Source organism: Lynx rufus, unplaced genomic scaffold (assembly GCF_022079265.1).
Source record: "Lynx rufus isolate CCGP_SWC_20201006 ecotype Redwood Valley unplaced genomic scaffold, mLynRuf1.p SCAF_5, whole genome shotgun sequence".
NCBI classification, from domain to species: Eukaryota; Metazoa; Chordata; class Mammalia; order Carnivora; family Felidae; genus Lynx; species Lynx rufus.
The window spans coordinates 76,758,713-76,810,253 of NW_025814867.1; the positions used below are offsets into that span (position 1 = coordinate 76,758,713).

Below are 51,541 nucleotides of genomic sequence, written 5' to 3' on the forward strand. Positions count from 1 at the left end.
CCTATTTCCAAATCAGGTCACATTCACAGGTTTTGCTCGTTAGGATGTCACATCTTTTTTATTTTTTTAACTTTATTTCTTTATTTTGAGAAAGAGAGAGAGTGAGCACAAGAGTGTGCGAGTGGGGGGGGGGGTGGGTAGAGAGAGAATCCCAAGCTGGCCCTGCACTGCCAGCACAGAGCCCAACACGGGTATCACACCCACAAACCATGAGATTGTGACCTAGGCCAAAACCAAGAGTCTGATGATCACCCAGGCGTCTCATGGACTTTACAGCTTTTTGAGGAACACAGTTCAACCCATAACAGCCCCATGCAGTCACTGCAGTAGACGCTCTTTTATGGCGCAGAGCAACAAAAGTCAGCCTGAGTACCACAGGCAGCCAGGCAATCTTGGTATTTGAAGCCACAGAAATGGCAATGACTTCCACTCTTCTGAATCATAATTCATAGTTTACGTTAGGTCACATTTGATTCTTTTTTTCCTAAAAAATAAGCAAAACTGTCCAGAACGGAGAAATGTTAATGCTTAAAAAAACCACACACAAGCCAGCTTTTCCATATGAATCACCATGAGAAGAAAGATTTGGGCGTTAACAGCTACACCTAAGGTTACTGGATATTTTAGAAATTAAAATAAACAGAAAAGATGCAGCCTCCACCTGACATTATTTTTCTGGGGGAGGTTGGACAAAGCCCTTTAAGTTGATAGGATGCACACCAAAGTAATAAAGGACATTTTGAAAAATGAGCTTTTGGGGCGCCTGGGTGGTGCAGTCAGTTAAGCGTCCGACTTCAGCCAGGTCACAATCTCACGTTCCGTGAGTTCGAGCCCCGCGTCAGGCTCTGGGCTGATGGCTCAGAGCCTGGAGCCTGTTTCCGATTCTGTGTCTCCCTCTCTCTCTGCCCCTCCCCCGTTCATGCTCTGTCTCTCTCTGTCCCAAAAATAAATAAACGTTGAAAAAAAAATTAAAAAAAAAAAAAAAAAAGAAAAATGAGCTTTTGATGTTTCATAAGAAAAGGCTTAACACTTAAAACTGTGCAAGTTTTCTCCTTTGAAATAGGCAGGTAGAAAAGTTTTTTTTTTCTCATTTAGATGTTCTATAGAACATTGTCTTCAATTCTAACACCATATTGTGATTCAAGTGGTTTCTCCAGCTAAGTACATTTAGGATAATAAACACAATAATACAAAATAAAATAACTAATATTTCATTCTCTCCATGTGCCATGCTTTGCCCTAAATGCTTTGCATGTATTAATATACTTAGTCCTCACCACAACCCTATGGATAAGGCATCATTGTTAATCACCATTTTACAGAAGAGGCACAGAGAGCTATCTTGCCTAAGGCCACTTTGCTACTAAGAAGTGGAATGGAAGCGTGGACCCAGAAAGTCTGGTTCTGGAGCCTGTGTTGGCATGCTTTTAAGATTCATCCATGTTGTGGCATGTATCAGTACTCCATCTCTTTTTATGGCTGAATAATAGTTCACTGTATGTATATACCACATTTTATTTATCTAGTCATCAATTTATGGATATTTGGGTTATTTCCATTTTTTGGCTATTGTGAATTGTGGAGGATAAGCTTAGGAATCCCCTGGGCTTACACCAATGGGTTAACAAGGCATAAGGAAATACAAAGCCACAAAATGTTCACACCCAAGTTTAGGTAAACCATATTGGCAGCTCAAGAATAGGGGGGTGCAAAGGTGCCAGGAATATGAAGGTGCAAATGCACCCCAAAATAGAGAAGGGGTGCAGAGCCCCCAGAATTGAGAGGGAGAGGCAAAGGCCTAAATAGGAACAGGTGCAAAGGTGCCCAAGACATAGGTATATGAAATAAACAAGATAAGATATTCAGGGTAGAAGCACCCCCAATTTAGTACTATAGCAGAAAAGCTGCTTTCACAGGAGGATAGGGCCAGGTTAGGTAAATTGGGGACTTGGACTATGCACCTCTGTGCTGCAGGCAAAGCAGCCCAGGGCAGAGACAGTCAACAAAAAAAAAGGTGCCTTGTCAACCCGAGGTTATTTCCCCTATCTGTCTCATCCCCTAGGCTAGCTAAGTTAAACAGACACGGCACCTCCTGTGTGCCGTTAAAAACCATCTACCCATCTGCCTGGCACCAGGATTTTGTTTTATATTGACCCAAACCCCAAACACTGTATATCTTCAAAAACCCCCTTTTTCCTCACATCCCCAAGTTAACATTCCCAGTTTGTCTCTTTGTACACGCCTATCACGTTTGTAAGCCTTCTGATCTGAATAAATACAGGGCAAGAGCCCTTATTCGGGGCTCTTGTCTTTTCCCAGACATTAGCCATCTCTCGCTTTTGTTCCTGTGTCCCACTCTCTTGCTAGACAAGAGAGAACTTTAGAGCCAGAGTCTACGACAGTGAATAATGCTGCTATGAACACTTCATGTACAAGTTTTTGCATAAACTATGATTTTAATTCTCTTTGGCATATACCTAGTAGAATTGCTGGGTCATATGGTAATTCTATGTTTAACTTTTAAAAACAAAATTTTCTTTATTGAACTATAATTAACATACAGTGCTATATTGGTTTCAGGTGTACAATATAAAGGTTAAACATCTCTATACATTACTCAGTGCTCATTACAAATGTACACTTAATCTCTTTTATCTATTTTCCCTAACCCCCATACACACCTCCCCTCTGGCAATCACCAGTTTGTCCTTTGTATATTTGCTTTGTATATTTGCATATGGGTGAAATCATATGGTATTTGTCTTTCTGTTTGACTTGTTTCACTTAGCATTAAACTCTCCAGCTCCTTCCATGTGTTTGCAAATGGCAACATTCTTTTCTTTTTCTAATTTTTAAAATTTATCTTTGAGAGACAGAGAGAGAGAGAGGGAGAGAGACAGTGCCTAAGCTGGGGAGAGGGGCAGAAGGAGAGAGAATCTTAAGCAGGCTCGATGCTCAGCACGGAGCCCAACATGGGGCTTGATCCCCTCACCCTGGATCATGACTTGAACAGAAATCAAGTCAGACGCTCAACCAACTGAATCACCCAGGCACTCCAACATTCATTCTTTTGTATGACTTAATAATATTTCAGTGTGTGTGTGTGTGTGTGTGTGTGTGTGTGTACCTCTTCTTTATCCATCCATCTGCCAATGGACACTTGGGTTGTATATGTCTTTTTTAAGGAACTGTCAAACTGTTTTCCAAAGCAGCTGCACCACTTGACACTTCCACCAGCAATATGTGAGTTTCCAATTTCTCCAAATCCATGCCAGTTCTTGTTGTCTATTTTTTATTATTTTTTTGTTCATGAGTTATATTGTGCTTTCTTTGTCACCAAACATGGCCTTCTTCCTTTCTGAGTGAATTCTAAATAGAATCTGCCTGGCTTATGGAAATCACTTAGGAAAAATAGTCATATTATTAGCCATTATTAGTATTATGTTCTTTTGAGATGGATTAAATTGTGTCTTTCCTCTAGGATTTTATTCCCATCTGCTTTGAATAACAGTGTGCAAATTAATATAACATGAATTTTTAGGGTCAAATAAAACAGGTTGTCATAACTCATACCTCCATTAATAGAATTATCAAATGTCTAGCAACTGTTATGTATTTCCAGGTTTCCTGTCAAAGTGCCTCGATATTAAGCCACATGATTATAGCCTTGAGAAATCTCAAGGAAAATGAAAGGGAGCAGAAAACTAATGGAGGGCAAATGTTTCAATTTTTGAATAGGCAAGAAGATAAAAGATGTTGCAGATTGGTGAGCTCTAAATTAATACCTTATGAAATTTCAGAAGAATTCATTAAGGAAATAGTTTGTGAAAAGGAAGTGGTGATTATCAAAAATATACAATGTTCACTCAGAACAAGATACGCCAAATTAATTTTCTTTCAGTTTTGCAAGGATTAATATATCAGAGGGTCAGAGAAATGTTGTGTTGAAATTCCTAGAGAAATTGAGCAAGGTGAGAAAATGGAATCCTTGTGGACATGCTGTGGGTTGTGTGTAACTATGTTTTATGAATAAATATCTAACCAATCATACTTTTATTGACCAGTTATACAAACAAGGCACTGCTAATGCAATGTGAGCAAAAACAGATATGGTACCTGCCTTCATACTGCTTTCTTCATAGTATTATGGGACAGTAGATCTTAACTCAGGAAGGGGGAGGAGGAAGCTAGCATTTTGAAAATACTGTAGAAAATGTAGGCTGACAAAAAGAAGAAAATCATCTGTAATTTTATCAATGAGAAATAACACTGTGGACATGTGGGAAAATATCCTTTCCCGGTTTTGTTTTGTTGTTCTAAACATATGGCCTTTTAAAAATATTAAAAAATTTTTAAATTCCAGTGTAGTTAACATACAGTGTTATATTCATTTCAGGTACACAATATAGTGACTTACCAGTTCCATATATTACTCAGTGCTCATCAAGATAAGTGAACTTTTGGGGGCATCTGGGTGGCTCAGTCAGTTTAAGCATCCAACTTCAGCCCAGGTCATGCTCTCCTGGTTTGTGAGTTAGAGCCCCACACTGGGGCTGTCAGTGCGGAGCCTGCTTGGGATTCTCTCTCTCTCTCTCTCTCTCTCTCTCTCTCTCTCTCTCCCCCTCCCCTACTTGCATGTGAGTGCTCTCTCTCTCTCTCTCAAAATGAATAAATAAACTTTAAAAAAAAGATATTTGAATTTTAATCTCCTTCACCTAGAAAATACACACATCTGGCACTCACTCTGGGAGGTTCTGATTCTGGGCAGACCCAATAGTTTAAAAAAGCTTCCCAGAGGGGTTCCTGGTTGACTCAGTTAAGCATCCGATTCTTGATCTCTGCTCAGGACATGATCTCATGGTTTGTGAATTGGAGCCCCCACACCGAGTTCCATGCTGTCTGCTTGGGATTCTCTCTCTTTCTCTCTCTCTCAAAATAAATAAATAAATTTTAAAATAAAAAAAAAAGAACGGTGCAGTGGACTACCATAAATTTCCCTCATGAGATTTTCTTTTTTTTTTTCTTTTTAAATTTTTTTTTTCAACGTTTATTTATTTTTGGGACAGAGAGAGACAGAGCATGAACGGGGGAGGAGCAGAGAGAGAAGGAGACACAGAATCGGAAACAGGCTCCAGGCTCCGAGCCATCAGCCCAGAGCCTGACGCGGGGCTCGAACTCCTGGACCGCGAGATCGTGACCTGGCTGAAGTCGGACGCCCAACCGACTGCGCCACCCAGGCGCCCCCCTCATGAGATTTTCTTAACCAAGGATGTGCATTAAAATTCTCTGGGGAACTTTTTTTCTTAAAATTTATTTATTTATTTAGAGAGGGAGTGCATGCACAAGCAGGGGAAGGACAGAGAAAAAGGGAGAGAGAGAATTTTAAGCAGACTCTGCACTGTCAGCATGGAGCCCAGCTCAGGGTTCGATCATGAGATCATGAGCTGAGCTGAAACCAAGAGTCAGACACTTAACCAACTGAGCCACCCAGGTGCCCCTGCACTGTTCTTGACTTGATTCTACCTTGAACCACTTTCCAAACTGAGCAACTAATAATGTCAGAATAATTTCATATATACATCTATAATTGCTCACATTAAAATAGAATTAAGTAGAATTAAATGAAAGAAACTGTTGAGGAATTTTCCTACTGCTTTATATTTTATTCACAAATTATCAGAGTTGGATTCTAGATGAGTTCGTGTCAGTGAGATGTAAAATACAGAGCTGGCTTTGTAATGGTCATCACTGCTGTTCAGAAACAGTCTAGTTTTCACCCCTTGTTACCCATGGTAGGAGTGCACTTCCCTGCCCACTTGAAGTGAGGTCATGTGACATTACTGTAGCCAATAAAACGTGAAGCATTAAGTCAATGGTGCTTCACCAGATTCTTTTTTCCTTCGGCTTGGCTACTGGCAACATTCAACAGTGGTTGTTCAACTGGTCTAGGTTTGCCAGTGACTACAATGAGCCGAGTCCCTCTGCAAACCCAGACTAATCCTTTAGCATGATTAAGAAATTAATTTGCGTTGTTTAAAGATATTGTTTATTTCCTGCAGCAGTACCCTGCCTATCCTGATACAGAATTCTAGGGTGAGTTTGTAACAGTATGACATTTAATGGTGAGTAGTGTAAAGCTCTACGGTTGAAAAGATAAGTATTGTAGAGTGTCAAGTCTAGAAATGAATGTATATTTTTGCTCTTTTCTAGCCTGAGAATCACCTTGGAATTACTGAATGTATATCCATCCCCTCTGAGAGTGTGTGCAATATGTAGATGTGAGATGAGCTGCTATAGTCATTTTTCCATGTCGAGAGAAGCTGGTCCTAAGCTGAAGCAGATGCTACTGAAGGCAGAGTAGAGAGGGGAAGAAGGATGGGTCCTGAATGATAGCACTGAGTTGCTGGAACAACTAACCCTGATGACTGTCATGACAGTCCACTGACAGAAGTCAACACATCCCCTATGTTTAAGCAATGTTCTGCTATGTTTTGTGGAAGCCTCAAAGATGTGCTGCCCAGATTCCCTTTCAAGGAAGGACTTGCTGCACAGTTCCAGGGAGTATGGCCAGCAGGCAGGCCCCAGCTTTCAGATTCTCTGGGGTCTATCTCAGCTGCAGAGAGCTGCCTTGCTTGAAATTATACCCTTCCTGAGGGAGACAGCATCCAATAAAAAGGGCCATTTCAACCTGCCACAGGATACTCTGATGGGCATCACTCACTCTACAGCTCTCTCCCAAGTAGGCTGAAGATTCCTTTGACCTGAATAGCAGTTCAACATCTTCCTCAGACCAACCCTGCTCCTGCCCTTTCCTAATAAAAATCCCCATCTTCATATCAGTGTCTACTCAAAAACAGTCTGTGACAAGTTTTCTGTAACATCAGCCTAAAGCATCCAAAGTGAGATCCCATGGGATAGTTTGAACTTGGTCTTGACTAGAGGAAGGGAAATGCACTCATGATTTTATTTTTAACTTTGTGTTGTGGAAATTTTCAAGCATATACAAAATATAGAAAGAATATAATGAAACCCAATATACCCAACTTCAAAAATATCAATATATGACTAATCTTTATCATCTGAACCCTCCCAATATTGTTTTAAAATACATCTCAGACACTACAGGATTTCATCTATAAATACCACAGCACACTGATGTTTGCTTTGAGATGCAATGCAGGGTCCAACCCAACTCCTATCAGTTGTCTCTTTTCTTCCTCTTTCTACCACCACATCTTTCAAAAGAGTATTTTAATAGAAGAAAAGGCAGTAATAGTAGGGATAAAAGGGCCCAGAAATAATCCTAAAATCTATTCATTCTTTCACTCATTCAACAAACATTTAAAGGCCTGTTATCTCCCAAAGTCTTGGGATATTCAGTTGTTACCCATATACATGGTTGTTCAGATAGGCAGTGTAACGATGTCTTCATCAGATGAAGGAAGGAAGGAAGGAAGGAAGGAAGGAAGGAAGGAAGGAAGAAAGAGAAAGAGAGGAAGAGATAGAGAGAGAAAGGAAGAGAGAGAGATGGACAGAGGGAAGGTGGGAGAGAGAGAAAGAAGGAATGAAAGGAAGAGGGAGGGAGGGAAGGAGGAAGAGAAAGCATCTCACCTAGTAGTCACAGTGGGAAATACACATTGTTTTCTACTACACAAAACAAGAAAATGTTTACTCCAGGAAGGACCTTAAAGAGGAATTTGAGGCCCAGAGAAACGAAGTGATTTGTCTAAGTTCACGTGGCTAGTTAATAGCAGATGTAGGCTTAGCACCCAAATGTTGACTCTAAGACCTATGTGAATTGTGATTGTTTCAAACTCTTAAAAATGTGCTTTGAAAGATTTTAAATATAATTAAAACATATTTTTTGCATTTATTTTTATCAAGTTATAGTATTTTGGTAGCAAAAGGGCAAAAGTATATTGATTGAAAGAAGGAACTAGATGAACCTATGATAATATTAACACTGAATTATTTTTTCCATTAAAAGTTCTGCCTCCCTGGGGTGCCCAGATGACTCAGTCAGTAGAGCATGTGGCTTTTGATTTCGAAGTTGTAAGTTCGAGCTCCATGCTGGATGTAGCGATTACTTAATGGAGGGCACTTGTTGGGATGAGCACTGGGTGGTATATGGAAGTCAATTTGACAATAAATTATATTAAAAAAAAATAAAATCTTAAGAAAAAAAGTTCTGCCTCCCACACCAGATAGGAAGTTCCTCGAAGGCAGATTATTTTATTCACATTTGTATCCCAATGCCTGGCATGGTGTCTCTCCTGAATGAATGAATAAATGAATGAATGGAATCAAGGGGCTTAGATTCTAGAACTAGTCAGTTCTAGATTCTAGTCAGAACTAGTCATTCTAGATTCTGATCAGTTCTCTATTGACTGCCACTGGCTAACTGTGATTTTCAGTAGATTATTTAATACCTATGGTCCATAGATACACTAAAAATGTCATGGACTTTTTTAAATGATTCAGTTGGAAAAAACTTTAAATTTCATCCACACCACTTACATTATTCTATGGGTCTATGGAATTACCTGATTATTTGGAACATAGACTTATTACTGACATTTCAATAATAATACCATGCTAGCTTTGTCATATTCCTAGAACAAAGATTAAATATTTAAGAGAAATTCCTAGCAATAAAGAAGTCTAAATAAAATTTTGTTAAATCATTGGCAATGCATTCACAATCTTTCTGTTAACCTTTGGTTACTGCTTGGATCAGTTACTTATTCTTATCCAGCCAATTAAAACAAGATAGAACTCACAGGAGTGGATACTTAATCCCTCAGTTCTGGGTAAACATAAGAAATATGCCAGGCGAGAGGGGACTGTGTTTGAAATGAACTCAGCAGAGCGAGACCAGAACATTCAGATAGATGATCATCAGAACCATGTGATATCTGCTAGGTTACATTGCTCCTTCAGAATCATGTGACATCTGCTAGGTTACATTGCTCCTGCCTCTCCTGGACTGGGATTTTCCTAGTCCTTTTTACTTAAGAGTGAAGGTCTTGAAAGTGAATCTGCTTTTACCTAATTAACACCTTGAGGCAGATTTGGGAAATGGAGGAAGGTAGTGAGGATTTTGAGACTCCACTTCTAGTCCTAGCCCTGCCATTAATTTTGTGACTCTTAGTCAGTTGCTTCTTTGGATCCAGTTTTCCTTACTTGTAACATCAAGAGGTCAACTAAATTAAAGTTCTTTTCACTTCTAACATTCTGTGAGGTTTTTGTTGTAAGGATAAATTCTCACCTCAACTGGTCTCCAGTTTTTTCCTAGGTCAACTTTCTTTCTTCCACAATTTATTATCTCCATATTTTTGAGGGAAGAACCTGGGTTTTATTCACCTTTCTCCCAGTATCTAGCATAATAACCAAGCAGGTAGGTGATTTCAAATAGGGTTGAAGTATGTTCCTATACAAAATTCCACCTTTGGAGGAGCTCACAGTTCAGAGGAAGGTACCAAGTATCATTAATCACTTGATTACATGCTGAGGATACAACAGATAACAGGAAAACCGGTTCCAGCTTTCCTAACTACTTACATGTTCCAACAGGAAACAAGAGAGTGCTTCTAATGGTTAAGCCTCATTGAGCCAGAGTTTTACATGTATAATCTCAAGAAATACACCCCCCTCCATGTTCCAGGTACGAGGATCATCTCTGTTTCACAACGAAACGGGCACAGAAAGGTTAAGTGACTTGCCAAGGTAATACTCTTACAAGTGAGAGGCAGCATTCGGAACTTGGCAGCACAGCTGCCCACACTCCCAAGCACTCCACGGCGCGGAGAAATCGGAAAAATCACAACAATCTGTGTTCAAGACACAGAGGGAGCATAGCCTGCAGAAGCTGGCAAAGAAGTCTGAAAAACAAAAAATGAACTTCTCCGAGCTGGATTATACAACCGTTTAGAAAAGCTGGCCGCAAGAGAACCCGATAAATAGGATCAGGAACGCTTTGGGATCCGGGGGAAACCGAGGAAGAAATCGGAAGTGACATCTAGCGGGGTTGGGCGCTGAGCGGGACTACCTGGCCTAGCGCAATTTCGGCCGGAAGTGATGCACAGGAAGTTACGCCCTGGAGGCGGTCTCTGGTGGTGGAGGGCGTCGCGATGGGAGGGGCGGAGCGTCTGTGGTCATCCTGGAACCTTGGATCCGGGGCAGGTAACCTGCGGGCCAAACTTGGACGGGGTCAGGGGTGGAAGTTGAGGTTGGCGGCATAGCTTGCTGCAGGCCCCAGTTTGGGCAGGGAGAGGTGGCTTGCGTTAGGCTGGAGGAAAAGCTCCTTGCCGTGGGACTGCCCGGGGAGACAGGGGTGCGAGGAACTTTGGGAACCGGGTTGTGAGGACCCAGGTCGTCGAGGAAATACAGGTTGAAACTTCAGGAATTGGTCATCGCCGGGGGTTCATGAGCTCCTGAGCCTTGGCGCTCTGGGGTTAGAGGTGGAGCCTGGGCATTGAGATGAGCAGATCTAGAGTTCATTTCTTACCCACTCCGACCCCCGCCTCCGTTCTGTTAATAGGGGACAGGTACTTCACCTCTTAATCCAGGACAATGCCTTGCCACTATTGGGCATTCTTTAGATGTTGTTGGATGAATGAATAATTTAATATGAACGCATGAACCACATTCTCACTGAGAAGGGAGAACTTCTCCCGAACTTCAGGATCTCTACCTGAGTGTGGAAGTGACTCCAATTTAGTTTGCTAGCCTGTGAATTACGAGGATGCTGAAGGAGTATTCAGAACACGATTGTTGTTTTGTGGGGTTATTGCAATTTAGAAATATTTGTCTTAATATTTTCGATGGTGGGCGTGGAGGATAAGGCGACTAATTTAGCTTCTTTCAGATTCTTTTACTTTTCTGGGAAGAACTTCCAGGTAATGATGGGGTAGGTGGGGGAGGTGGCCATCAAACGGTAAGCTGCAGGTGTAGCACGGAACTTTTAATTAGTGATATAAGTGCTTTCTTTTCAGCAATGTAACTTTCCATTTTTTCCATGTTTTCTTTCTTATGTTGGGGTACTTCTTACATTTGAGAGGTAAATAAGAATTATTTCATAACAAAGATGAAAATATTAATTTATAAAAGTCCAGTCAGAGATTTCACCTGGTGTGTTCACATAACATCAACTCCTTACACACAGTTGTAGGAGGCATCCAAAAGAATGACTCCCAGGAGATTAAATTGTCTTCTCTATAAAATATTTGTTTAGGTGTCTTAAATGTGATGAAGAATGGGCACAGACCTAAAGAACAGGTGCTGTAACCAGATTGGTTTCGATTGTCAAATGAGAAAAAGTGTGGAGGACGGACACATCAGGCAGTGTAATGGGATCTGGGCATGAATCATTATCTGGATGCAGTGATTCTGTTTATGGGCTTTGTGCTGTCTAATGTAACTCCTAAGAGGTTCTAGAATCTTTTTAGACTGGATATAATGGAATAGGAAAACCTGAATGTATGCCTTTGTTTGTTTTTACAGAGAAGAAACTAGTAAGCATTTTTAGATTTAAAAATCCAAGGGGCACCTGGCTGCCTCGGTCAGTGGAGCATGTGACTTGATCTCAGGGTTGTGGGTGTGAGCCCTGTGTTAGATGTAGAGATTACTTAAAAATAAAATCGTAAAAAAGAAATTCAAGATATTTTTAAAAATAGGTTGAAAAAACCTAGAAAGTAGACATGTAAATGCATTTTTATAGTCATTTAAATTTAAAAAGTTTGCCTGCCTTTAAAACTTGTTTTCCCAATTTCTGGAAAGTGTTGGTATCCAAATCATTACCATCTTTACATGTTCTCACTATGGTGCCACCTTTAGAATACATATAAATTTGGTACAAAGCAGTGTTTTGAGATCCTCTAGATTTTGTTAATAGTAATGTCTTACTTGAAAATATAGTTTTGCCACCTCACTCTGCTGTCCAAGGTCATATTCACTGATTTTGCATATCTAAATGTCTATATTCATAATAATAACTATCATAACTATTATTCTTAGTAAGTTAGTGTCCAAGTGGTAACTTAAGTATGTGCATTGACATTCTTGAGGTTTCAGTTTTGCAGAACACTGATATCAATGGACTCTAACATGGACTTCATTTAAAGAAATCCACCGACCATTATTGGACAAAAACATGAATCAATTTGTATTGTGGCATTCAAATCCTAGCACTTTGGGAAAGGTAAGTTGTTGACTATGTTTTATGTTAGGTGAGAAATAGAACAGCCTTGGATTGGTCTAGGTAATTGTAGGATTGTGTTTGGAAAATGTAGAATGAGTCTCTTCAAATTATGTTTTAATCTAGACCTTCCAGAGAGAAGTTTGTTCTGTATATATGAGGCAATGATTACCATTCCCTATAAAATTGATCAGAAATTAAAGAGATTGGCAAGTTATATTATTCCTGGAAGATTACTGCTCTACCCTCTTTTTTTTGGGAGATCCCTCAGCACATTAGGGCCTGATAGAATATATCAACTTGGGGATACCCTGTAGCAATAGGGCCTCAGATAGTCATTTAAATCATCTCACATCCAAGTTTGGCTCTGTAATAATGTATGTACCAAATCTTTTGGCCAATTTTACTTTATATGTTAGGTTAAAGCGAGAAAAGTAAAAAAAAAAAAAAAAAAAAAAATTCTTTTTTTTCACCCTTTATCGTGCTTTATTTATGCTCTTTTTTTTCCTTTAAAAAAAATCTCTTACATGATTCATTCTACAGGCCTTTTATCTTTCTGTCCCAGGGGTAAGCTTTCTGGTTTTTTTTCCTATTTCACCTTTCCTAGCTTAGGAGTTTCACTTTCAAATCCTTAACTTCTAACTTTGTGATCATGTTCAGCACCTTTTAATCACTAAGCATTAAACTTATAGTTTTTCCTGGTCTCCTTTGTAGACACACTGACTGCTTTTTTAGAATTTGCTCAATTCCAAAACCAGCCAGTACTTCTAGGAGTTCATCTCTCATACATATTTGTGCTTGCATACAAAAATTTGTATATAAAGGTATCATTACCATATTATTTAAAATTAAAAAAGCAAAGTAAGAATAACCTAAACCTCCCTCAGTAGAGGTCTGGTTAAATAAATGCCTTCATGCAACGTAGTACTTTGTAGCTCTTAGAATGAACGAAGCAAATTCATAGGCAGAGATATGGCAAAACCTCTAAGATATATTGTTAACTGAGAAAAAAACGATATAGAACTCTTTGTATAGTATGTTTTCACTTTGTGTTTTTAAAAGCATACATTTATATATGTACATGCAAAATTTCTTTAAATCTATGTGAGAAACTATTGACAGGTACTCCTGGTAAATGGGACTATAGGTTTACAGTAAGAAGATGACATATTTTTTTCTGTGTACTCTTTTTGGTGGATTGAATTTTCAATTATGAACATGTTTTTATAATACTAAAGAACAAACAAATGACAAGGCTTCAGCCTAATTTAAGAATTATGGGAGCCAACAAATATTCCTATGACTTTTGTCCTTATAATTATTTGCATCATTCAGAGGGAGTAGGGTTGCCTACGTGAGGTAACATTTTGTCAGAGCTGCATGGAAGGTTTGATGATATTATTATAGGCTTTTAATCTTGAATTTATACTCACATAGAATTTATAGCATGTTGCTGACCTCACTAGGTAATATGGATGTTACCTTTTTTTGCAAGCTAGGTTTGCATTATATGGGCATGGTTCTTCTGAGCCTCTCAGTATTACTGAATGTGATGGACTTTGTTTTATTTGAATTGCAATTGAAGGACTCTACTCTTTAAACAAATCTTAGTTATTCTTTTACTTTGTCTTGATGTTTAGAGCTGGTTTAAAACATTTCAAAGAATGGCTTATTCTCTCTGTTAGCACAATCAGTAAACCACAAAGAATAGTTTGAAGTGACTGATTATTTGTCATGGGACTCAGCAAAAATTTCTCGTGACATTTACTTCTCTAGCCATCTTTGTCTTTCCACAGTTTCATTGTGGGAAATTTGGAATAGTAATAGGTGAATACAAGAAATTTAAAGATATAATAATCTTCATTTCATTAGTAAAGGGATTTTATTTGAAACTTGCTTAAGAATAGGCTTTGTTAAGATACATACCTCTAGGATACCACCGATTGTGTATTTCATGAAATCAAAATGAAGGCCACTTATCAGGGGGACTGAGTCATGATTAATGCAATAGAACAGATTATGGTATGTTAGGTGTTTTATACATACTTTGGCAGAGTATTTTGCATATAATCCTTTAAGTTAAATGATGCTTTGCTTCTTGAGGTCAATGAGATTAATCACTACAAGCCACAAAGTGGAAATCATTGGGCAGGATGCCTAGAGTTGGACTCCTTTTCTTGCAATGAATTGAATCCAAGGGTAGACTGTGTTTTCCAGAGTCAAGATGGATATGGTAAAGGTAACACATAGAAAGAAAGGAGCAGATGAACAGGAAAGTTACATGTAGATAACATAGAATTGGGGAAGATACATGTATATGTGTTTGTCTATGCATATAGATATGGATTTATAAAATGCATATATATTTTATTTTACACATAGTGTATATAAAATGTATATAAATGTATAATGTATACAATAATAATGTGTATAATGTATATACAATTTTCTGTAAAACCAGAAGTTCTGGATAGAAAGATATCCAGTTAGCACAGGAGAAAAAAAAAATCAGAATTTTAAGACCTCAGAGCTGGGCGTGTCGTGGGCTAATTCATGATTATGAGAGCAACTTAAAGAATTTGGGATGTTTTAAGATCATTCACAAGTTCAAGTGATGGCAAGGTAGATAGAAGCCTGAGAGAAAATTAAAATCTAGCTACATGTAAGATTATGGATGAAGGTATGTCTTAAGATTCTGTTCTGTGGTATTGTTGTGGGGAAGAGAAAAGAAAGGAGCACTCAAAAATATATGGCTGTTCAATTTGAATTTGAGCTCGGACCATAAGTCTTTACTACCTTTCCAATTGTGTATGACCAAGATGGATGAACTAGATCCACTAACAAGACATTATTCTACAGAACCTGATTTCATTGTTATTTATACCTTGAAGAACACAAGAATTGTTTTTAATCAGTTTTGTGATTATGTAAAAGGATAACTGTGGTGATCTAGATGGAGGGGACTGGACCATTTTGTTCAGAAAAATGGAAGACTTTGGAAGAGTTGGAGAAACTGTAGGCTAGGAAGCATACTTGTCTGTTGTTTGAGGCCAAATAAAGGTAGGAAACTAGTCAGCAGGGGAGCAGATTGTGTCTAGAGGCAGTGAACTTGAGGTCATTAGGGCTGCTTAAGCAGAGATTGAACATTGAACATCAGGACTGTTGTATAGGGGATTCTCATTGTATGGGAGATTGTACTAGATTATTATAAAGGTTCCTTTCAAATCCTAAAAATTTCTTTTTATACTGCAGTGAAGTATTTATCACAGTATGAGTATACATTCTATCATCCCTGTCTTTAAAGTTTTTTTAAATATTTATTTATTTTTGAGAGAGAGAGAGAGAGAGAGAGAGAGCGCAAGCAGGGCAAGGGAAGAGAGAGAGAGGGAGACACAGAATCTGAAACAGGCTCCAGGCTGCAAGCTGTCAGCACAGAGCCCAATGCAGGGCTTGAACTCAGGAACGGCGAGATCATGACCTGAGCCAAAGTCGGACGCTTAACCAACTGAGCCACCCAGGAGCCCGTATCATCCCTGTCATTAAATACTGATAGCTAACTTATCCACCGATCACTTATCCACTAATCTCAACTTACCTAAACCAGGAAGTAAATTTAAAAATTACCTGACTTGCCAAATTTTAAGATGCAAAACCCATAGGCTTTTTCTTAGGTCCTTAGTCAGTTTATTGACTTTTTTTTATTTAAATTTTTTTTTTTCAACGTTTATTTATTTTTGGGACAGAGAGAGACAGAGCATGAACGGGGGAGGGGCAGAGAGAGAGGGAGACACAGAGTCGGAAACAGGCTCCAGGCTCTGAGCCATCAGCCCAGAGCCCGACGCGGGGCTCGAACTCCCGGACCGCGAGATCGTGACCTGGCTGAAGTCGGACGCTTAACCGACTGCGCCACCCAGGCGCCCCTTGAGTTTTTTTTAAAAGATAGTTCTAATAGGCTTAATTAACTGGTATCTTACCCCACAGTATGCTAGAAGCAGCAAATTGTGAGTGGGCCAAGTGCTATTGTAAGTTCAATATATATGCATGCTAATAATGGTGATGACATGTGTAACAGCCTTTTTTTTATTATACAAGTGACCCATGTCCACTTGACAAAAACTAGAATATAGAAATACATTTTGGGCTGATATAAATATACACATGTATATATATTTATATTTATATATCACCAAAAGAGAAATAATCACCTATAATCCCCTACCATTATTAATATTTTAGTGGTATGTTATTTTTAAAGTCCTTTGACATTCCTGCAGGATGTCACTTTGGAGTAGTGACTGCTGAAACTGATTCTACATTACTCCTGTTTGGAAACTGAAATTAGTCACTATCCTTTCTAATCAGAACATGCAGTGAAAGATTGTGACATGGCAGAATGCTGATTTGAAGAAAGCCTTAGTCTTGGTCGATTTTGTTGCACTGAAACCAATTTTATATTAGTGGGTATAGGTTGATAGTCTTGAGACAGAGGGCCTGAGTTTGAATCCTAATTCCACTATTTACCAGCCAGGTAAACTACCAGATTTTCTTAATTTTTGTGTGCCTCAGTTTGATCCCTGGCCTGAATGTGGCAAGCTTTAACAGAGGTGTGCTCTGGTCTGCTTGTGAAATGAGACCTGTCACCTCCTCCACTGGAACTAGGGCCCAGCACAAAGTATAGAATCAGTATATATTAGTTGCTATTATTATTGTTAATTTTTAAAAGCTTAAAAGTTTTCTTGGAAAAAAGGCAGGTTTATAGGAGCACATAAATAAAAAGAAACAATGAGCACTAAGGTAGTCAGTGAGATTTACTATATGTTTTTCATTAAAACCTGCAAACTGGTCTGAATTTTTCCACTGTATGGTGTTGTCTTTTCTCCCGTGTTAAATCTTTTCAAACCATAATATTCCTAGTTCAGTTTCTTTCTGTACCCCACAAAAGCAACCTTATTTTATGCTGTCTCTTCCAAAAATTTTTTGGCCATGCTTTCAAAGATCAAAAGCTGTTTTAGACTATCGAATACCGTGGCTAGTGATCAGAGAGATTCAGGAAATTATCATTAAGTCAGTTTATCTGATTACAGCCCTGGTTGTTCTATAAGAAGTTTGATTTCTGCAATTTGAAATGAAGAATATTAATTAGATAAGCCAGTGAGCATATTTAGCCATTCTGTATACTATATCTCTTAAAATCTTTGTTTCCTTTTCTTTTTCTTTATTTCACTTGGGTTTTCTCTTTTTATTCTTTCAGCATGGTATCTGGTAGTCTGACTAATTATTGGCCAAAGAGTTAAAGCTTTTCAGAACCCTTAAAAAAATTTGTTAGGCTTGCTAGTAGAATTTGTGTGTGTGTGTGTGTGTGTGTGTGTGTGTGTGTGTGTGTGTGTTTTAAGCATCAAGTACACATTTTTGAAGACCGTGGGGCCCTCCATCATTATGCATTCAAGATTTGAGTTTGAATAACTTCATCAAGACTTAGATCCTCTTCAAAAGCCTCAAGTTTCATCTGCACTAAAGCTCTCCATTGAATCCTCTTACAAAAGTAAAAGCTTACAGGGACTAAAATCCACCAAAGCATTCCATTTTATATCCTTTCCTCTGATTTCTCTTCAATTTCCTTGGGCTTTACGGTCTTTCATATTGCTTATGTTCCTTCAGATTGGAGCCAAGGAACAGTGCCTTCCAAAAGAATATATGTCCAGTGGCCATAGTTTTCATCAGTAGAGAAGCATAAACTGGGCATGATAAGTTTAGAATCAGGTGTTTTGTTGTAGCCTATAAAAACCTGAATCAACAAAAAGCAGTGAGAATGAAGTGGTAAAAATATTTGAGGTCAGATTATATTGTCAGTGGCTTAGAGAGAAGAGCCCTTGACCTAAAAGTTAATGATGCTTATTCTCTGCCTCTTACTAGATATTTTGTAACTGGGAAAGTCACATACCCTCTCAACCTTAATTTCATCTGTAAAGTAAATCTGCTAATATCTTCCCTGCCTACCTTCCAGGGTTGTTGTGAGGGTCAAATGAAATAATGTATATAAAAAGGACTTTTATATAAATGTGCAGTATAGACATAGAGTCCTGTTACAAGTCATTCCCTCAGGTCTTGGGCCTGGGAAGGTAGATGATTTAAGCACATTGAAAGTGGACACCACATCCAGGCTACATACATGGGAACAAGGCTATGTTAATTTTTGTTTTCACTGAGTACTCAGAGTACTCTTGCAGGCTAATTCTAAGAAGGAGGAAAACTGTAAATTTCCCTAAAATTGTAAGTTAGCATTTATATTGCTCTAGAGCAGTTATGTGTTGTAATACATTCATAGCTCACAACATTTGCCTACTAAGTTGTGACCAGCATTTTTTTAAGTGAAGGAACGTAGAGCAAAAAATTTCACCCTGCATCCCACACAGTAAGAGTACAGTAATATGTATGTGTGAATGTGTGTGTGTTTGTATTTGTGTACTTCGTCATAAATAAAATGCATTTTTTTCCTATGAGTTGCAGTTGCTAATCCAGGTGTCTTATTTTCGCATTAATGCTTTTCTACCCATTTGGATTCTTAGGACACCGTTTCTTTTTTACTTCATACTACTGCTACTTGTGACAAAGGAATTGACAATTAATATCACTCTGATTTTTAGCCTAATTAATGAGATTTTTTTCATTTCAGAGCACAAAGAAAGCCCCTAGGCCTTCTGGGTATTTTATTTAATATTCTAATACCATCAACTCTGACACATCAACTCTTAAATGTTAAAAACATTTAAGGTTGGTTCAACCTCATACTAGTAGAAAGATTGTATCAAATGTATTTTCTTTTAAAAATCTTTTGCTTTTATCTTCTTGGCCTAATGGAAAACAAAAAACTCCCATTTAGGTTAAAATTGTTTGAGGACTCCAGGGAGACAGGCTATAGAGAATATAGTTAGCACGACTAGGAGTTTGATGGTCTCTAAAAGAGAAAATGTCAAGTTGTCTTTCTTTGAGTGACTAAATTTATCTTTAATGACTTAAGTAAGTCACCAGTATTATTCAACTTTTCCTAAAAACAGATAATCCACTTTTTTGGTGACAGCATTGGTAGGAATAAGGTGACTTTTAAAGAACTAATTCTTTAGTGCAATAGTGTACTGAAAATTTATATTTGGTGCCTTGGGATTATTTACTTAAGCTTTGATGGAATGCTGTAGAAAACATTGATGTTCCCTGCTTTGTAAGCATGTATAATGTAAATGTGCTTAAATCATGTACATAATTTGTATTATATAAATCTATATAATACTAGCAACATGAATATTTATCAGAAGATTTAAGATGTAGAATCCAGCTGCTTCATTTTGCTGAACAGTCATAGCCAAGTTTCATACATCGGTGGAAACAGAACAAATTGCATAACTTGTGCAATTTGTGTATAACAATTGGCAGCAATGGCATATAGGCTTATTAGCATATATGATCAGCTTTTTCTTATTCCTCTTCTGCAGAAGGAATCACATCGGTATCTATATTCTCTCTGTGAAGGAGATAGGATCTATCTACACAAAAAGTCAAGAAAAGTAGGCAACCTCAGCCATTCTTGACTTTCTTCCTCAACTCTCAGGAATTTAATCCATCATCATATTCTGTCTTTTCTCCCTCCTAAGTATCTTTCAAACTCTCCACGTCTTTCTAGTCCCACATCCACTACTTATTTACACCTCCATTATCTTTGCCCTCACTTCTTTAATAGCTGATTGGCCTGCTGTACACACTCCTTACTCCTCTAATCTCATTGCTTTTAGAGTCATCTTTAAAAAAATTTTTTTTAATGTTTATTCATTTTTGAGAGAGAGGGACAGAGCACAAGCAGGGGAGGGGCAGAGAGAGAGGGAGTCACAGAATCCGAAGCAGGCTCCAGGCTCTGAGCTGTCAGCACAGAGTCGGACGCGGGGCTTGAACTCACGAACTGAGAGATCATGACCTGAGCCGAAGTCGGAGGCTCAACCGACTGAGCCACCCAGGTGCCCGTAGAGTCATCTTCTAAAAATACAACTCTAATTTCTTTTGAGTCATCTTCAAAAAACACAACTCTAGGGGTGCCTGGGTGGCTCAGTCGGTTAAGCATCTGACTTTGACTCACATCATAATCTCAAGATTTGTGGATTCAAGCCCTGTGTTGGGCTCTGTGCCTAGGAAAATCCTAGTAAATAGTATGGATTCAGTAAATATTTGCGGACTAATGCTTCCCACAACTACCACTCTTTTCATTTAGATATTTCAGATACTGTATTTGCTTCTAATTTATGTAATTTCTTCTCTTCAGAACCTTCCAGTTGCTTCTCATCTCATTCCATTTATAAGCCAGAGTCTTTATGATGGTCTCCAGGGCCTTACCTGAGCTGCCTTTGCTCTCCCCTTATCTCTCGATCATCTGATGGTCTCCTAGCTGACCCTCAGAAACACAAATCTCTGTTCTGCCTTGGGAACTTGGTGCTTGATATTCCCTGTGCCTGAGATGCTCTTGCCTTAGATATCTATGTGGGTTTAATCTCTCATCTTCAGTTCCTTCACGTCATGGTTTGTCCCCTCAATAAGTCCCTCTCTGACCGTCTTATTTAAAATTGTAACCTCATCACCACCCCATGACATTTCTCTTCCCCTTCCCTGCTTTATTTTTCTCCATGGTACTTACCTCTGACACACTATTCAGCATTGTTTCTCCCCAGCACCCAGAACAAGAGGCAGGTTGTAAATTTGGCTTATTAAAGAATTTAACTTGATCAGAAATGATCATTGGACTGGAATAATGAACTTTGTTCTGTGGCACAGGTCACAGACATTGGGGTCATACATAGAAACCCAGAAAACCTACTTGATTTAACAATAGGAAGTCATGCAATTACTCTTCTTTTAAAAATGTATTATTTATTTATTTTGAGAGAGACAGAGAACACACACATGAGTCCAGGAGGGGCAGAGAGAGGGAGAGAGAATCCCAAGTAGGCTCCATGCTGTCAGTGAAGAGCCAAACTCAGGGCTTGACTATGAGATCTTGGCCTGAGCCAAAATCAGGAGCCAGATGCTTACCGGACTGAGCCACCCAGGCGCTCCCATGAAATTACTCTCCTAGAAAGAACTTGCTATCTGTATTAGGAAATTCTCCATTGGTATAAAACATGAACAGTCTATCCATAATAAAGCCTCTGCTACATCTGAGGGATGACAGTCATGGCCACCATGCTTATATTGTGTGCAGGACATTTCTAAGGTTGATTCAAACTTAGTAATGGAATAATTTTGAAAGTCCACTGTCAAAGAAACCTACCAGGACATTAATTATTCTAGTTTCTCTGACTCTAATCACGAGATAGTATGAGATTCCAGTGGTTATGGCCTCCTTCCTCTTGAGGTAGAGAATTGGCAACTTAGAAATTGATTTTTCATGGGCGCCTGGGTGGCTCAGTCGGTTAAAAGTCCGACTTCAGCTCAGGTCATGATCTCGCAGTTTGTGGGTTGGAGCCCTGTATAGGGCTCTGCCCTGACAATGCATAGCCTGCTTGGAATTCTGTCTCCTCCTCTCCCTGCCCCTCCCCCACTCACACTCATTCTCTCTCAAAATAAATAAACTTAAAAAAAAAAAAAAGAGTTTTATTCTGCAGTATATACATGTATCAAATGATTGCCCTACACTTTAACCAATGCAAGGTTATATATGTTAATTATATCAATAAAACTGGAAAAAAAGAAATAGACTTTTATATAATTAACAATTGAATTGAGGTGAAGGATTGGGAGTAAAGCAGATGAATTAGACTTCAAGAAATCTTTCATCGATATAGTAACCAAAATGAAAGTTACCTGGTGTGTATGTGCGTGCATGTGTGTGCGTATTTGTGTGTGTGAAGTTAAATGGGACATCATAGAGTACATGCCTTTGTGTTCATGCGATGTATACTTTCCCAATTCTGTTTTGTCTTTTTGCCATTTAAAACTGAGTCTGAGAATTGTGGAGATCACTGTAGGTCAGAGATAAACAGGGGATGTGTGTGAGTGTAGACTGCAAGCCTTTCAGTTAACTGCAGTACTTTGTTAAACAAGGCTGGTATTTTGAAGCAAAAGATGAGAATATTTAGCTAGGTGGGGTTCCACTGGCAAAATGTGCTCTTCTTTGATTTTTTCTTCTTTTTTACCTTTCTCCTTTCTATCTTGGACCTGGACATAAACGGTACTTTTTGAAATAAAATCTTCTGTTCTTCCCTGTTTTTCAGGATTGAAAGAGGAGAACTGAATCAACATTAGACTTAGAGAAATAATGAAAATGTGTATTTTTGAAAACTCATTTATGCTCCATGTTTCTCAAAAAAAAAAAAAAAGAATATGAGGAGACATGTTGGTATACAGTTGATAGTTGCTCATAGTACTCTCTGATTTTTTTTATTTCTGCAGTATCAGTTGTAATATTTCCTCTTCCACTTTGGATTTTTGTTTGAATTTTCTCTTTTTTTATTTTTCTTCATGAAGCTAAGACTTGTCAATTTTGTTGATCTTTTTAAAAATCAGCCTTTCAGGGGCGCCTGGGTGGCGCAGTCGGTTAAGCGTCCGACTTCAGCCAGGTCACGATCTCGCGGTCCGTGAGTTCGAGCCCTGCGTCAGGCTCTGGGCTGATGGCTCAGAGTCTGGAGCCTGTTTCCGATTCTGTGTCTCCCTCTCTCTCTGCCCCTCCCCCGTTCATGCTCTGTCTCTCTCTGTCCCAAAAATAAATAAACGTTGGAAAAAAAAAATTAAAAAAAAAATCAGCCTTTCATTTTGTTGATTTTTAAAGTTTTTCCAAATTTTGTTTATTACTGCACTAATTTTTATTATTTCCTTCCTTCTGCTAATTGGGTTTAGTTTGTTCTTTTTCTAGTTCTTTAAGTTAGGTTATTGATTTGAGATCTTTTTTCTTCTTTATTTTTTTTAACTTTTAATCTTTCTTTCTTTCTTTCTTCCTTTCTTCCTTTCTTTCTTTTTTCTTCCTAAATGTAGGCATTTACTGCTATAAGCTCCATTCTTAATACTGCTTTTGTTGCCCCCTATAAATTTTGGTATGTTGTGTTTCTGTTTTCATTTGTCTCAAAGTGTTTTCTAATTTCTTATGTGATTTTTTTTCTTTGACCATGGTTAAGAGTGTGTTGTTTAATTTCCACATATTTGGGGATTTTCCCATTCGTTTTCTTCTGCTCTAGAATTTCTGTTTCTGTCTTTGTTGGTGTTCTCATTTTGTTCATGCATCATTTTCCTAATTTCTTTTATTTGACCATGCTCTCTTTTAGCACAGTGAGCATCTTTAAGATGATTGTTTTGATTTTTTGTCAGGTAATTCATGCACTTCCATCCCTTCAGGATCAGTTTCTGAAGATTTATTTTGTTCCCTTGACTTTGGGCCATGTTTCTGTTTCTTCAGGGAATTTTGCGGGGATTTGTGCATTTGAAAAAACAGCTACCTCTCTCAGTTCTATGAACTGGCTTCATACACGGGGAGACCTCCATCAGTCAGCCAACTAAAGATTCTGGAGACTTCTCAAACTTGGCATGGGTATGCATCTTCTCTGGGCTTGTTTGCGTGCCTTCCCAGTTAGAAAGGTTCTCCAGTTGCTTTTTCAGGAGTTGGTAATCTTTTGCTCGCTCTGATGTTCGTCTGTGGTATTGTAGGCTTTCTGGTGCAAGAGCTCACCTCTGTGTTCTCCCATTTCCAGTGACCCCAAGGCATCCATCCAAAGTATGCCTCAGCATTCCAAGTCAGATGAGACAAACCAGTCTCTCAGGCAGTCTTTCGAATATTTGGAATGTTCTGTTCTTCTCATTCTGATGGAGTTGCTGTGGATTGGGTGTTTACTTCTGATCACACAGAAGTGTACCACCTTGGGGGAAGGGCTACAACAGGTGAAATGAAATGGCTTTCTTACCCATTCAATGTGGCTGTTCTTGGGTTTGAGTTTTTCCGGGGTACTACAACTTCTTAACTGGTTTTTGGAGGCCACATACAGGCCTTTTAGACCATATATTGTTAAGTTAGTGTCTCATTGGGGGAGCTAGATCTGGGGCTTCCTATTTAGCCATCTTACTGACCCTGTCAGCACAGAGCCCGATCCAGGGCTTGAACTCACACAAGATCATGACCTGAGCCAAAGTCAGATGCTTAACCGACTGAGTCACCCAGGTGCCCCACCAATAATTTTCTTGTGTGAAGCAAAAATCTTAAGCCACTGGGGAAGGGACAGGAAACTTTGTTTTTCAGGGTCCAGGCAAAAATTCATTGCTTCTGAGGGTAAGGTAGAAGCAAAAGCTTTCTGCGCTGGGAGGTACAGGAAACTCTCCACCATTAGCTGCTGCTACTACTACTTGTGGTTAGTATGGGGTCTGGCGTGCTGGAGGGGTTTTTGCAGTGTTCCCTTATAGATACAAGGCAGAGTTTCACTGCCATGGGGGGTTGGGGGTGTCTATACCTGAGGCATAGACATATAGGGCCTGCCTAAGACTGAGGCCAGACCAAGAGAACGAATACACTTAACACTGAGTAACAAACAACAGCAGTCTATCTCTTCAGAAGGGGCAAGGATGCAGAGAAAGAACCCCTTCTGTGGCACAGACATGCAGTGACCACTGAAAGCTGAGTGTGGAGCAAGAACACTGAATAAAACCTGAGTATCCTGGGGTCCACACTAAGCACAAAGTAGCTGTTGCCCACTGCTGGAGGAAGAGGCACAGAAAGTAACTATAGCAACAATAAAACCAGCTCACCTACTGACTAGATTATGTCTCTTTGGAATTTCAGTTTACCTGGTTGCAGGACAGAAGAATAGGCATGCACGTTTTTCCAAGAGTTACTATTCTTTTCCCTAGTTTGTATGGTTATTCTGTAGTCAGTGTGTGGCATTCAATCAAAAATTTAAAAATATATGAAAAAACCCCATCCATTTTTAAGATACAAAGCAATGGACAGACCCAGCACCAGAGATGATTCATGTTGGAACTATCAGACAGGAACTTTAATTGTGACTAGTATGTTAAAGAATCTAGTGGAAAAGGTAGGACATGAGCATGAACAGATGAAGAATTTTAGCAGAGAAATATAAACTATAAAAAAGGGGAAAGAAGATTCAGACACATTTTTTAAAAATGTGGCGGCCCTTCATATTTGCTGAAGTGATCTATTAAAATGTTCATTGCATCACTGTTTTATTTTTTAAATGCTTATTTATTTCTGGGAGAGAGCACGTGCATGTGTGCAAACAGGGGAGGGGCAGAGGAGGCTGGAGACAGAGAATCCCCAGCAGGCTCCGTGCTGTCAGTGCAGAGCCCAACATGGGGCTCAAACCCCTTTACCATGAGATCATGAGATCATGACCTGAACTGAAGTCGGACGCTTAATAGACTGTGCCACCCAGATGCCCTTATCGCATCACTATTTTAAAAGAGAAAGAAGGGGCGCCTGGGTGGCGCAGTCAGTTAAGCGTCCGACTTCAGCCAGGTCACGACCTCGTGGTCCGTGAGTTCGAGCCCCGCGTCGGGCTCTGGGCTGATGGCTCAGAGCCTGGAGCCTGTTTCCGATTCTGTGTCTCCCTCTCTCTCTGCCCCTTGCCCGTTCATGCTCTGTCTCTCTCTGTCCCAAAAATAAATAAATGTTGAAAAAAAAAATTTTAAAGAGAAAGAAAAAAAGAAATAGCCCAAACATCTATCAAGAGGAAAATGGATGAATAAACTTTGCTGGGCTATTCATTCAATGGCATAAATTCACCAATGCATTATAGAGCTTCTAACCTCAACAGGGATCAATCTCAAAAAGGAATGTTAAGTAAAATAAGTTTCAAAAGCACCTTATACATTTTCATAAAGAAGAAAAATAGTACTTTGGGGGGGTTGATAAACACTAGATTCGGAATAGTGATTAAAGTATTATAGAGGAGAATGTGAACTTGGAAGGGTACAGAGGGTATTTGAAAGTTTTTATATTTTGGAAACTATCTGACACAATCATGAAAAACATGAGATAGTGGTGGAAAAAGGGTGAATTATTGTCAAGTTACCTGTGGAGTAGAATAGGAAAGCTCTTTAGACTCTTTGGAGCTCTAGACACTGGCTCCTTTCTCTACACAGGCTCTGGATTCTAACCACGGAGGAACTACCTTGCTGAGTTTGTTAATCACTGTATAACAGTGAGTGCTGCTATGGTAATGCCCTGATTTGGGGCATGGGCCCTGGGTGAGGGGTAGGATATACTGGCATAAAATAACGTTTCTCAAATGGTGCAGTAGAGTACAGCAATTCCTAAGAGATCAAGACATAACCTACTACAGTTTACTTCCTCTCAGCATCAGTGCATCTCTGTCACTGAATTACTACCTGGCATTGTAATTATTAAATTTCTCCCTGTAGGGGCGCCTGGGTGGCTCAGTCAGTTGAGCCTCCAACTCTAGCTCAGGTCATGATCTCACAGTTCATGGGTTTGAGCCCCGCATCAGGCTCGCTGCTATCAATGCAAAGCCTGTTTTGGATCCTCTGTCCCCCTTTCTCTCTGTCCTTCCCCCTACTCACACTGTCTCTCGCAAAAATAAAAAAACATTTAAAAAAACACATTTCTCCTTGTCCAACTAGACGGTTAGCTCTTCAAGCACTCATTCTCAAGCACATAGTAGATGCTTAATAAATATTTGTGGAAATGAGTGCCCCTTTCCAAGAGATGCAATAAAATTAGTAAAAGATAGGCAGTTACACCTCAGTACATTAAATATGTGGCCAAATGGGATCTTTTGCATAACCGATGGCTATATTACCCTTTAGAACAATGGTTCTCAAACTTTAATATGCATCAGAATCACTCCAGAGGAGTAATTTAACAAAAATTAGGTGCATGTGTGTGTGAACAAAAACATATTGGTAGGCCTTACCCTAGAGTTTCTGATTTAGTAGGGCTGGATGGGACCTGATAGATAATTTGCATTTCTAACAATTCCCATGTAATGGTGATGCTGCTGGTCCAGAGACAATAAGTTGAGAATCACTGCATTAGAAAAATCCTGGGAAAAAAACATGGCGATACATAATGAAAATAACAAAATCACATACCCTTTTCCTTCATATATCATTCCTTTGGGAATACTTCCTAAAGAGATTTAAAAAAAACAACAACAATAACAAAGGAAAAGGAAAAGACAAGCAAATTATTTAAAACACAAATTTTGCTACTCTGCCCTGTTGCAAATGGGGTATTAACCACCTCTGCTTCCAGATCCTAATCTGTAAAGTGGGGATAACAGTATGTTTTTAAACTGGCAGTATCTCCCATGGTTGTTGTAAAGATTAAATTGATTAGGTAAAGTGTTCAGAACAATGTCTGGCTTAATATACATTAGCTATTACTGTTTTTGGTTAAGAAATTTCAAGACTAACCATAGAAGAAAAAAGAGGTCTGAGCAGAAGACATCAATATGGGAATCATTAGGACAAAGGAGGTCAAGAAGAGAAAGCCCTGAACAACAACAACAACAACAAAGGGCTCTGAATATACTTTCCCTAATTTGTGAAAATGAAACTATATCCTAGAAGCCAAAACACTTCTTTTTACATTTAAGAGTTTACTGTTTGGTAGGTAACATCACATAAAAATCTTTGCATTGAATGGCTTATATTTTTTATTTTCCAAAATGAAAATAACTTTATTGGAATCTTTTTGGTTATAAATATATGTGTGCCAAAATATATTAAAAATCATAAAAGGTGTTCTTAAAATCCCCTCCCTTGCCTGAGATGCCGTTGTTTTAACTAATATGCTTTAAGACATCTGTCCATATTGCATTGCGTCTTTTATTTATTTTATTTTTTATTTTTATTTTGAGAAAGAAAGAGAGCATGAGTGGAGAGGAGCAGAGGGAGAGGGAGAAAGAGAGAATCTTAAGCAGGCTCCACGCCCAGTGCAGAGCCCAACCTCACAACTGTGAGATCATGACCTGAGCCGAAATTAGAGTCAGATACTTAGCCAACTGAGCCACCCAGGTGTCCCTATACTGCACCACTTTTTTTTTTTTTAAGTTTTATTTATTTTTGAGACAGGGAGAGACAGAGCATGAACAGGGGAGGATCAGAGAGAGGGAGACACAGAATCTGAAACAGGCTCCAGGCTCTGAGCTGTCAGCACAGAGCCCGACGCAGGGCTCGAACTCACGGACCGAGAGGTCATGACCTAAGCTGAAGTCGGCCGCTTAACCGACTGAGCCACCCAGGCGCCCCTGCACCACTTTTAAAGAAAGCATTTTGGAATGTAAAGGTTAGGAAATAATTATGAATTGTTTATGTTACATAACTAATATTTCTAAACTAATAGCAAAAGTTTTTTTTTTTTCCTTTTTGCTAACTAGATGGGAATAGGGATGTGGAGATGGAAGGGGGAATGCTTGAGAGAAAGCAATTTGATTAAGTTTTCTTTCTTCCCTGCCTCTCGCCATCACATTTTTATTCCAACTTCCTCTGAAAAATCAGGGCTGCAGTTAGACATTGAATTACTATCCCATTCATTGTTCTTCCTAACTAGACGTAGGTAGGGACAGGAAACATTGTGAGCTTGGGCAAGAGGAACAATTCAATGGCTTCTAATTCTATCCTGTAACTATTGTGATGTCATACTAATGGATTAAAATTCTTTAAGGAACCTGTAATACTGAGAAGATTCCAGGCACTATTATAGAATGGTAGAGAAATAGTCTAGGGACAATGTTCAAATGCAGTGATTCCTCTCCTGAACTTGCCCTGATAGTCTTTCCCCATTCACTCTACCCTTCATCTCGACTTCTGAGACACTGACAAGTTCTATAGAAACTCAGATTGTGAAATGTTTCATTTTTGTCTATCCTGAACCAATTTTTGAGACCAGGATAGATGACTGGGCTAAAATCCTAGGCAACATTTAATGTACTTTCATCTTCTGAAAATGAGGGAGAGAAGAGCCAAGGGTGAAACTAAGAGGTGTGGGGAAAATTTTTGGTGGGGAAGTCTTTTGTTTCTGTTCTAAATCATCCCCACTGTTACTTATGACCCTATTGATTATTGGTGGTTTCGAGTTAGTTTCATAATTGCCACACACTGGAAAAGGCAGCGTGTCCAAAGCCTTGCACAATAAATCTGAGATAACTCCCTCTCAGTGAAAGTATTTTGAGAAATTCCAAAATAAAGCAAAATAAAAATGCCTTATATTATCTAGATTTTAAGATAGTTATTCTACTTGTGTAACTAATGTTTACTAGTTAACAGGAATTAATTCTTGGCTCAGATTCTCATTTCAGCCTGAAATGTTCAGTGTTTGACATGCTTAAAAACTGGTCTGTCTTTGATAACTTGAAGCTGTATGAAGGGCAATTTTCTTGAACAGGGTAAATATGTGAAGGTTTTCTATGTGTAACTGGCTCTATAAATATATAATGCCAAACACGTTTAAGTGATCTTTTCTTAAATAGCATAAGGAGAAAAAGAAGCCTTTCATTTTGTGTAAAGTTTATTGATTCATCTGTTATATAACGTCCAGGTTGAAGGTGCAGAGACAGATACCACTTGGCATACCATTCGAATGTATCATGTGAAAGTAGTTTCTATTTGAAATTTCCAAACAGATACTCCAGAACTGACGGGGAATTCCAGCAAGGTCATTCACCCATTAAAACTTTAAAGGAAAAAAAAAAAAAAACAAAGAGAAAAAAATTGGCTTTGTGTAAACATTAACCTATCTGCTGCTAGTTGTTTTTTTTTTTTTTTAAGGGAGAGTTCAAACTGGAGATCTTTTATATTTCAAATAAAAAATAATTTAATTAATTTGGAGGTTAAGTGTATCTATTGGAGGTTAAGTGCTTATATCTCTTTTATATTGGCAAAATATCCACTGCTTAGAAAAATGGCTTTTCACTGTCTAGTCCTTAAAATAAAAGGAGACAGAGGACAGACAGAATTCTTAAAATGTTTTCATTGTGCTTTCCTTGGGAGTCATATCAGTTGAAACAGACCCAGTTCTTGCTCTTGAAGCTTTATAAACCTGCCCTTAAATGACATTGACAAACAGACAGGCATTTGACTAAGCAAACATTTGCTGGATATACATGATGAATTAAAGTATTGTCATTCTGTAAATGTCTTTTGTGTGGTCTAAATACACAATGAAATGTTGACTGTTTAGAAAATAGCAAGAGGAGTTATTCATCCACAGGCTGGCAGTTTATTCGGTCCTGATTCTTTAAATCCATATTTTAGTTAATATTAAAATTTGTGTATATGGTCCCTCATAAAATGATAGCATATTAAATTTTGTTTTAATTTTAATTACTGTCTAGCTTTCAAATCTCTTATTGTTGCACTCATGTGTGAGTCTGTAGGGCCTTTGTGAAAGATTCAGGGCCTGACCTGCAGTGTTCTGTAGAATATCATGTTTCTGTTCCCTACCATTCCATGTACTTCATACTGTTACAGGGACAGCACATGCATTCACTGTCTACTTTTGGACAAAGTAGGGCTCTTATAAAAGATGCTTATTAAATATTGAGTAGATACACAATGTTTATAAAATATCTGTAGGGTTTATCGAATAACTATGTAGAAAACATATTACATTTCCCTATAGCCCACTTTTAAAAAAGCTCTGTTACCTTTACCTCCAATATACCGTATATACTCCTCTCTTCTCCCAAACTTCTCTTGCTCCCTCAGAGGTAACTAAAGTCCTGAATTTTTTTTTGTTCATTTTCTTTTTTCAGTGGTTTTTATCACACACTGTGTATCCCCAAATGGTATATTGATTAGTTTAACATGTTTTGGAACTTCATAAAAATGGAATCCTATCATGTGTATTTTTCTGGGAATTTTTTTTTTTTACTCAGAATTATATTTTTATATTTATCTGTGTCAATGCACATGGCTATTGCTCATTAGTTTTCACTGCTGTATAATATTGCATTGTACAAGTACTCCAGAACTTATTAGCAGATGAATTGATCGATAGACATTTGAGATGCACCAGTTTTCAGATACTACAAACATTGTTCCTATATATACATATATTCCTGTATACGTATCTGCTACACATGTGCAAGAACTTCTCTGTCAATGTTTCTCAACCTTTTCCATGTCATGGCACACACAGGAAATGATAGGTAGTGTTTGTTTCACATGCTGCCTTAAAAGAACAAAGCCGTGTCTCTGGCCTGGGAGCTTCTGCTTGGCTGGAGAGCTGAGGAGAGCCATATCTGGGCACATCTGTAACCTATTTGTTGCCTACCTGGGCACCATGGCACAGCAGTTGAGAAGCTCTGCTAGGGGGTGTGCCTGAGAGTTGAATTGCTGGTTGTAGAAACATGCTTCAATTCTTTCAGGAAATACCAAATTGCATGGTGGTATTAATAATTCCACTTACCTGACATTCAAAGTGCATGTATTCAATTCACATTCATGAATATATATTTAAGACGAAAAGGGAATCATTGAGAATTCTACCAATCTCATGATTATGAAGGTCAAGTGGGAAAAGAAAATAATGTATTGTTTATTCCCTAGAGTATCAATTCAGATTTGCTTTCTCGAAATATGATAATGTCAAAATTCCTTTAAAATGAGACCGCAGAGAGTTATAGGCCATGGGTGGTGTTAAGAAGTGATAACGCGCCCCCATAGTTGTTAGTTGTTTTTAATCATGAGAGCCAACAGCCTGGGCTGAATGAAATACTTGTGAGAGCTGTCATTCTATATTCTAGGTTTAGCGTTGCATTAGCTTTTTTTTTTTCTTTCTTAGCCTTGAAATGTAAGGGAGTGTATATAAGATGGAATATGAGAGGTGTTTGCTATATAACTTTTAGTTTAAAAACCCAAACACTTAGAAAAGAAGCTGGTTTATTTTAACCATTCTTAAAGTTGATTTTCTTTTAAACAGTAAAAATCTCTTAAGTATCAGAATTGCACTAGGATAAGAAATGATGATAATTTCTCCATTCACATGACATCAGAGTAGACCATTGATTTTACAAAAATCACTAACCCTAGATAGTTTTTCCATGACATTTTCTTTTTTTTAATGTTCATTTTTGAGACAGAGAGAGAGAGAGAGAGAGAGAGAGAGACAGAATCTGAAGTAGGCTCCAGGCTCTGAGCTGTCAGCACAGAGCTTGACACAGGGCTTGAACTCATGAACCATGAGATCACGACCTGAACCCAAATCGAGTTAAATGTTTAACTGACTGAGCCACCCATAAAGTTATTTTTTAAGTTCTAGGTATCCTGAATTTCAGTAGAAAGGATACATTTCAGGATAGCTGGCCATTACATCAGTGCTTCTCAGATCTCTGCCCAAGAACCCCTTTAAAGAAGGAGAGAATGAATTTGTAGCCCTAGAATTTGGAAGGGGACCTCCTATAAGACATTCTATGCTTGAAATTTCAGGATTTGTCTTCAGAGCTCATGCATAGTTTGCATTCCTCTGTTTCTTTCTTTTTTTTTATATATATGAAATTTATTGACAAATTGGTTTCCATACAACACCCAGTGCTCATCCCAAAAGGTGCCCTCCTCAATACCCATCACCCACCCTCCCCTCCCTCCCACCCCCCATCAACCCTCACTTTGTTCTCAGTTTTTAACAGTCTCTTATGCTTTGGCTCTCTCCCTCTCTAACGTCTTTTTTTTTTTTTTTTTTCCTTCCCCTCCCCCATGGGTTCCTGTTAAGTTTCTCAGGATCCACATAAGAGTGAAACCATATGGTATCTGTCTTTCTCTGTATGGCTTATTTCACTTAGCATCACACTCTCCAGTTCCATCCACGTTGCTACAAAAGGCCATATTTCATTTTTTCTCATTGCCACGTAGTATTCCATTGTGTATATAAACCACAATTTCTTTATCCATTCATCAGTTGATGGACATTTAGGCTCTTTCCATAATTTGGCTATTGTTGAGAGTGCTGCTATGAACATTGGGGTACAAGTGCCCCTATGCATCAGTACTCCTGTATCCCTTGGGTAAATTCCTACCAGTGCTATTGCTGGGTCATAGGGTAGGTCTATTTTTAATTTTCTGAGGAACCTCCACACTGCTTTCCAGAGCGGCTGCACCAATTTGCATTCCCACCAACAGTGCAAGAGGGTTCCCGTTTCTCCACATCCTCTCCAGCATCTATAGTCTCCTGATTTGTTCATTTTGGCCACTCTGACTGGCGTGAGGTGATACCTGAGTGTGGTTTTGATTTGTATTTCCCTGATAAGGAGCGACGCTGAACATCTTTTCATGTGCCTGTTGGCCATCTGGATGTCTTCTTTAGAGAAGTGTCTATTCATGTTTTCTGCCCATTTCTTCACTGGGTTATTTGTTTTTCGGGTGTGGAGTTTGGTGAGCTCTTTATAGATTTTAGATACTAGCCCTTTGTCCGATATGTCATTTGCAAATATCTTTTCCCATTCCGTTGGTTGCCTTTTAGTTTTGTTGGTTGTTTCCTTTGCTGTGCAGAAGCTTTTTATCTTCATAAGGTCCCAGTAATTCACTTTTGCTTTTAATTCCCTTGCCTTTGGGGATGTGTCGAGTAAGAGATTGCTACGGCTAAGGTCAGAGAGGTCTTTTCCTGCTTTCTCCTCTAAGGTTTTGATGGTTTCCTGTCTCACATTTAGGTCCTTTATCCATTTTGAGTTTATTTTTGTAAATGGTGTGAGAAAGTGGTCTAGTTTCAACCTTCTGCATGTTGCTGTCCAGTTCTCCCAGCACCATTTGTTAAAGAGGCTGTCTTTTTCCATTGGATGTTCTTTCCTGCTTTGTCAAAGATTAGTTGGCCATACGTTTGTGGGTCTAGTTCTGGGGTTTCTATTCTATTCCATTGGTCTGTGTGTCTGTTTTTGTGCCAATACCATGCTGTCTTGATGATTACAGCTTTGTAGTAGAGGCTAAAGTCTGGGATTGTGATGCCTCCTGCTTTGGTCTTCTTCAAAATTCCTTTGGCTATTCGGGGCCTTTTGTGATTCCATATGAATTTTAGGATTGCTTGTTCTAGTTTCGAGAAGAATGCTGGTGCAATTTTGATTGGGATTGCATTGAATGTGTAGATAGCTTTGGGTAGTATTGACATTTTGACAATATTTTTCCAATCCATGAGCAGGGAATGTCTTTCCATTTCTTTAAATTTTCTTCAATTACCTTCATAAGCTTTCTATAGTTTTCAGCATACAGATCCTTTACATCTTTGGTTAGATTTATTCCTAGGTATTTTATGCTTCTTGGTGCAATTGTGAATGGGATCAGTTTCTTTATTTGTCTTTCTATTGCTTCATTGTTAGTGTATAAGAATGCAACTGATTTCTGTACATTGATTTTGTATCCTGCAACTTTGCTGAATTCATGTATCAGTTCTAGCAGAGTTTTGGTGGAGTCTATCGGATTTTCCATGTATAATATCATGTCATCTGCAAAAAGCGAAAGCTTGACTTCATCTTTGCCAATTTTGATGCCTTTGATTTCCTTTTGTTGTCTGATTGCTGATGCTAGAACTTCCAGCACTATGTTAAACAACAGCGGTGAGAGTGGGCATCCCTGTCGTGTTCCTGATCTCAGGGAAAAAGCTCTCAGTTTTTCCCCGTTGAGGATGATGTTAGCTGTGGGCTTTTCGTAAATGGCTTTTATGATCTTTAAGTATGTTCCTTCTATCCCGACTTTCTCAAGGGTTTTTATTAAGAAAGGGTGCTGGATTTTGTCAAAGGCCTTTTCTGCATCGATTGACAGGATCATATGGTTCTTCTCTTTTTTGTTGTTAATGTGATGTATCACGTTGATTGATTTGCGAATGTTGAACCAGCCCTGCATCCCAGGAATGAATCCCACTTGATCATGGTGAATAATTCTTTTTATATGCTGTTGAATTCGATTTGCTAGTATCTTATTGAGAATTTTTGCATCCATATTCATCAGGGATATTGGCCTGTAGTTCTCTTTTTTTTACTGGGTCTCTGTCTGGTTTAGGAATCAAAGTAATACTGGCTTCATAGGATGAGTCTGGAAGTTTTCCTTCCCTTTCTATTTCTTGGAATAGCTTGAGAAGGATAGGTATTATCTCTGCTTTAAACGTCTGGTAGAACTCCCCTGGGAAGCCATCTGGTCCTGGACTCTTATTTGTTGGGAGATTTTTGATAACCGATTCAATTTCTTCGCTGGTTATGGGTCTGTTCAAGCTTTCTCTTTCCTCCTGATTGAGTTTTGGAAGAGTGTGGGTGTTCAGGAATTTGTCCATTTCTTCCAGGTTGTCCAATTTGTTGGCATATAATTTTTCATAGTATTCCCTGATAATTGTTTGTATCTCTGAGGGATTGGTTGTAATAATTCCATTTTCATTCATGATTTTATCTATTTGGGTCATCTCCCTTTTCTTTTTGAGAAGCCTGGCTAGAGGTTTGTCAATTTTGTTTATTTTTTCAAAAAACCAACTCTTGGTTTCGTTGATCTGCTCTACAGTTTTTTTAAATTCTATATTGTTTATTTCTGCTCTGATCTTTATTATTTCTCTTCTTCTGCTGGGTTTAGGCTGCCTTTGCTGTTCTGCTTCTATTTCCTTTAGGTGTGCTGTTAGATTTTGTATTTGGGATTTTTCTTGTTTCTTGAGATAGGCCTGGATTGCAATGTATTTTCCTCTCAGGACTGCCTTCGCTGCGTCCCAAAGCGTTTGGATTGTTGTATTTTCATTTTCGTTTGTTTCCATATATTTTTTAATTTCTTCTCTAATTGCCTGGTTGACCCACTCATTCGTTAGTAGGGTGTTCTTTAACCTCCATGCTTTTGGAGGTTTTCCAGACTTTTTCCTGTGGTTGATTTCAAGCTTCATAGCATTGTGGTCTGAAAGTATGCATGGTGTAATTTCAATTCTTGTAAACTTATGAAGGGCTGTTTTGTGACCCAGTATATGATCTATCTTGGAGAATGTTCCATGTGCACTCGAGAAGAAAGTATATTCTGTTGCTTTGGGATGCAGAGTTCTAAATATATCTGTCAAGTCCATCTGATCCAATGTCTCATTCAGGGCCCTTGTTTCTTTATTGACCGTGTGTCTAGATGATCTATCCATTTCTGTAAGTGGGGTGTTAAAGTCCCCTGCAATTACCACATTCTTATCAATAAGGTTGCTTATGTTTATGAGTAATTGTTTTATATATTTGGGGGCTCCGGTATTCGGCGCATAGACATTTATAATTGTTAGCTCTTCCTGATGGATAGACCCTGTAACTATTATATAATGTCCTTCTTCATCTCTTGTTACAGCCTTTAATTTAAAGTCTAGTTTGTCTGATATAAGTATGGCTACTCCAGCTTTCTTTTGGCTTCCAGTAGCATGATAAATAGTTCTCCATCCCCTCACTCTCAATCTAAAGGTGTCCTCAGGTCTAAAATGAGTCTCTTGTAGACTGCATTCCTCTGTTTCAATATATTTTCCTCCAAACAAAATTGATGTTGCATACAGATCTATTTTGTGGTTTAAGTATCTCAGTTTGAGAAGCATGATAATAGATGGGATCTCATTTCCCAAAGGCCTTTAAATTAGAAGTGCTTTCTTGTAAGAAAATTTTGATTTCTGTAATTTGGGTAATTTGAGTTCCATTTAGGCTTTACTGAAGGTGAAAAAGTTCTCTTGAGTGACCTCCTTTGCCATCAGCATTTCTCTTGTTAACTGTCTTATGGACTTTTGTCTACCCTCATTTTTTGAACAGTGCATTTGATGGAACGCTTCTTCTTTGATCTTTCTTTTATCTTGGTTTCCAGGAAATTGCCATGTCCTACTTATTTTCTATCCCCTTTGACCATTCCTTCCCTGTCTCCTTTGCTGCTCCTCTCTCCCCCTAATTGTGTTTCTGTCCCATGGCTCAGTTTTCGATTCTTCTTCCTCAGTCTCTGTCATCTTTCTCAGCTACCCCAGTTCTGTGCCCTCACCAGGACTGTCACCCTGTAATGTCCAAATGCCTTTTGGACAATTGAGCTTGGACATTTTAGGGTCACTTCTTACTTGGCATTTATAAACTTATTCATATCCCCAGTGCCTTGCATGGAGCCTGGCATGAGGGTACCAGCAAATACTCATGAATGGATGAATGGATGAATGAATGAATGAATGAACTTTATTCCCTTTTATTTTTTTTTTTAAATTTTTTTTTCAACGTTTATTTATTTTTGAGACAGAGAGAGACAGAGCATGAACGGGCGAGGGGCAGAGAGAGAGGGAGACACAGAATCGGAAACAGGCTCCAGGCTCTGAGCCATCAGCCCAGAGCCTGATGCGGGGCTCGAACTCACGGACCGCGAGATCGTGACCTGGCTGAAGTCGGACGTTCAACCGACTGCGCCACCCAGGCGCCCCTTTATTCCCTTTTAAATAAGCTTCCTCCTCTCAGTTCCATCTTTTGTCACTGGCATCACTGATCTTATCTCTGCTTTCTGCTATTGCAAGTATTTTGTTGATTTTTTTTCTTTTGAAATGAATCTCATCTCCACATTAGCTCGTTTCATTGTATTTTCATAACTTTTACCCTAATGTACCTCATGCCAAGATTACTCCCAGTTTCCCATCTGGCCTCTTTGATTCTAATCCCTCTTCTCTCCAAGCCATTGCCCCTGCAACTGCCCTAATAGCTGTTTAATATTTATTTATTGGTTTATGAAATTTTTTATTTTTGAGATAATTTTAGGTTTATAAAAAGTTGCAAAAATGGTACCTTCACTCAGTTTCTCCTGATGTTAACACCTCTCATAACTTTGGCTTGTTTGGCTTTGGCTTAATTTCAAAATTAAGAAATTGGGGCGCCTGGGTGGCGCAGTCGGTTAAGCGTCCGACTTCAGCCAGGCCACGATCTCGCGGTCCGTGAGTTCGAGCCCCGCGTCAGGCTCTGGGCTGATGGCTCGGAGCCTGGAGCCTGTTTCCCATTCTGTGTCTCCCTCTCTCTCTGCCCCTCCCCCGTTCATGCTCTGTCTCTCTCTGTCCCAAAAAATAAATAAAAAAACGTTGAAAAAAAAAAAAAAGAAATTAACATTGGTGCATGACAACTAAAATCCAGACTATAAGTTTTCACTAGACTTTTTCCTAGTGTACTTTTTCTTTGCTTATTTTAGAGAAAGAGGGAGACAGTAAGGGAGAGGGCAAAGGGAGAGGGAAAGAGAGAGAGAGAGAGAGAGAGAGAGAGATGGAGAATCTTAAGCAGGCTCCATGCTCAGCACAGAGCCCGATGCAGGGCTCGATCCCACGACCCTGGGATCTTGATCTGAGCCAAAATCAATAGTTGGACTGCTCAACTGACTGAGCCACCCAGGCACCCCACTACTATACTTTTTTCTATTCCAGAATACAACATTGCTATTTAGCACACCTATCAATTTTTAAATAGGTAATATCAACTTTGGTGAGAATTCAAAACAGACAAAAGGATATAGAAGTTTCCTTCATACCTCTGAACTATAACTATCCTGTCTCTTCCTTAAAGATGACCCATTGTTTCTGGTTTCTTGGATATTCTTCCTAAGAGATTCTCTGAGTACATAACTCATATACATATACACACATACTCTTTCATACATACACAAATAGTTGCATTCTAAATATGCTGGTCTATATCTTTTTTAAAATTTGTTATAGTTTCATTATTTTAATCAATAACACAAAGTTGCTTTTTTTTTTTAAATTCTAGTGTCTTATTGGATATCTGTACTGTAATTTGACTTGCCAGTTCCCTACTGATTGACCCCTTTTACCTTTGCAAACAATTCTCTCTGTAGTGAATATCCACGAACATACATCATTTTAAATGTGTATGTTTTTAGTTACTACTAGGTAAAAGGGAATGCGCATTCATAATTTGATTGCCAATTTGCATTTTAGAGTTTCCACCATTTTATCCTCTATTATTTCCCTATAGCCTCACCAAAATTGTGTCTTATGAGACTTTGAATTTTGCCAATTTGATAGGTTAAAATATAGCTTAAAATTATGTCATTGTACCTTCAATTTATATTTCTCTTATTAAAAATGAGGTGGAGTGTCTTTACATATATTTAAGAGCCATTTACATTTTCTTCTGTGAACTCTTCATATACTTTCCCATTTTTCAATTAGGCTATTAAAGCACTACTGTTATTATTTCATTTTCTTGCTTTAAAATCCTTTAATTCTTGGGGCATCTGGGTGGCTCAGTTGGTTGAGCACCTGGCTTTTGATTTCAGCTCAGGTCATGATCTCGAGGTCCGTGGAATTGAGCACCCCCTCCCCACTGATGCTGTCAGCATGCAGCCCGCTTAGGATTCTCTCTTTCCCTCTCTCTGCCCCTCCCCTACTTGGGCACACACGCTCATGCTCTCTTTCTCTCTCAAAAATAAACTTTAAAAAATAATCTTTTACATCTTTCTATTTTCTCCTGTGTTAAGTTGAAGTCCTAGTCCCCCTTTTAGGACTACATCATATGTTTCAACCCCGGTTTCACACTACTTTCCAATAAGCACTATCACTCTGACCAGTTGGGTCACCCACTCTCCCAAGGGTGCCCTGTGCTCATTCCTTCCACCATGCCTTCTTTCATAGTGTTTCCCCTATCTCCCTCTCCATTCACATATCCTCTTTTGAGACAGAATTAGTTGTCACTTCCTTCAATTGGATAAACTTTCTTTTAATTTCAAGTAGACTTCTAGAAAGAATAATTAACTGATAGTTTGTAAACTTTTTTTTTAAGTTTGTTTGCTTATTTATTTATTTAATTATTGAGAAAGAAAGAGAAAGACAGTGCCAGTTGGGGAGGGGCAGAGAGGGAGGGAGAGAGAGAAACCCAAGCAGGCACTGCTTTGTCAGCATAGAGTCCAAGGCAGGGCTCAATCTCTCAAACCATGAGATCATGATCTGAACCAAGATCAAGAGTCAGACACTTAACTGACTGAACCATCCAGGCACCCTGATAGTTTATAAACTCTTAACAAAGAAAATGATAATCATTGAGACAGCACCAAACTATTAAAAAACAAAAAATAAAAACTGCTCATATCAACCTAACCACATCTCCATTTCCAGTATGGTGTGGACACATCTTTATTTATTAAGGCATTTTATTCTCTTGATATGTGTGAGAAATTAAAAAAAAAAGTAAGCTGTATGAGAGTAGGTGGTTTGTAGCTGATCAAACTTGTGTACCCAAAGAAGTTTCCTTTTTTATGTTTATGTATATATTGTGTGAGAGTGAGCGTGCATTGGGGAAAGAGAGAGAGGGAGAGAGAGAATCCCAAGCAGGCTCCATGCTGTTAGCTCAGAGCCTGATGTGGGGCTTGATCTCACCAACCATGAGATCATAACCTGAGCTAAAGTCAAGGGTAGGATGCTTAACCAACTGAGCATCCAGGTGCCTCCCAAAGAGTTTTGTTTCATGATCAGTGTCAAACTGAAGATCTCTAATAACAAAAATCTGTCCTCCATTTCAGAACTCTGTTTTTGATCTTGATTGGTCAATGTTTATTTACTAATAACTTGATGGATACATGAGAATTAAGTAAATGCAGTTAGGCTTAAAAAAGGTACTTCCTATGACAGTACACAGGCATGATTAAACATAATCTTAATCATTGGGAAGGATGGGCTAAAACAAATAAGGTGAAATTTCAATTGAACATAAAGCTCTGCATTTCATCTCCAAAATTAGTTGAAAGAAAGAATGAGGGTAGAGTCAGGCACCTGGTGTGATATAGTTTGTATGACAAAAAGTTAGGAGTCCACCAAGTGTAGCATCAGAATAAGGAACTTAGTAGTTCCACAATTAGTTTTTTCTTTATCAGACTTCATTTGGAGTATACTATTCAGTTTTGGTATTATATTTTCAAAGGAAATTAATTTTGAAATTAAAGTACCTGTATTATGTTTCTATTGTGGTCGTGATGAATTATCACAAACTTAGCGGACTAAAGCAATGCATATTTATTATCTTACAGTTCTGTAGGTGAGAAATCCAACACAAAGGGGTGCCTGGGTGGCTTCGTTAGCCCCCTGACTCTTGATTTTGGCTCAGGTCATGATCTCACCGTTCATGGGATATAGCCCCGAGGTGGGCTCTACACTAGAAAGGTGGAGTCTGCTTGGGATTCTCTCTCTCTCTCTCTCTCTCTCTCTCTCTCTCTCTCTGCCCCTCCCCCACTTGCACACGTGTTCTCTGTCTCTCAAAATAAATAAACATTAGGAAAAAAAAAATCCAACACGGATTTCAATAGGCTAAAACTGTGGTATCATCAGGGCTGCATCCCTTTCTGGAGGATCTAGAAGAGAATCTGTTTTCCTGCCTTTTCTAGCTTCTAGTGGTTCCCTTCCTTCCCCTTCAAAGCCAGCAGAAGCAAGTCCAGTCCTCACTGACCACAGCTGAGAAAGGCTCACTGCTTTTAAAGGATTCGTGTGGTCAGATTGGCACCATCTGGATGATCTCCCCATCTAAAAGTCCTTAACCTTAACCACATTGCCAGAGTCCCTTGTGCCATGTAAAGTAACATATTCACAGCTTCTGGTGATAAGAGAATGGACATCTTTGTGGGGGACCATTATTCTGCCTACCACAGTTCTAACTGCAGAAGATCACCAGGATAGAGAAGGGGCTAATTGGATAGAGAAGCAGACTAAGAAGAATTGAAGATGATCCCCAAATATGTTGCCTAGGAGAGAATGAGATAATGTTTATAAAGTGATTAGTGCAGTAAGTACATAATAAATGGTTTCTGCTTCAACAGCTAATGCTACAAATTACAGAAATACAGTAGCTCAGAAGAGAAAGAAGCTTGGGGATGTGGAAGAAGATGAAGCAGCATAACATTTTATCTTGCCAAGAACAGAATTCGGGATCCACTTTTACTCTTAGGTAAGCAGGTGGTTTCAATGTCAGAAAGAACTAAGTTTAACAAGAACTCTGCATTATTCCCCTAACTAGTGAAAGAGAGGGAATGAAGGTGGGGGAGAAGCAACTTTCTGGCCTCTTTTTTGCCATGATTGCACAATGTATAGATTCTAAGGACAAGAGAAAACTTTTATTAAAAGAAAACACGGTTTTTGAAGCTCAGAGGAACGACTATATTAGTTTTTCCCCCAGGAACATATGGGAAAGAAACGTCCTCAGAAACCAAAGCCCAACTATCAGAGATTATGAGATTTTTCAGGCTCACCTTATGATCTTCCTTGCGTTTGTCTCTTTAAACACGTTGAACTCGACCTTAAAGAAGCTGCTGCTAAATAGTGGTCAAGCAGTAGTTAAATTAACAAACCCTCCCACCTCGCTCCACTGGGTGGTAGCTTCCAAGGCCACAGTAAACGTGTCTCAATGTGAACCTGATCCAGAAACAGCCAGGAAGGGAACAAAGTTTAGTCTGTGAGGAAATAGGTGGCTGCCGGTAGTTTCATGCTGTCTGTCCAGATTTCACTTTGCTGTGTGGTGTAAGTAATTTTTTTTTAATACATTCCAATGTAGAAAGATTGTGGGAATAATTTCCATCTTAGATTAAAATAAGGTCTTGCCTGGTGTAAATCTTGTGTAACTGCACTTAGTTAAAAGAAAGCTTCAGCATTTTAAAAAATGAAGAGGAACACCATGAAATTTTTCAGCAGGTGTTCTGCTAAAACGGGTCCTGCTTGCATAAGATGGCTTTTAATGTCTTGTCTTTGGCTGAGTGAAGATGTTTGCGGCCAGAAAATAATACCTAGAAATAATCTTAGGTAGTGCTTAGATTTCTCCCCTGTGCTCTTTCCAGGGGCTTTTCCTTTAGTTCAGGTTCATGTTACAAGTTTATGTTAGCAAATATTTAATAGTCTTTCAGACAAACTGGGGGTTTTGTGATCCAAAGAAATGAAATGAATGGAAATAAAGTAGAACTTAATACAATGTAATAAGCTGTTGAGAGCCTAGATTTAAGAACAGCATGAAGTGTTTTCAAAGGGGAGGGACTTGGTGAACTAGAGGGAAATGGCAAGCAGCTTTAGGAATTTCACGCAACTTTGTAGAAATCTGTTTTAAGATTTTGACATGCGTACTAATTTCCCAGTCTAAATTCCCAGTACAATAAAATTTCATATATTAAATTGGAATTGTTGTATTTCAGCTGTTGCAGTTCAACGTTGATAAAGATTCCAGGAACTACACACATCGTTACACAAACATTGACTTTATTGAGTGCGGCTCTAAGAATGTTAAGTTTGCATTTGGTGTTGGAGAAGTTGATATTTTCTTTTTCTGTTTTGCCACATGTATTTAAAAAAAAACACTCCTGGTACAGGACAATTTTATGACTTTTAATATAGAAACAAAGTTTGATGTCGTTAATATATAAAAGTTATAAATGCCACCTGTTAGCCAGTAGCCTTTCAAATCAATCAAGGAGTGCTGAGGATACACATTGTTTATGTAGAAGTAAGTACACATGGTTTCCCCTTTCCTCTGTCTTTATCTCAGATCTCAGGGACATCCAGTCTGTTTCTCTAGACTGCCTCATATTTCTGCAGGACTGAGCGGAAGCCCAGATGATGGTAATTGGCCCCAACTGACCATGGGTGGAATAGAAGCCCGAGACACATTGTCCTAAGCAGGTTCTAGGACTGTAATAAAGTGAAACCTTTACTCACCCTTTAGCTTGCTGAATCTCCATGATTCTTGGTTCCTGAGCTGATTCATTCCTCCCACTCAATAGCCTCTCCTGGGCCAGGTTACTTATAGTTGTTGGTTGTTGGTGGGCAGTGGTGGAAAGGTCCTAGGAAGGGAGCCAGCATGGCAGGTGGCTCTATTGCCAGGGAAGAAGCTCTTTCAATCTTTTAACAACCTGGAAGGCCATACAAGGGTGTACCAGCTGAATCGTAAGACCATTTTGGATATTTTTTCATTTGTTTTTCTATTTTTAATTGACATTTTTATAGTTAGGGTTCTGTCTAAGCCTGAGGTCTGGTTGGAAGGCTCTTTGGTGCTAGGAAAGGACACAAGGCCACAGATGAAACTTTGGTTCACTGCTCCTGGATGGAAAGGATTTGGGACCTCACACAAACCCTGAACCACAGGATGGTGATGTTCTCTTCATCCTCAGGTGTCTGCTAAGTCATGCCCCCCTCCCTTCATGGGAGCTGAGTAGGAAGGGTGCCCTTTTTCTTTTTTTTTTTTTTAATTCCAATGTAGTTAATGTATAGTGTTATATTAGTTTCACTTGTACAATATAGTGATTCAACAATTCTATACATTACTCAGTTCTCATCATGCTAAGTGTACTCTTAATTTCCTTCACCTATTTCACCCATCCCCCTGCCCCCCCCCCATACCGCTCTGTTTGATCTCCATAGTTAAGAGACTGGTTTTTGGTTTGTCTACCTTTTCTTTGTATATTTGTTTCTTTTTTTTTTTTTTTTTTTAGAGAGAGAGCTCATAAGCAGGGGAGAGAGGGGCAGAAGGGGGGGAGGGAGGGAGGGAGGGAGAGAGAGAGAGAGAGAGAGAGAAAGAGAAAGAGAAAGAATCCCAAGCAGGCTCTGTTGGAGTCCTGATGTTGGAGCCCCAATGTGGGGGTTGATCCATGCTGGACCCTGGGATCATGAACCTGAGCTGAAATCAAGAGTCAGACGCTCAACCAAATGAGCCAACCAGGAGGTCCTGTTTTGTTTCTTACATTCCACATATGTGTGAAATCATATGGTATTTCTCTTTCTGACTGGCTTATTTCACTTAGCATTATACTTTCTAGATCCATCCATACACACACACACACCACATCTTCTTTATTCATCTATTAATGGACACTTCGGCTGCTTATATAATTTGTTGTAAATTATGCTGCAATAAACATAGGAATGCATGTAACCCTTTGAATTAGTGTTTTTGTATTCTTTGTGTAAATACCCAGTAGTGCAATTGCTGGAGCATGTGGTAGCTCAATTTTTTTTTTAAATTAAAAACTTTTTAGTTAATTTATTTTGAGAGAGACAGAGAGCACAGCAAGGGAGGGGCAGAGAGAAGGAGAGACAGAATCCCAAGCAGGCTCTGCGATGTAAGCACAGAGCCTTATGCGGGGCTTGAACTCACAAACCTTGAGATCATGACCTGAGCTGAGATCAAGAGTCAGACACTTAACTGACTGAGCCACCCAGGCGCCCCAAGGTAGCTCTATTTTTAATGAGGAACCTCCATACTGTCTTACACTGTAGCTACACCAGTTTGTATTGCCACCCACAATGCACGAGGGTTCCTTTTTCTCTACATCCTCACCAGTACTTGTTGTTTCTTGAGTTTTTTATTTTAGCCATTCTGACAGGTGCGAGGTGATATCTCATTGGGCTTTTGATTTGCATTTCCCTGATGATGAGTGATGTTGAGCATCTTTTTATGTCTGTTGGCCATCTGTATGTCTTCTTTGGAGAAATACCTGTTCATGTCTTCTGCCCATATTTTAATTGAATTTTTTTTTTTTTTTTTTTGGTGTTGACTTGTATAAGTCCTTCATATATTTTGGATACTGACCTTTAATTGGATATGTCATTTGCAAATATCTTCTCCCATTCAGTAAGTTGTCTTTTAGTTTTGTTGATTATTTCCTTTGCTGTACAGAAGCTTTTTATTTTGATGTCCCAATAGTTTATTTTTGCTTTTGTTTATCTTTCTTCAGGAGACATATCTGTGGTGTGAAAAATGCATGTTATGACTTCAGTCTTTTTGCATTTTTTGAAACTTGTTTTGTGGCCTAATATGTGATCTGTTCTGGAGAATGTTCTGTGTACACTTGAAAAGAATGTGTATTCTGCTTTGTTGTTCTGGCCAATGTCAGAAAAATTACTGCCTTGGCTCTCTTTAGGATTTTTATGGTTTCAGGCCTCACATTTAGGTCTTTGATCCACTTTGAGTTTATTTTTGTGTATGGTGTAAAAAAGTGGTCCAGTTTCATTCTTTTGTATGTACCTGTCCAGTTTTTCCAACACCATTTGTTGAAGCGACTTTTTCCCATTGGATATTCTTTCCTGCTTTGTTGAAGACTAATTGACCATATAATATAGGTTTATTTCTAGGCCTTTTATTCTGTTCTATTGATCTATGTGTCTATTTTTGTGCCAGTAGCATACCGTTTTGATTACTACAGCTTTGTAATATAACTTAAAGTCTGAAATTGTAATATCTCCAGTTTTGTTTTGTTTTTCAAGATTGCTTTGGCTACTCAGAGTCTTTGTGGTTCTATACAAATTTTAGGATTGTTCTCGTTCTGTGAAAAATGCTGGTGGTATTTTGATAGGCATTGCATTAAATGTGTAGATTACTTGGGGTAGTATGGACATTCTAACAATATTTGATCTTCCAATTAATGAGCATGAAATGTCTTTATATTTCTTTGTGTCATCTTCAATTTCTTTCATCTACGTTTTATAGTTTTCAGAGTACAGGTCTTTTACCTCGTTGGTTAAGTTTATTCCTAGGTATTATTTTTGGTGCAGTTGAAATGGGGTAGTTTTTTAAATTTCTCTTTCTGCTGCTTCATTATTAGTATATAGAAATGCAGTGGATTAGGGACACCTGGGTGGCTCAGTAAGTTCAGCATCAGACTCTTGATTTCAGTACAGGTGATGATCTCGTGGTTCGTGAGTATGAACTTAGGGTACTCTCTCTCCCTCTCTGTATCTCTGACACCCATGCTTGCTCTCTTGCTCTCTTAAAATAAATAAACTTTAAAAATGCAATGGATTTTTGTACATTGATTTTTATATCCTGAGACCTTACTGAATTCATTTATCAATTCTAGTAGTTGTTTGGTGGAGTATCTCAGATTTTCTACATAAAGTATCATATCATCTGCAAATAGCAAAAGTTTTACTTTTTCCTTACCAGCTTTTTCTTATCTGATTGCTATGGCTAGGATTTCCAGTACTATGTTGAATAAAAGTGATGAGAGTGGACATCCTTGTCTTGTTATTGAACTTAGGGGAAAAGCTCTCAGTTTTTCCCCATCAAGTATGATGTTAGCTGTGGGTTTTTCATATGAGGCCTTTAATATGTTGAGGTATGTTCCCTCTAATCTTCATTGAAGGTTTTTATCATGAATGGGTGTTGTAGTTTGTCAAATGCTTCTTCTGAATCTATTGAAATTATCATATGGTTCTTACCCTTTCTCTTGTTGATGTGATGTATCATGTTGATTGATTTGTGAATATTGAACCAGTCTTGCATCCCAGGAATAAATCCCACTTGATCATGGTGAATGATTTTTTTTAGTGTATTGTTGGGTTCAGGTTGCTAATATTTTGTTGAAGGTTTTTGATCTATGTTCATCAGAGATATTGGCCTGTAGTTCTCTTATTTGGTGATGTCTTAATCTGGTTTCCGTGTCAGGGTAATGTTGGCCTCATAGAATGAATTTGGAAGCTTTCCTTCCTCTTCTATTTTTTGGAAAAGTTTAGGAAAAATAGGTATTAGCTCTTCTTTAAGTGTTTGGTAGAATTCAGCTGTGTAGCCATCTGGTCCTGGACTTTTGTTTGTTGTGAGTTTTTTGATTATTGATTCAATTTCATTACTGGTAATTGGTTTGTTAAAATTTTCTATTTCTTCTGCTTCATTTTTGGTAGTTTATGTGTTTCTAGGAATTCATCCAGTTCTTCTAGATTGTCCAATTTGTTGTCATATAATTTTTCATAATATTCTCCTACAATTGTTTGTGTTTTTGTGGTATTGGTTGTTATTTCCCCTCTTTCTGATTTTGTTTACTTGAGTCCTCCCTCTCTCTTTTTATGAATCTGGCTAGAGGTTTATCAATTTTGTTGATTTTTTTCAAAGAACCAGTTCCTGGTTTCATTGATCTGTTCTATTGTTTCTGTTTTTTCATTTCTGTATCATTTATTTCTGGTCTAATCTTTATTGTTTCCTTCTTTCAGCTGGTGCTGGTTTTGAGTTTTGTTTGTTGTTTTTTTCTGGGTCCTTTAGGTGTAAGGTTAGGTTGAGTTGTTTTCTTGCTTCTTGAGGTAGGCCTGTATTGTTATAAACTACCCTCTTAGAACCACTTTTGTTAATTAAAATAAAAACAAAACCACTTTTGTTTTAGACCATTGTATTTTCATTTTCATTTGTCTCCATGTAATTTAATCTGTATGTATTTGTGGTCTTTGAGATTTTTTTCTTGTGGTTGGTTTCTAGTTTAATAGTGTTGTGGTCCAAAAAATGCGTGTTATGACTTGAATCTTTGTGCATTTGTTGAGTCTTGTTTTGTGGCCTAATATATGATCTATTCTGGAGAATGTTCTGTGTGCACTTGAAAAGAATGTGTATTCTGCTTTTTTAGGATGGAATGTTCCGAATATATCTGTTAGAGCCATCTGATTCAATGTATCATTCAAAGCCACTGTTTCCTTATTGATTTCTGTTTGGATGATCTGTCTGATGTTGTAAGTGGAGTGTTAGAATCCCCTACTATTATTGTATTACTATTGATAAGTTCCTTTATATTTGTTACTGTTTTATGTATATAGGATCTTCCATGTTGGGTGCATAAATATTTACAATTGTTATGTCTTCTTGTTGGATTGTCCCCTTTTATGATTATATAGTGTTCTTCTCTGTCTCTGTCTCTGTCTCTTGTTACAGTCTTTGTTTAGTCTATTTTGTTTGCTTTAAGCATTGCTACCCTGGCTTTCTTTTCACATAAGTTTGCATGATAACTGTTTCTCCATGACCTCACTTTCAATCTGCATGTGTCTATAGGTCTGAAATGAGTCTCTTGTAGGCAGCATATTCTTTTCTGTACCTTCTCTTGCTCTCTTCTCTCATGATAAGTTGGCTTTCTTTAGTGATATACTTGGATTCATTGCTCTTTATTCTTTGCATATCTATTACTGGTTTTTGATTTGTGGTTACCATTAGGTCTGTATATAAAACATCTTTTGCATATAGAAATCAATATTAAGTTGATGGTTGCTTAAGTCTGAACCCATTCTTTATTCCTCCTCCTCTCAATGTTTTAGGTATATAGTGTCATACATTACATCCTTTTTTGTGTGTGTGAGTCCTGTGACTGATTAATACAGATATACTTTACTGCTTTTGTGCTTCCTACTTTTCTTACTCATACTTATGGTCTTTCCTTTCCACTCAAAGCATACATTTCTTGTAGGGCTGGTTAAATGGTCATGAATTTCTTTAATTTTTGTCTGTCTGGGAAACTCTATTTCTCCTTCTATTCTGAATGATAGTCTTGCTGGATAGAGTGTTCTTGGCTACAGATTTTTTTCCTTTCAGCACATTAAATATATCATGCCACTCCTTTCTGGCCTGCAGAATTTCTGCTAACAGAAATTACAAGGTTTCCCTTGTATGCAAGGGTCTTCTTTTTCTCTTGCTTCTTTTAAAATTCTCTCTTTATCACTACTTTTTTGCCATTTTAATTACTATATGTCTTGGTTTGGACCTGTTTGGGTTGATTTTGTTGGGGGATCTCTGTGCCTTTTGGATCTGAATTTCTGTTTCCTTCCCTTGATTTGGGATGTTTTCAGCTATTTTTTCTTCAGATAAATTTTCTGCCCCCTTTTCTCTTTCTTCTTCTAGGATCCCTATAATATGAATGTTATTATGCTTGATGAAGTCACTGAGTTCCCTAAGTCTATTCTCATTTTGCATAATTTTGTTCTGTCACCTGCTCAGCTTTTTCATTACTCTTTCCTCCAGATTGATGATTCATTCTTCTGCTTCCTCTAGTCTGCTATTTATTCCATCTACTGGTTTTTTATTTTCATTTATTATTTTCTTCATCTCTGATTGGTTCTTTTTTATCTGTTTGTTAACAGTCTCATTGATGTCCTCCACTTTTTTCTCAAGTCCAGTGAGTATCTTTGTGACTGTTACTTGAAATTTTTTACCGGCATATTACCTATCTCCATTTCATTTTGTTCTCATGCTGTGATTTTATCCTGTTCTTTCATTTGAGACATATTCCTCTCTTTTCTCATTTTGTCTAACTCTCTATGTCTGTTTCTGTGTGTTAGAAAAGTCAGCTATGTCTCCTGACCTTGAAAGCATTGGCCTTATGAAAAAGAGATCCTGTAGTGCTCTACAATGCAGTGTCCTCTCTAGAACCTGGCACTGCAGGGGTGTCTCGTATGTGTGTTGCATGCTACTTTTTGGCTGTTGTGACTGAGCTGCTTTTTCCCTCAGTCCAGTCATCTCCAATGGCTCTCTTTGCCTGTTGTGGGCAGGGTTTGGTACCTATATTGTTAGTGGGCCGATCTGGGGCTGCCTTTGGCTTGAGTTTAGTCAGACCAGGCATTTGCCAGAGATGTAGTAGCACCAAACTGCAGGGCGCTTTCCCTGTTTGTCCCCTAAGAAGTTTTTGTTGTTGGAGGAGCCCTGCAATCAGACCAGCTGTCTGCCCCAGCACATTTGTGGGGCCATAGTCTGATTTGTGTGTGTATCTTTCCCTGTCCCCAGGGCAGGAATCTCTTTGGATTGGTGCTGGCCTCTGTTGGGGCTGCTTGCACACTGCCAGGCTTGTGGCCCTGGTTTGAATGGACTCTAACTGATAGTCTGTTGGAGGGGCTAGGGGCGCCTGGGTGGCTCAGTCGGTTGAGCATCCGACTTCGGCTCAAGTCATGATCTCACAGCTAGTGAGTTCGAGCCCCATGTTGTGCTCTGTGTTGACAGCTCAGAGCCTGAAGTCTGCTTCGGATTCTGTGTCCCTCTCTCTCTCTGACCCTCCCTCACTCATGCTCTGCTCTGTCTCTCTCTGTCTCTCTCTGTCTCTGCCTCTGTCTGTCTCTCTCTCTCAAGAATAAATAAAACATTAAAAAAAAGAAAGTCTATTGGAGGGGGTAGATCTGCAACATGCTTCGGGGCAAGGCTGTAGTGCCTGCAAGACTTGGACATGGGAAGAAGGGACGTGCCTCTGCTGCTGGAAACAGGACTGGCTGGGCTAATCCATAAAATACATGGATGTGGTGCATGCAGTTTTAACAAGGTGTGTGCAGGGCCTCTATGAAAGGGGATCCACTGCTCCTGCTGTCAGGATTGAGGCTCCATAAAGTACATGGGTCAGAAGACATGGTGTTTGCAAGGTTTGCTCAGGTGTCTTGGGGAGGGGACCTGGAGCACCTGGACTGAGGCAAGCTTGGCTAAAGGGGGCCAGGGCTTGGTGTAAGCAAGCTAGATAGGGAATGTTGGTGCTGTGCAGGTGACTGTGTATTTATGCTGGGGGGCAGGTGAGGGAAATAGCACCTGCCAGCTCCTTTGTTCCTGTAGGAGTCTCCCTATAATCCCTAACTCTCCAGGACAGGCTCTAAGATGAGTAAATACCTCTCCTTCCCATATGCCCCAGGCATTTTCAAACTACTGCTTCCATGTTGTATCTTCC

The 51,541-nt window shown here is 38.7% G+C and overlaps 1 long non-coding RNA gene across 1 annotated transcript; it reads left to right on the forward strand.

Annotated features, from left to right (window-relative positions):
* Positions 1-10,145: 10,145 nt before the first annotated feature.
* LOC124526939 (uncharacterized) lies at positions 10,146-44,334 on the forward strand. Its single transcript, XR_006965769.1, has 4 exons — positions 10,146-10,182; positions 12,073-12,199; positions 41,939-42,066; positions 43,298-44,334. It is a non-coding gene; the product is annotated as an uncharacterized LOC124526939 (long non-coding RNA).
* The last annotated feature ends 7,207 nt before the right edge of the window (positions 44,335-51,541 follow it).